The sequence below is a fragment of the Schistocerca americana genome, chromosome 1, assembly GCF_021461395.2.
Source record: "Schistocerca americana isolate TAMUIC-IGC-003095 chromosome 1, iqSchAmer2.1, whole genome shotgun sequence".
NCBI lineage: Eukaryota > Metazoa > Arthropoda > Insecta > Orthoptera > Acrididae > Schistocerca > Schistocerca americana.
In genome coordinates this window covers 199562426-199634514 of record NC_060119.1, presented here as the reverse complement: position 1 = coordinate 199634514, position 72089 = coordinate 199562426, and positions in this window count along the sequence as shown.

Genomic DNA, 72089 nt, shown 5'->3' with positions numbered 1-72089 from the left:
CAGGTGAGAGGGTCTCGGGAAAACACAAGAAGGGCTTCAGTCACAAAGGTTGCAGGCTGAACACAGGAAGAACTGTAGGTACAGGAACCATTAATATAACAGTTGTAAACTGTCGTCGCTGTGTTGGAAAAGTACCAGAGCTCCAAGCGCTAATAGAAAGTAGTGATGCTCAAATCGCTATAGGCACTGAAAGCTTGCTAAAGCCGGATATAAGCTCAGTCGATATTTTTGCTAAAAACCTAACAGTGTTCCGAAAGGATAGGCTAAACACGGTTCGCGGTGGCGTGTTTGTTGCTGTCAGAAGTAGTTTAACTTGTCGCGAAATTGAATTACTTACTTCCAGTGAGTTAGTATGGGCAGAGGTCTTTGTTGGCAACCAGAATAAAATAATAATCTGATCCTTTTACCGACCTCCTAATTCAGATGATACAGTTGCTGAAAGGTTCAAAGAAAACTTGAGTTTGATTTCAAACATGTACCCGACTCATGAGATAATAGTTGGTGTTGACTTTAATTTACCCTCGATATGTTATCGAAAATACATGTTTAATTCCGGAGGTACGCATAAAATATCATCCGAAACTGTGCTAAACGCATTTTCTGAAAATAATTCTGAGCAGTTAGTTCATGAGCCCACGCGAATAGTAAATCGTTGTGAAAACACACTTGATCTCTTAGTAACAAATAATCCTGAGTTAATAATGAGCATCAAAACCGATTCAGGGATTAGTGAACACAGGCTTGTCGTAGCGAGATTGAATATTGTAATCTCAAAATCGTCGAAAAATAAGCGAAAAATACACCTATTCAAAAAAGCTGATAAAAATTAACTTGACGCCTTCCTGAGAGACAATCTCCACTCATTCCAAATTAATAATATAAGTGTAGATCAGATGTGGTTTAAATTCAAAGAAATACACTCCTGGAAATGGAAAAAAGAACACATTGACACCGGTGTGTCAGACCCACCATACTTGCTCCGGACACTGCGAGAGGGCTGTACAAGCAATGATCACACGCACGGCACAGCGGACACACCAGGAACCACGGTGTTGGCCGTCGAATGGCGCTAGCTGCGCAGCATTTGTGCACCGCCACCGTCAGTGTCAGCCAGTTTGCCGTGGCATACGGAGCTCCATCGCAGTCTTTAACACTGGTAGCATGCCGCGACAGCGTGGACGTGAACCGTATGTGCAGTTGACGGACTTTGAGCGAGGGCGTATAGTGGGCATGCGGGAGGCCGGGTGGACGTACCGCCGAATTGCTCAACACGTGGTGCGTGAGGTCTCCACAGTACATCGATGTTGTCGCCAGTGGTCGGCGGAAGGTGCACGTGCCCGTCGACCTGGGACCGGACCGCAGCGACGCACGGATGCACGCCAAGACCGTAGGATCCTACGCAGTGCCGTAGGGGACCGCACCGCCACTTCCCAGCAAATTAGGGACACTGTTGCTCCTGGGGTATCGGCGAGGACCATTCACAACCGTCTCCATGAAGCTGGGCCACGGTCCCGCACACCGTTAGGCCGTCTTCCGCTCACGCCCCAACATCGTGCAGCCCGCCTCCAGTGGTGTCGCGACAGGCGTGAATGGAGGGACGAATGGAGACGTGTCGTCTTCAGCGATGAGAGTCGCTTCTGCCTTGGTGCCAATGATGGTCGTATGCGTGTTTGGCGCCGTGCAGGTGAGCGCCACAATCAGGTCTGCATACGACCGAGGCACACAGGGCCAACACCCGGCATCATGGTGTGGGGAGCGATCTCCTACACTGGCCGTACACTACTGGTGATCGTCGAGGGGACACTGAATGGTGCACGGTACATCCAAACCGTCATCGAACCCATCGTTCTACCATTCCTAGACCGGCAAGGGAACTTGCTGTTCCAACAGGACAATGCACGTCCGCATGTATCCCGTGCCACCCAACGTGCTCTAGAAGGTGTAAGTCAACTACCCTGGCCAGCAAGATCTCCGGATCTGTCCCCCATTGAGCATGTTTGGGACTGGATGAAGCGTCGTCTCACGCGGTCTGCACGTCCAGCACGAACGCTGGTCCAACTGAGGCGCCAGGTGGAAATGGCATGGCAAGCCGTTCCACAGGACTACATCCAGCATCTCTACGATCGTCTCCATGGGAGAATAGCAGCCTGCATTGCTGCGAAAGGTGGATATACACTGTACTAGTGCCGACATTGTGCATGCTCTGTTGCCTGTGTCTATGTGCCCGTGGTTCTGTCAGTGTGATCATGTGATGTATCTGACCCCAGGAATGTGTCAATAAAGTTTCCCCTTCCTGGGACAATGAATTCACGGTGTTCTTATTTCAATTTCCAGGAGTGTAGTATCGGCAGCAGTAGAGAGATTTATACAGAATAAACTAACAAACGACGGAGCCGATCCTCCTTGCTACACAAAACGAGTTAGAACACTGTTGCAGAAACACCGAAACACAGATGACAAATTTAAACAGACGCAAAATCCCCAAGACTGGCGATAATTTACAGAAGCTCGAAATTTAACGCTGACTTCATTGCGAGATGCTTATAACAGTTTCCACAACGAAACTTCGTCTAGAAACTTGGCAGAAAATCCAAAGAGATTCTAGTCGTATGTGAAGTATGTTAGCGGCAAGAAACAATCAATGCCTTCTCTGCGCGATAGCAATGGAGATATTACCGACGACTGGTGCTGCCAAAGCAGAGCTACTAAACACAGCCTTCCGAAATGCCTTCACAAAAGAAGACGAAGCAAATATTCCAGAATTCGAATTGAGAACAGCTGTCAACATGAGTAACGTAGAAGTAAGTATCCTCGGAGTAGTGAAGCAGCTTAAATCACTTAATAAAAGCAAGTATTCTGGCCCAGATTGGATACCAATTAGGTTCCTTACGGAGTATGCTGACGCATTAGCACCATACTTAACAATCACATACAACCGCTCGCTCGACGAAAGATCGGTACCCAGACTGGAAAGCTGCACAGGTCGCACCAATATTCAAGAAAGGTAGTAGGAGTAATCCACTAAATTACAGGCCCATATCGTTAACGTCGATATGCAGCACGATATTAGAAAATATATTGTGTTCGGCCATTATGAATTACATCGCAGAAAATGGTCTATTGACGCACGGTCAACATGGGTTTAGAAAACATCGTTCTTGTGAAGCACCACTAGCTCTATATTCACATGAAGTGTTGAGTGCTATTGACAAGGGATATCAGATCGATTCCGTATTTGTGGATTTCCGGAAGACTTTCGACACTGTACCACACAAGCGGCTTGTAGTGAAATTTCGTGCTTATGGAATATCGTCTGAGTTATGTGAATGGATTTGCGAATTCCTCTCAGAGTGGTCACAGTTCGTAGTAATTGACGGAATATCATCGAGCAAGAGAGAAGTGATTTCTGGCATTCCCCAAGGTAGTGTTACACGCCATTTGCTGTTCCTTATCTATATAAACAATTTGGTAGACAATCTGAGCAGCCGTCTTCGGTTGTTTGCAGATGACGCTGTCGTTTATCGACTAATAAAGTCATCAGAAGATCTAAACGAACTGCAAAACGATTTAGAACAGATATCTTAATGGTGCGAAATGTGGCATTTGACCCTAAATAACAAAAGTGTGAGGTTATCCACATGAGTGCTAAAAGGAACTCGTTTAACTTCGGTTACAGGATAATTCAGTCTAATCTAAAAGCCGTAAATTCATCTAAATACCTAGGTATCACAATTACGAACAACTTAAATTGGAAGGAACACAAAGAAAATGTTGTGGGGAAGGCTAATCAAACACTGCGTTTTATTGGCAGGACACTTAGAAAATGTAACAGACCTACAAGGAGACTGCCTACACTACGATTGTCCGTCCTCTTTTAGAATACTGATGCGCGGTGTGGGATCCTTAGCGGATAGGACTGACGCAGTACATCGAAAAAAGTTCAAAGAAAGGCAGCACGTTTTGTATTATGATGAAATATGGGACAGAGTGTCACTGAAATGAAACAGAATTTCGGCGGGACATCACTAAAGGAAAGGCGTTTTTCTTTGCGACGGAATCTTTTCACGAAATTCCAATCACCAACTTTCTCCTCCCAATGCGAAAATAATTTATTGATACCGACCTACACAGGGAAGAACGATAACCACGATAAAATAAGGGAAATCAGATTGGCATAATAGAGCATTGTGAAGGTGGTTCGATGAACCCTCTGCCAGGCACTTAAATGTGATTTGCAGAGTATCCATGTAGATGTAAATGTAAATGACTACCTACAGGATGGGGCGGTAACAATTTAGTTCTGATATCACTGTTTTCATTTCGTTGTTCGGTAGTGACTTGAAAATCTACTAATCTAGTGTCTTGCGTTTCGTTTCCAAACTGTATTTGAAAGGACACTTTACGCAACCAACCTTTATATGTGTATATAAAAGGCACCGTTCTGACTGACTCACTCATTATCACCCACCCCAAAACGCTAATGACATAAACTCGAAATTTAGAGAGAACGTTGAACTTATACTGTAGGCGTAGTTTAAGAAGCGATTTAGGAAATTCCACCCCAAAGGGGATGAAACTTCGTTTGAAAAACGTCGTTATTAAGGAAAATTTTAAGCTAGGCCTACAAAAATTAATATTTGGTTACTGGGTCAGAAATAAAGAAATACATATTTCGGCATTTTAGGAAATTTATCTCCTGTTCGGGTGAGATTGTGGGTGAAAGTTGTTTTGAAAAGAAATCATTATTAACGAGCTCCAGATAAAAAAATATGTATTTAACTTTTTAGAAATTTCACCCCTAAGAGGGTGGAATAGGGAATAAGATATTTTACGAAATATTTCATTATGGGAGCATTTTGAAGCTAAATCTATGACAAATTTTATTTGGATTTTCGCTTACAAATAAAAATATATGTTTCACTGTTTTCGCAAATGCAACCCATATTGTGGTAAAATAGGGGATGATAGTTCTCGTGGAAATATTTCATTATGTAAGCATCTTTAAAGCTATATCGATTAAATATTTGTTTTTAGTTTCTCTAAAATAAAGAAAAAATTCCACCTTTTTGGGTCATTCAGTCCCTAACAGGGTGAAATAGGAGTTGAAATATAAAGTCCTATGAAAATATTTGGTTGTGGAAGCATGTTTAATACTAAATCTAAGAAATATGGTATTTGGCTTATCGGTTAGAAATAAAAAAAGTTCATGTTTCACTCTTTTTGGAAATTCAACCGCAAAGGGGAGGAACAGGGCAAGACTGATTCACTTACTCATCATCGTCCACCCCAAACTGCTAAGGCCAGAAATTTGAAATTTTGAGAGAGGATGCTGGCGATGAACGGCTTTTTGAGAATAATTCGTTGTTAAGGCAATCTTGCAGGTAGAATTATGAAAACTAATATTTGGTTTCTGAGTCAATAATAGGAAAACGTAAGTTTCAGCGTTCTCTCGAAAACTGAGTCACTAAGGAGGTCAAACAGCGGGTGAAAGCTTTTTGAAAATAAACCATTACCAAAGTATTTTTAAAGATACATCTATGAAAACTGGAATTTGACTTCTCATTTGGAAATAAAGAAAAACATTTTTCAATGATTTTCTTAAAAATTCAGCACCCTAAGAGAATGAAATACGGTACGAAATCTTTATGAGATTATTTCATTAGGAAACCATTTTCAAAGCTAAATCTATTAAAATTGGTATTTGGCTTCTATGATAGAAGTAAAGAAATATGTATTTCACGGTTTCTGGAAATTCAACTCATGAATGAAAATATTTAGTCATGTTAAAAAGTTTTAAGGCTAATGTATGAAAATAAATTGGTATTTAGAGCTTATGGACGCTCAATGGCGAGATATCATGGTAAACCAGTGCTTCACTTCTCAGTTAGATACAAAGAAATATTTGTTACAGGATGAAAGTTTCTACAGAAATATCGCCATAAGAACGCAAAAGGCATGATTAACAGCAACCTCGGACTGTAGCTACCAGAATCGCTTTTTCGCCAGAGGTACATTCGGAAACAACTATGTTTCTATGGCCTTAATTCAGAAAGTCTCACAACTTATGAACAACATAGAAATTCAATTTATAAAATCTGTGGAGAATATAAATTATATGCGAGCAAAGCAGCTGTCACTAACCTAATAGAGACATCTATTGAAAACAGTGGGGGTGTACACCTGTTCGAATTTTCCAGACAATTAACTTGCAATGTGTCTGAATCCGAAACAACTGTTATGTGCAGACAGTTGGTCCAAATACTGGATAAAAATTTTTGGAATACACTAGAAAAACGACTTTATTACACGATTTAGTCTAGATCAAGACCTACATCTACCACTGCCAGAGTCAAGTGGAGAAGACCCTCAGGTAGAACGAGGGGCAGGAAACGTGCAGCACACTTCAACCAAGGCCAAGAAGCCTCGGAATGTACAAAGTATTAGGAAGAAAAAAGTGCTGCTACTAGGTAGTAGCCATAGGGTGTAGGCCATCAGTTACAGGAAAGCTTAGAGGCAGCGCACCAGCCCACCAGTATCTTCAAGCAAAATGCAGGGCCAAGTCATATGATAGAGGACCTAGGGTCTTTATGTAAGGACTTACAAAAGAAGACCATGTGGTGATAGTGGGTGGGGCAGGAAACAGTTTAGACAGGGATGGGGCATATGAAATAGGTGGTGTCTTTGACAAGATAGCTTCCCTGACTCATGGCACCAACGTACACTTTGTTGAGCTGTTCTGGCGTCATGATCAGCCACACCTTGATGGAGCATTGAGGTGAATCAATGTGGGGTCTGTAATGGCTCTGAGGACAGCCAGCTTTGCTAATGTTTCTCTGGTGCCCGTCAGGACTATCAATAGATGGGGTTTCACTAGGTATGGCCTACACCTAAACAGAACTAGGAAGGGCAGATTGGTACAGCTGATTCATGAAAGTATAGGGGGTGGATCTGGGGCCACACATGGTCCAATACCTGTTGTCACACGTAGGAATGTTAGGTCTTTTTTAGGATAAATCCAGACAACAGGTTCCCCTTCCTAAAGAGTATGTCCAGCACTTTAAAAAATACTGAACCAATCACTCACAAGACCGATTTTGACACCTCAAGTATCACATATACCAAATGTCACAAAGAAAAACAAACCATTGGAAAGTGTAACATGGGGCATTTCAGAAACTTAACAATCCTCCATCAAAACATGCAATCTATAAAAATAAAATGCAACTATTAGGAGTACCAATCTTTGAACTGCACAGTAGTTTGTATTACTGAGCACTGGTGTAGAGACACAGAAATCCAACATGTAGTATTATCATTGTATAAAAACGCAAACTCTTGCTGCAGAACTACTTCAAAGGGTGGAGGGTCATGCATTTAGATCAGAAAAGGAACACAGTTCAAATCAAGACATGACCTCAGTATCGTAAGTGAAGAGAAACACTTTGAAATATCAGCTATTGAATTAGCAGGGCTTGATAACACCAAGAAAATACATCATTTTGTGTGCGTATAGATCTCCCAGTGGTAGTGTGGACACTTTTTTCAATAGGTTAACACAAGTTCTAGATAAAGTCTCAAGTACAAAGGTCAACATAATTCTGTGTGGGGACATTAACATCGAAACAAACAACATAAATGAATCCAGCAGCACCTTCATAAACATCCTTGAAAGTTTTGGCATGTCCCTATTTGTCAATAGTGCAACAAGAGTTACCACAACGACTTCATCAGTAATTGACCATGTGGTCACAAATATGGACAGAGAAAAATGTGATGTAGCTGTGAAAGATCTAGAAAAACAAAGCTGAGATGAAGTATATACGGAATCCAATATGAATATGAAATTCCTTAAATCCTCCGCATTGTTTAAATTGAATGATGAAAAGGCATTTCCAAAAGTATGCATGTCTGGATCAACATCTCATAAAAACAGATGAATAACAGCAGGTATTAAGAAGTCCTCCCAAACACTTAAACACCACAGTTCCATGAAAAAGATTTGCAATGATTCAAAAATCTTACATTTCTATCGTAGATACAAAAAGACCTATAGGAAGGTGCTGATTGCCGCAAAAGAGTCATTTAATCACACAATAATATATAATGCAGAGAATATAAGCAAAGCAGTCTGGGATGTTATAAAAAAAAGGAAAAGGGGAGAGGCAAACAAATGCAGAATAACGTACTGCTAAGGGAGGGGGATAAAGTAGTAAATGATCCACAGCACTTAGCAAACTATGTAAACGAGCATTTTTCAATTATTGCAGAGACGTTACAGCAAAAATTCCCCCAAACAAAAATAACACCTGTAAATAATGTTGCACTAAATACAATGATGTAACTTCCAACCACAGAGAATGAAGTTAGTAAAACAATTCAAAAACTAGAAACTAAAAAGTCAGTAGGCTTAGATGATGTACCAATGTGTGTACTGAAACAATGGATAGGGGTTATACAAGGCCCCTTAACAAGTATAATAAATAAATCCTTCACATCATGGACATATCCAGAGCAGTTAAAACAGCCAATATGGGTACCTTTGCTTAAGACATTTCCCTGCTGTCAGCATTCTCAAAAATAATAGAAGTAATTATGAAAGACAGATTAATGAATTACATGAATAAATGCAATTTTTTAAGCGAATCACAGTTTGGTTTTCGAAGTGGCAAATATACGGAGTCAGCTAATAGAATTCACAAAAGTTTTACTTGATGCTATTGATAAAGATGAGTGTGTCAGAGGGATATTTTTGGATCTTTCTAAGGCGTTTGATACAGTCGACCACAAGATTCTATTAAATAAATTAGAAGCATTAGAAATAAGAGTGGTAGCTAATGACTGGTTTCGATCATACTAAACAGATAGGGTACAAAGAGTAGAGATAAGACATACTTCAGATAGATCTAAACATTTAGTAAAACACTTCTCAAAACCAAAATACATTAATATAGGGGTTCTGCAAGGTAGCTTATTAGGACCAATACTGTTCCTGATGTACATCAATGACTTTCCCAGGCCGGCCGGTGTGGCCGAGCGGTTCTAGCCCCTTCAGTCTGGAACCGCACGACCACTACGGTTGCAAGTTCGAATCCAGCTTCGGGCATGGATATGTGTGATGTCCTTAGGTTAGTTAGGTTTAAGTAGTTCTAAGTTCTAGGGGACTGATGACCTCAGATGTTAAGTCCCATAGTGCTCAGAGCCGTTTGAAACATTTTTTGACATTCCCAGTAGTGTTACTCAAGGTGAAAAATCCTCTTTGCTGATGACAGCAATATTATAGACACTGAGAAAACAAGAGAACTCCTTGCCGAGAAAGCAAATGAAACTCTCAAAGAAGTTTATGATTGGTCAATAAGCAATAAAGTAACATTAAACAAAAAGAAAACTAATGCCATGAATTTCAGTTTGGAGAGGAAAAATGACAATATTTAATTAAATGTAGATGGCACCTCTATAGACTGTGTAACAAATGCATAATTTCTAGAAATGAATACTGATTCTCAGTTGAAGTGGTGTGAACACACAAAGGTGCTTGCAAACAGAATGTCATCAGCATGTTATGGCCTTAGAATCTTATAATCAATGTGTAACATGCATTGTCTTTGACGTACATATTACTCATATGTACATTCAGTTCTTAGCTATGGCATTCTTTTTTGGGGAACAATTGCACAAAATATGAACACAGTTTCCAAAGTCCAGTAAAGAGTCATAACAATAATAACCAAAAATACTATTTGAACTCATTTTGGAGGCGTGCTCAGAACACTGATGATTTTAACTGTTCCATGTGAATACATTTGCTAGTCAGTTGTACACACCAAAAACAACATCGGTAATTACTGCACTAACAGCTCAGTCCACGACCACGCAACAAGAGATAACCACAACTTACATTTACCAAGAAAAAATAAACGTAAAGCTCAAAACAGCATTTTCTACCAAGGAATAAAACTGTGCAATAAATTACCAAAAGAGATTAAAGAAACTGCAAAAATTCATTTATTATAAAAGGCTGCTAAAAAGTACCTGTTATTCAATACATTTTATACATTGAAGTATTACTTAGCTAAAACAAAGTAGGGATTTGATAAAAAATGTTCTATCAATAATTAATAATAATAATAATTATGAAATACAGAACATTCCAAATAACACCTTCACCTTATGTTTTTGTCCCTCTTGTTTTGCTTTCTAGAAATACTTACCCCCCAAGCTATGCATAGCGCAGTACTAAATCCTCTTCCTCATTCTGAGCTCAACATCTCACTCATCATGGATGGATGCTGAAACAGTTTTTCACGATAGCAGAAGGGAAGCTGCGGTATAAAAAATGGCCCAGAGATCGCCAGGGTGTGTGTGTGTGTCTGTGTGTCTGTGTGTGTGTAGTGAGTGAAGTGTTATGAAACAATTTGTGTATAGTGTGTGCAGCGACTGATAGTGAGACATGAGTGAACAATGTGGCATTACATTATTTAATAAGTTATTTCTAAAAAAAGTATTGTATTTCAGGAGTAAATCTAATGATTGTCTCTAACTAGAAGTCTGTAAATATATGTGTATACGAATTAGCTCATTTCAAATTGATCTAAATTTGTAAATACTTTGACATGTCCTATATCCTTGTAAAAAGAGATCTACAGATGAATCTAGTTACTACTTCTACGACTATTACTACTACTACTAGATCACATCATAAACTTAGAAAGTTAAAACTCGTGCTAATGCCTTGTGGAATGAAGTTACATCATTGCAGTAAAAAGAATCTTAGACTGTCAAGTCACTACTATCACTACTAATTACTGTCTGTTCCTTGTGCATGTCCTGTAATTTTCCAGCCATACTGTCATTTCAGTAGGCAGAGTGTGACGAAAATTTCAAATATTTATGTTGTGAAAACATGCTGACTGGTTTTACACAAATTTATTTGCTACAAAAATTGAATTTTTTCTGAATTATGGCAGTTTTTCTTCTGGTAAATAAAGAAAAATTATTATTTTTAACAACTGTTACAAAACACTTGGTACTGCTCAGATTAAACTTACTGTTAACGAATTTTAATTTACGGTATTCCATTCACAGTATTGTCCTCCACCTTATGACTGTGGGTAGTTGGTGAAGTTGGTATTTTGTTGTGTTTTAGTTCTGTCAAAAAGTACAGAAACATTCAGTGGATCCTTTCGATATTAAAGTATATCAATTCAAGTTAATTATGAAGGAAGTTGAAACAGGTGATATAATCAGATCTCGAATGATGTTCAAGAATAAAGGTATATATTTGCGCAATGTATGCGTCTTACATATTTTGTACATGTAGGTATTTTGAGTAAAGTATGGAAATATGAGAAAACAATTTGCACTTAATTATTGATGAAGTTTAATTTTGGTAGGTGATTCAGAGAAACACTTGATACAAGCTCGTGCTGGTTAAATGAGTATTAGTACTTACGGGACTTAAAACCGCTTATGATGGGGAGAACTGTCTGACTACCACTAAGTAGGCTAAAGTAGTAGCTACAACAGATCTGAAGGTATGAAGATTTATGTCAAAAAATCCAGAAGCAGAAAATCGCAACATCTCCAGAGGAAGATCGAACACATCCGTCGCGTTACACCTTCTGAGTAACACCCGCACCCTCCCCAGGGTGTGTCCCGTCTTGACAGCTCGTTCCACTGCAGAAGAACACGCCCAGCACAGGAACAGCTGGTAGCTGACAGTCAGCGCTAGTGAGAAACACACATGCGAAAGTACCTTTATCCTCACAGCCGGCGGTAATCCCGTTGTATCGTTTACCATCATTATCGTGTACATCAGAAAGACTATGATGATAGCGTGGTATAGGAAACCTAATACCAAAGCAGGGCCAAAGAGTTGTGAGCAGAGGAGCCCCGATCTATGTAGGAGCATCCTGGCGCGCTGCAGCTTCCGCAGACTGTCCCCAGCTGACGCTGACAGTATCGGTGGCACTGCTCGTGTCAGCGCCTGATCCAGGTCAGTGTCAGAGGCGACCGGTGGCTGGACACACTTCAACATCAGCGCCCTGACGGCACCCAGCCTGTGTCTCACCGTCAGCACTATTCCCAGGAACTGTGAGTGCCACAGCAGGGAGTAGGCCGTCAGCCAGAAGAATGTCAAACCTCTCAGCTGAAAAAGTCCTCCAAATACACTGCACGCCGTAGGAATCATAGCGACAAGCGTAATAATTCCCGACGAGACCATTGCCAGGATCCGGGTTCGAGCATGGATTCTTCTGACATGGAGATCATCATGGTGCGACAGTAAAAAGTCCACCGAGGCCAAGTGATCGATTACTTCATTTAGATACCTGTTCCCTGTTATTACTGAAGTAAGTACCATTGTAGCAGGTTCTATCCAATTGAGCCACGTAATCGACTTGTGCAAGTGGCTGGTTGCTGTCAGTTTCTGTATGTTAGGATGTGCACAACCACCTCCATAGCTGCATAATGTACCAAGGACTACTGTTGCAGCTAGCCACGATAACGAGATGATGAAGCTAATTATCTTGCTGTGTTGACATTTTGGGAGAAATGATGCCGATACCATGCTTTCACAGGTAACTGGAGCTAGGCCACATATTTGGCTCACAACATACAGTGGCCTGATGGCGTGTCTGAAGCCACTGTCTTTGTGTAGAACGTAGATATCAGACATATTCTGCAGAGGTACTTCCACCCAACGGTTACAATATCTGTTCCTGTCTTCGAGTATTAGCAAAACAGCAGCAAATCAATAGCTCCACTTATACTTTACTATCACAAAAATCTGGTCTCTTTTACCCAGTTTTTTACTGTCGCATTCTAGTAATGTACAAATACAATTTGAAATACTTTTAAAACATGTTCATCATAACCAAGAACGTAATGTTTTCATATAGCCATACTGTCTGAAGGAGACGACCACTAATGCTCATATCAGCCATACTGTAGCACTGCACAACATTCTGAAGTGGCCATTCTGTCTAATGCAGTATCGACCGTTAGCAAGGCGTTTCAATTAAGAAAATTAACTCTCATTCACTAGTGGACATTGTCATCACGCAACTCTCCGACCGTAAGTGTCATACTGAGCATACGGGATGGCTGCTAATTTATCATTTACTTTTTTATAAAGTTTCTCTTATCTATTACAGTAACTATTGACTGAACTTTCTCTTTCTTTTCGGATAGTTCGTAGTGTGTACAGCAGTTTCTAAAACAGCTGTATTTTAACACCAACAACTTGAATTACAAAGTAGCATGACGCTGTCTTCAGTAAGACTCGTGAGGCCAACTCTGTTAAATGCGTCGTTCCATTTGTGCCAGGTCCTTCCTCGCCATTGAGTCGTACTGAAAAATATGCTATCCCGAGTCTCGGTGAGACTTGTGGAGCGAGGACAAGTTACCTTGTTTGCTCACGCATAGCTTTTCCACACGTGTTAATAAGTACTGTGATATCAGCAAAATATATATGCAGTAAAACTGTAGTAAAGATGCATTACGACTATAGAACAGTGCTACACATAACATTCTCTAACGATGTGTCGACATTTGATGTGTTTCATTTTTTATTTGTAAATTTACATTAGGTAGTAAGTTTATCTAATAACTCGCTTGTGTTCAGTTATTCTCCTTATTTTCAAAGGAGAACAAAAATACTTCACTTTGAGCCACATGAACGGCACGATCCTGACACATTCGCGATTCTGTGAGGACGTGTAAAATGTGAGATTTCTGATAGACGAACGAAGGCTGGTTGACCCCATTGGTTATTCCCGCGTGCATGTTACACCAAAAACCCTTGCAAAAGAGGCATACTAAATGTGATACGGATTTAAGGAATTTCTTAACTACATGTCTCTTCATCTATAACAGCTCAGGGCTTCCAAATAAATGTACTGGCCCTGAAGCGCAAAATTTAGAAAGACGGTTCGAAAGCTGCTATGAGACTTGACCATAATCACTACTTGGTAACTGTTATACTTTGATCTGAGAAGTAATGCATTTGAAGGAAAAAATAAAACACGTTATGGTAGAACGAGACATTTCATGCACACTAAGCTCTGTAAGGTTAACATGAGGAATAAACTAAAAATTGTAGCTAGTTCGGTCTGTAGGCCGGCACTGACCCACAGAAATCACTGAAAAATTAAGAGAAAACTGGCATACTAGTAGTGCATACATTTTAGTAAGGGCATAACAAATTTTGAAGAAAACTTCAAAATACATCAAGGAAGATAGGTTTTGGGAAGAGCCAGAGAATAAAAATTCCTGTGAATTCGTTCTAAAAGCTTTCCTGGAAAATGACAGAAATGGTACAAAAGAGCAGGCGTTATCATTTTGAAGTTGTTAGAAGAGGCATTGGTCCTTACCTAAGCAACTGTTGAATCAGTGATCATCTCGAAAGAAAGGGATACTAAGAGGTATATTATTTTCAACTTCAGTAAACTCGGCAAACAAAAAGAGGACTATTTTCACTAAAACTCTGCAGGCTCCACTTTTGCGTTTTAATATACCGTTACTAAAATACTGAAAGTAATACGCAATCCGCAATCCGACATTTTGGCTTTATTGCTGTGGCCTTGCTCACTGTTTTGGTTATTTTTTTCTAGAATGGGAGCTCCTGCTACTTCACAAGGTCACCGATGTGTGGTATTTCGTGCCACTCCTATGTGGGTGAGGGGAAATACAGGGCGAGTCAAAAGTCTTTGGACACCTTCATAAGTTGGAAGATTAAAGGGAAAATTGAACGTACGTTTGACGTGGAGCCGCAACTTTTGGAATGAATATCATTCATGGCCGCCATCTTGAAATCCGCCATTTTGGATTCAAGTCATTTTTTTAAATGGGAAGGGGGGTGTATGACATATCAAATAACACTCGCTTGAGCTCTGGATTTGAGTGGCGTAATTTGTTTTTGGCTATCTTGTACAGTTTAGAAGTTATTAATGTTCAAAGTTACCTTGATACTCACTCATGCCTCTCTTTGTTCCAGGTGATCTAAAATGGATCTGACACGTGAACAGAAGATCAAAATCATCCTTATATCAGGAGAACGCAGCTACCGAACAACAGCAGCTGACTACAGCAGACGGCACCCAGGCAGAGAACCTGTATCACACAGCATGGTGGCTCACGTGATCACCAAATTCCGGGAGACGGGCTCTGTTCTCGATAGGGCACATAGTGGGCGACCAAGGACTGCCACCAAAGAGGAAAATCGTTTGTTGCGTCGTTTGCGAAAAGTCCTAAACGAAGTACCTGTCATGTGGCCCTAGCATGTGGAATAAGCCAAATCTCAATTGTACGGATACTGCATACCAATAAGTGCCATCCTTACAAGCTGCAGATGCAACATCGACTTAATGAGGATGATCCTGATCGCCGGTTGGAGTTCTGGCTGTGGGCTACTGAACAGGAAGAACGAGAACCTTCGTTTGCCAAGTGTTCAGCGACGAGACGTATTTCACTTTGAACGGGGAGGTTAATCAACATAATTGTCGATACTGGAGTGACGTAAATCCGAACTGGGTTGCCCCAATTCGAGAACATAGTCCAGCGAAGGTGATGGTGTGGTGTGGCATATGGGACATCCTCATCATTGGGCCATTTTTCTTTTACAACAGCTTAACTGCACCACAGTATCTGATGCTGCTGCAGGACCTTGTGTTCCCTTCCACACTGAACGCTGACGGAATTTTCCCACCTTATTTTCAGCACGATGGAGCCCCTCCACACTATGGAATTGGTGTCTGTGAATAGTTGGAGGAACAACTGCCAGGGAAGTGGATTGGTTGCCATGGTCCCGTGGAGTGGCCGCCCAGATCCCCTTACTTAACGCCCCTTGATTTTTATCTATGGGGACATCTTAAGCAGATAGTGTATGCTGAGAGCATCCGTGATTTGAGACACCTGGAGGAACGCATGCAACATGCCTGTGACCAAATTGAAGGAGACACTCTCCTCTGTGTGCCGTCAGAGTGGTTGAGGCGACTACAGTTGTGCATTGCACGGGATGGACAACACGTAGAACATGTGTTGTAGCAGTCGGTATGAAGGTAATTTCCCAACTTTGAACATTAATGACCTCTAAACTGTACAAGATAGACAAAAACAAATTACATCACTAAATTCCAGAGCTCAAGTGAGTGTTATTTGATGTGTCATACAACCCCCTTGCCATTTAGAAAAATGACTTGAATCCAAAATGGCGGATTTCAAGATGGCGGCCATGAATGACATTCACTCCAAAAGTTGCAGCCCCACATCAAATCTATGTTCCCATCATCACATTTCAATTTTTCCTTTAATCTTCCAACTTATGAAGGTGTCCAAGGACTTTTGACTCGCCCTGTATTTGCACGTCCTTATTATCAGACAGACGAGATTCGAATAATAAAATATCATAAACAGTTATGCGAGGTATACGTATTGATGCCTATTTATATTGTGTAGGGCGCCGCGGTATTTATGTTTCGTGTAAAGGGGTACGAAGCGCATCTTCAGCAGTCACAGCGTCGGAGGCCGTGGCTAGATGGAAACGTATTCCTGGACGCGTTTGCAGACGTTCCATGAATGAATCAGACGTCCTAGAAGGGTGCCGACGGGTAATGCTCGTTTCTCAGCAATGCCTGCCAACGTGGCATCATTTTGACGTCACCCACTATAATGACAAACATATGATCGGCTGTCGACTTTGTGATAGGGAAGAATGTGAATATTAACGCTCCTCGATTCACCCGCTCCTGTTTCAGCTGTCCCATACTCGGAAGTCGCTACATATTCGGAAATAAAAAGACGAATAATTGTCAGAAGAAAAAATACCAATTTTACTGTAACTCGTTTTACTCGCAGCATTTAAAGCTGTACTCTTTGATTCCAGCTTGACCACACACTCGGAAATCACCACATATTCGGAAATACAGAGTCAAATATTACTGAAGAGGGAGAATATGAATTTCATTTCTGCTCTTTTCAGTCACAGAAATTGAAGCTGTAGTCTTAGTTTTCCGCCTACCCACACCCGCGGGAAACGCCACACATTCTCAAGTATACAACGAAATATTTGTGACAAGGAAGAATATGAATGTTAATGCTCCTAGTTTCGCTCGTAACGATTTAAACTGTCCTCTTAGGTTCCTGCCTAACCACACACTCGAAAGGCGGCAGATATTCTGAAATAAGGAGCCAAATATTTGTGAGAAGGAAAAATATGACTTTTACTGTCGCTCGTTTCAATAGGATCAATCTAAGCTGCCCTCTTAGGTTGCTGCCTAGCTACATACTTGGAAATCTCTAAATATTTATTTCATCCTTAGTTCTCATGTCAGACTGAATGTAAATAACATCCAGTATTGCTAAACATACCTGTTTACTGTCATAGGAAGGTAACAGAACGTATTAACAAAGGTTAACATAAAAAAATTTTCATGTAACGGGATGGGAACCAACAGCTTTCGACTCCAGAAACCACGACGTCATTCATTACGCTAGCATTTAACCATTTGATGTTTAAGTCGTCTTGGTTATAATGGTCTATCTTGAAGACTGGTATCGTTAATGCGTTATTAAGTGACATTTAATGATAATTGTGATGTGTTTGTGATAAATTTCCAGTGATGCTTTACACTGAGACGGCATACTGCAAAATATAAAACAAGTGCGTTTCATTCTTCATTTGTAAAGCTCATTCCTAAGAGAGTACTCTATTTAGGCAGCAACCGTCGATGACTCATTGCGTGACATTTTATCATAGTAGTAATTACAATAAATCATTCCAAGAATGTCGTGTTTCTTTAAAATCTTGGGTACGCTCAAATGAGATCTTGTGAGAGGCCGGTAACGAAAGTCGATAGCCAACCGTGCGGTTGTCAATATTGTTTCTGATGTCATAACAGCGTCACGTTTGCGAGAAGTGTAAAACGAGCATTAACCGACTCCGACTTGCACGGCAGAAATATTAAGAGAACAGTGTAATCGGGTTTTGGGAGATTAAGGTCAGTTTAGTTCGAATTCTCCGAGAGTGCAGATGGAGTTACAGTGTCAACCAGAAGTGCGACATTTGTACACAGTATAAGAATCATATATTTAAGACATCAAAATATGGAGAACTCTTTAATTTGAAAAACGTAACAAATCCAAGTAAAAGGATACATAAAGCAAGCCTGATGATGTCACAATGTCACAAAATACACAGTCAACGTAAAAAAAAAAAAAAAAAACTGCTGTCAGACGAAGACATTACAGTTTTGGTGAGCTATGCGTCGAACGAAGTCTAATGAAGGAAGCAAAAAAATACATTTAATGAAGAGAAAAAGAGTTGACTCACAACTTCTTTAAAATGCACGAAAGAAAGTTACAGTTTTGTAGATCATGAATTAATAAATTGTTTATTATTTGCAAGGCAACTTTTGAGACGTTTTGTGGACAACTGAAATGAATAAATTACAGATAAACTATATTTGGCAGTACAGAACTATATATAAGGAACAGTAGTCTATTAATAGCGCGAAATACATAGATTTCAAAGAGAAAATGAGGACTGTTACGAAACTATCGTTCGTATACACGAGCAACCAGCCTTAAATGAATTGAAGCCAAAGAAATGTTTCCAGGAGTGCTTGTAGTCCAGTTCCATGACTGTTTGTAGTCCAGCTGGAGGTTTGAGGCAACATCGTTTCTCAGAGGAGCAGCAACGACGGTTATTATTTTTCGAGCGGCCTGGACATCACGTAGCGATGCTCCGCCAAACTCACGAGACGCCAGGCAGATGGGCGATGGCGGAAATGACTCGCCACGTTGACTTCACTATCCACTGGTGGGTTTCGCAGTTCCTGATGGGGTTGAGGCAGGACACGGTTACATTAATTAATAGCACAATACGTTGTTGCTGGAACGGTGACGTGTGTTTTTATGTGACGAAAGGGGACCGAGTAATTGTTGGGTATTATATTTCATTCATTTGAACCATATGCCAATAACTAGGAAAATGTAAGAGCAATTTCCAGAAATTTGGAAAGAGCTTAGAGAACTGTTAAATGCTAAAATAGTACAAATGTGTGCTGAATTTACGTTAGACGGTGAGCACAGTAATACTAAATCATATCAGAATAACACAAACATAGAGGAACATATTGCCAGGTCCAGAGTGGAAAAGTATCAAATAGATAAAATTAAAACTCAGTTATGTGAGAATTTAAATGATTTCCTGGAAAAACCACATTCTGATATGCAAACACAGTGTAACTCGCTTAGGAATGAGCTACAAGATTTGGAAGTAACTAGTTACGTCCAGTGACTTAAACCTAACGTATCAGTAAAGCCAATAGATGTTACCGTTTAAAAAGGCAAATGTGATAGAATTTGTGGGTATTAAGGAGCATCTGTTAGGCAAACACTAATTTTTTAATGTCTTAGACGCAATGAAAATTTCCGAGGGTTTATAGTGTCTAGAATGTCCTTGTAGAAGTTGGAGGAACAAGTTGTTTAACTGGTTTAGCAAAAGGTACAGGAAGAAATCGGGTGGTCAGTCGGTCGTCTGACTCAAAAAATATGGAAGAAGAATATAGAAAATTATGGTATAAACTGTCAAATTTCAAGAATAATATAGTCAATAGTAGACATAATAAGTTTTTCCAATGGAAACCACAGAAGTATCCCGCTTGGATAAAGGTACTAATGTAACCAAGCAATTCCCCATGTTTAAACCAGATGAAAAATGCGTTCTATGCATTTTTAAGAGCGTTTAGAAATTCGTTACCTTAACGTTGGGACTACAGCATAGTGTTGATTTAATATGAGTTATCTCGAAGGTGATGCAGCTGAGTGGAGAACGGCCCACGCAGGGGAACTTAATTCATGGGGTGACTTCGAGGAAACTAGGTTAAATGAACAGATAGAGGCACAGTTTGGTAAACCATAAATGAAACAGATGGGTCAAATATAATCAGAAGTGAGGAGTGCGTAGTGGATCGATATCCCTAGAACTACAGCTGTTCGAGTAAGCTCGAACCAGCCACCATTTGGTCGAGAAGAACCATCGCACTTTGAACTAGTAGGTGATTTTCATCCCTAGTCCGCACCATTAGACATTCCACCAAGGTTACGCTAAAAATTCCGCTGAACAAATTCAACACTGCTTCCTGCTGATTTTCTCCACAATTTTGGTGTGTGGCTTGAAATAAAGTGTGTCTGTCCAATATGCCATTTTATGTCAGAAGTGAGCCCGTGGTGGCTAATTACAGGTAGGTACAGTCAGGGTTATGTACAATGGAGGTCTTAGCACTGTATAGGAATTAAGCATGTCAGTAGAGAGGGAGACACGCACTAGTGTCAAGGGCGGTGTTCAGTCTTAGAGGAAGCCCTCTCAAAGAGATCTGTCTGAACAGAGACTTTTCAGTATGCGATTTACACCTCTCTATAGACATCGAAGAGATTATCTCGCTCATCTATCATAGAATGCCCAAATAGATGAGAAGGCTGTTGTTGACTGGACCAGAAGTCAATATCAAGCCCTTTCCCGAAATATTGACAGCATTAGACGATATTCATAAGGACTGAACGTCGCTAATGAGGAACGACATAGCATAAGTAATAATGGTAATAATCACTGCAGCAGAACTGGTTCCGAAGACTGGTGAGCGAAACGAAGAAATACAGGCTACTCTCGCTGTCTAACAAGTTGCAAGAAGAGATATTGTTTGTCCACAGTAGTTGTTAGTGGATGTCTTTGCAAAGGAGAACAGTATGGCAGAGCAGGATTATCAAAGCCGTCATGCAGTTTTGGATTACCACAAATAATTTTACTGACGCAGACGCCGTTATCTCGGCGATTTCCGAATCATATTTAACTTTCTAAAACAGTAACTGCCATATGAATCAAAGAAGGTCAAATCTTGATAATACGTAGACGTTATTAAAATGGTCCACCCAATAGGTTACCAGGTTTCAGCCAGCCGTTATAGTGTGATAACTATGGATACAAATTTTATTAAGAGCTGACTGATTGAGTCGCTTGGATGCAGTAACGTAGAGAAAGAGGGAGGGTTTACATAAACGCAGGCAGAAGAGCATCTGTGTGTTCACGAAGCATGGGCTGGAGATCTGCGGATACGGATTTACAACTCCCGGAGACCTTGGTTCAGGACAAGTAGTTGGCACTCCACAGGCCGGAAAGCGTTCCGACAAAAAAATTTTATATATCCGTAGCCTCTCAAAAAGGAAGGAAATGTTATGTAATAAATTGCACAACATGACAGTGATAAATTTCTCGATTAAAGTTACTGATTAGCTCCTAGGCCGAGACCATCCAAGACTGCACATGATAGAGAAGAACATTTCCACGTTCTACCTTCGTTCTGTAGCACCTTCGATATGTTGCAAACGTGATAGGAGATAATTCCGGACATAGACACAGGCGCCGAATAGGAATAAAAAAATATCGGGAGAGTAAGGGTATCTACACTACGTGGTCAAAAGTATCCGGATACGCCCAAAAGCGTACGTTTCTCATATTAGGTACTCCGTATCAGCGGCCTCACTAGTCATTAGACATCGTGAGAGAGCAGAATGGGGCGCTCCGCGGACCACACGGACTTCGCATGTGGTCAGGTGATTGGGTGTCACTTGTGTCATACGTCTGTACGCGAGATTTCCACAATCACAAATATCCCTATGTCCACTGTTCTCGATGTGATAGTGAAGTGGCAAGTGAAGGGACACATACAACACGAAAGCGTACACCCCAACCTCGTCTGTTGAGTGACAGAGGCCGCCGACAGTTTAAGAGGGTCGTAATGTGTAATAGGCAGACATCTATCCAGACCATCACACAGAGATTACAAACTGCATCAGGATCCACTGCAAGTAATATGACAGTAAGGCAGGAGGTGCGAAAACTTGGATTTCATGGTCGAGCGGCTGCTCATAAGCCACACACGACGCCAGTAATTGCTAAACGACGCCTCGCTTGGTGTAAGGAGCATAAACATTGGACGATTGAACAGTGGAAAAACGTTGTGTGGAGTGACGAATCACAGTACACAATGTGGCGATCCGATTGCAGGGTGTGGGTATGGCGAATGCCCGGTGAACGTCATGTGCCAGCGTGTGTAGTGCCATCAGTAAAATTCGGAGGCGGTGGTGTTTTGGTGTGGATGTGTTTTTAATGGAGGGGGCTTGCACCCCGTGTTGTTTTGCACGGCACTGTCACAGCACAGGCCTACACTGACGTTTTAAGGGCCTTCTTGCTTCCCACTGCTGAAGAGCAATTCCGGGATGGCGATTGCATCTTCCAACATGATCGAGCACAAGTTCATAATGCACGGCCTGTGCCGGAGTGGTTACACGACAATAACGTCCCTGTAATGGACTGGCCTTCACGGAGCCCTGACCTGAATCCTACAGAACACCTCTGGAATGTTTTGGAACGCCGAATTTGTGCCAGGCCTCACCGACCGACATCGACACCTCCCCTCAGGGCAGCACTCCGTGAAGAATGGACTGCCATTCCCCAGGAAACCTTGATTGAACGTGTACCAGAGAGAGTGGAAGCTGTCATCAAGGCTAAGGGTGGGCCAACACTATACTGAATTCCAGCATTACCGATGGAGGGCGCCACGAACTTGTAAGTCATTTTTAGCCAAGTGTGCGTCTACTTTTGACCACATAGTGTATTAATACAAGAATGCTCGCCCTTCTACTACCTGCTCCGGCCATGCACCTAGCGGTAGAAGGATAAGTCGTATTTGGTGTAGTGAGTAATGTTCTCCTACGTGTGTAGCACATCAGTTCCATTTTTCTTTTTTTTTTTTAATTTACTGAGCAGAGGATGCGAAAATATTTATAATTTTGTAAACTCTTTGAAGACGGGTAATAGTCTCAAAGCAGCCTTGAAATGAAGTGAAGGAAAATTACTTTTGCTCTAGAAATGTCGCTGAAATGATCGGGAAGAGCCCCAACTTCAGTTAGAAGAGGAAGCTGCAAGTATGAATGCATGTCCTGACTTGTGTTTAGCAGGAAACTGTGGTAACAGTATGGTAACCGTTCCTCTTAGAGAGAAATGCACCTTCCAACAGAATTACATTGACTGCCAGATTTCGAAGTGAGCGTAGATACCCCTCCTCCCCCCTCTTAGTATCGCAAAAGGAAGATATGATCAAAATATCGACCTTTGGGACGAGATTCTTCCTCAGAATAAGCGATAAGTTGGTTAAATACTATGAGAACAGTAAACACAATCGCAATATACATAGACTATAACCTTACGAGAACAAGCTGTCCCACATGTTTTATTAGCCGAAATCGTGCTGGGGAAGAGGGACGTATATACGGATAGCGTATGTTCCGTTTTATGAAACTAGGACAAAAAATAAAGGAAAGGAAAGAACTGGATCGCTTCACAAGCGCCGAGAGGAAAACAGGATAGAGACCAACTGCTAGTATCCAAAGGGCTATCTAAATACTAACATCTGGAATTGTTTAGTCAGATTCAGTATCAGATGTCAAGCAGATAGGGGAATGGGAAGAGGATGTACCGACCTAAGGGAATCCATTTTGACAACCAACTGCTGTCTATCAAGAAGATCACGTTGATTTTCACAGCCGGGTAGGGCAGCGACCGAAGAAAATGAGAGGAACTGTACACATCGAATATTTTCTGAAGAAACTTTGTTTCGAGAAGCAGATTTTCTAGTAACAGCAAGTGGAGTCATAGTAGTGTATGTCAAGCAGGGTCATAACAGTGAAAAGGCTAAAGACGCAACTTAGTTCTTTTGGACTTCGCAAGGATGGAGCAGGAGCATAGAACCTAGAGTTTCGAATCTACAACTAAGAAAAGAAGATGACAAATTTCGTTTGCTAGCTCATATGATCTAACTATTGATATTTTAATTTGTTTCATATTAAGTGGGGTACTTGGTGCTGATGAAAGAAATGTCGTTACGGAGAGAACTGTTGCAGACGAAGTATGTTTTGTTACGTGACTTCTTCAGTGTGAAAAACTTCATTTTTTGTGAAGGAAACTACAGAGCTCGTGATTCTGGGACAATTGCGTCATCATTCCGTAAAAGAAAAGCACTCCGTCTGCAGGCCACAAGTGGGCCATAGGGACCATCCGACCGCCGTGTCATCCTCAGATGAGGATGTGGATAGGAGGGGCGTGTGGTCAGCACACCACTCTCCCGGTCGTTACGATTGTTTTCTTTGACCGGGGCCGCTACTATTCGGTCGAGTAGGCCCTCAATTTGCATCACGAGGCTGAGTGCACCCCGAAAAATGGCAACAGCGCATGGCGGCCTGGATGATCACCCATCCAAGTGCCGGCCATGCCCGACAGCGCTTAACTTAAGCGATCTGACGGGAACCGGTGTATCCGCAGCAGCAAGGCCGTTGCCTGTGAAATAAAAGGAAGTAGAAATAAAAAAAAAAAAAAAAAAAAAAAAGGAAATCGCAGTAGCACGAAGGAATTGTACGACATAAACGAAAGTTGGCAGGCACGTTTCTACATCTGAAAGACAATGTCTGTTCAAATTACGAGCCGGTCGCTTTAGAGTGTCGCTAGTGGCGCCACTGTGAGGACGCAGGTCAAGTTTCCTTTACATTCAAGCTGGAACGGTCGTGAGCGTTATTTACATTTGGGACTGGACGTGGTAAGTTGATGTTAGGCAAGAACGTCTTTAAGGCGACAAGGGCACCATTTTCAATATCTCACTGAATTTGAATGGGGTGGCGTAATAGGGCTACGAGAAGCTGGATATTCCTCCTAAGATGTTGCAGAAAGACTCGGCAGAAATGAAACACAGTACATGATTGATGGCAGGGGTGTGCTCGAGAATCTACTGTCTCAACAAGAGTGGCCTCCGGACGGCCACATGGCACTAGCGAGAGGGAAGACCATCGTGTGCGGCGTATGGCTGTGGCGCATAGTTCTACATCTGCAGCAGCAATTTGAGCAGCAGTCGGCACCACAGTGACACAACTAGCTGTTACAGATCGGTTACTTCAAGGACATTTCCCTGCCAGACACCCTATAGCTTGCTTATCACTGAGACTAATTCACAGCCATTTCGACTTCACTGGTGTCAAGTGAGAGTTTACTGTAGGGGAGGAGAGAGGTCTGTTGTGTTCTATGATGAAATCTGGTTCTGACTCGGAGCCAGTGATGGCAGTGTGCTGGTTACAGGGAGGCCGGTTGAAGGCCTGCAGTCGACCTGTCTGTGTGCTAGACCCACTGGACCCACACCTAGAATTAGGGTCTGGTTTGCGATTTTGTATGACAGCAGGACCACTCTCGTCGTTATACCATGCACCGTAACTGAAAATTTATTGGTACACCACTCTGGTGATTCGATGTGATTCGCTGCCATTCATGAAGAGCGTTCCAGCGGGTGCCTTCCAACAGCATAACGCTCGCCATCATACCGCTGTTGTAATCCAGCACGCTCTACAAAGCGTTTACGTGTTGCCTTGGCCTGCTCTATCACCACATCTGTTCCCAGTAGAGCACATATGGGACATCATTCGATGACAACTGTAGCGTCAGCAAAAAACAGCATTAACCGTCCCTACATCGACTGACCAAGTACTAAGGGCATGGAACTTCATCCCACAAACTGACATCTGATTCCTGTACAACACATGTACGCACGTTTCGATGCTTGCATTTAACATTGTGACCACTACACTGGTTGTTAATGCACTAGTATTTGACATCTGCAGTGGCTTATCACTCACTTACACTAGCCTGTGATGTTGCAAATGTTGATCACTTAAACCTAGACGAATGGATTCCCGATGTTACGTTACTCTACATAATTTATTTCTTGGTGATGCGACTTTTTTCCCCTCAGCGTAGTACAAATTGGTGCGTAATATATGTTAAACTGTCAAAAAAGTAATACTAAATAAGATCAGAATAATGGATACATAGAACAGATTGCCAAGTCCAGAATGGCAAAGAATCAAATAAACAAAACGTCCTGCAAACATATTGTGATTAGTACTTCCAAAACTAGTACGTTCATTATGAATTCTAAAATAAGAACGGTTGAATCTACTCATACAATTATTGCAACCGATCCTCTCTTCGACACTGGCGAGCTGTTACTGTATCTTTCTTACATCACGTTTATTTTGTAGCCCCTCCTGAAAACATTACAGACTGAAGTTCTTTGGCATCAGTGAACAGAACCAGCTATCATCTAATCTTTTATCTGAATCATTGTTTATTTGCATCACTCCCTTCGACTCGTTTTGCAACAGTCATCAATTAATTTTGCGTCTTTGAAATTTCGTTGTTAGTCTGTTACAGTAATGTCTCGAACGTTTGTGCTAATTCCTCTACTCGCAATCTCTGTTGTGGCATCTGTCGTCTCATCTCAACAATATCAATACACTGCACATGATTAAGTCTGGACTCAAGATTATTAACATCTGACTTGAATTCCACAGGTAACTGAAATTTCAACCATTCTGAAATTTCCTCGAATTTATGATTTAAATTGTCATTAATCTCATTCAAAAACAACTGGAAATTCTCTTCCTCTACATTGATATTTTGTTGCTGTTCGCTACTAGATTCGTTGATCTTGTCATTTATCTCGTCACGAAACAATTTAAAGCTCATTTGAAGCTACTTCTATAGAATTTTGTATTCCTGCATGTCCTCTAGTTTTCATTCTCGCTGTAACAATAAAAAATAGCTCAAAATGCAAAACAACTTTCTTAACACAAAACTGTTAACTTCAGTGTTACAAAATAGAAACTGAAGTAGAAAATTGCTAAAACAAAATTTTGAATTAACGCAAAGCAGCGCGCAAGCAACAAAAAATGCTATCCAACAACTACTGATAAGTACTATTACATAAAATTTTGCAATTGCAGTAGCAAAACGAAGCACCTCAAACTGCGAAATCGTCCAACGAAACAAAATCCTGGCAGGGTTGCCAGATGAAAAGCGTTCATAATTACTTTAATTAATTATTATTATTAATTCCGCTGGAAGATGTACGGAAATGTGTGTATGTAAGACGATCCGCCTCTTACAAAGATAGTATTCTGATTGAGAAGAAAAAAAATCTGAAACAGGAACAAAAGATTTAATATCCATTCACAAATTATAAAGAAATCAAATCTCAGCCATCTGACTGTGAGTTTTAGTATATCCTCTAACGTCACCTAACAACTATTCAGCAATGCTCCCCTACGGAACAGGCAACTTACTTCGTCTTTCTGCTGCAACTGCGTGATTATCAAAACGCTAAAATATTTAAAAAAAGCAATACTGCAATCCATGCAGAGTGCAATGCATGGACTAGTTGCAACAATTACTACCATACTTTTATACATAGATTTGGTCAACTAACCTTAAAAGATGTCAAGAAAACTGAAAGAAACCAATAGAAACTTTTAATATGCTATATTCAGAAAATTGATTTTTAAAATCTGACAAAAATTAAACAGACTTATAATTATTCAACAGTCTCTATACTCAATAAATACGTATCTCGCCACCACAAACATAGTAATATTACACAAATCTGACAAAATCCCTCCAGTGAGCAAGCAACCAACAACTACTCGCAGCGAAAATGCAAATCACCAAAAAAGTCCTCAACTAATACCAAAGTCTTCTTCAACGATGCTATTGCGATCACGGCGGGCTGCGACCTCTGATGTTGCGCGGCTTCTCTCCACTGCACGCTGCGTCCGACGGCTTCCGACTCCACTCGACAATTTCTCACTCACCACTGCTAGCTATAATAATCTCTAAGACTCAGAGTCTGTGTAGCATACAGCAGATTCATAGACGTCCAACTATCAACATTTAATCGTCGCGTCTGCATATTTGCTGTCCTGTACCACCAGAGGCCTAGGAATTGTGGCGTGTAACGTGGCGGTGTGTATTAACGTAACTTCTTTGATGTGTTAGAAACAGCGTGCTGTAATGGACATTCGAAGTCCAAGAGTTCGTGCACACATGGAGGACCCTTACCTTCAGCGTTACAATATCAAACCATTGACCATCATTGCGACATCTGCAGCAATCGGACACTTTTGGTACACTCTGCCATCGAACATCCTCCATACACCCCGACGTGGACTCATCCTATTTTCATATGTCTCCAAAGCTTGAAAAACACCTTGGAGGCCACAGTGTCCGAGCGGTTCTAGGTGTTTTAGTCCGGAACCGAGCGACTGCTACGGTCGCAGGTTCGAATCCTGCCTCGGGTATGGATGTGTGTGACATCCTTAGTTAGGTTTAAGTAGTTCTACGTTCTAGGGGACTGATGACCTCAGTTGTTAAGTCCCATTGTGCTCAGAGCCATTTGAACCATTTTTCTGAAAAACACCGAGGACTTCACTTTGGTAATGATAAAGGGATGCAAGCAGAGGTGAGATCATGGCTCCGTTCATAAGATCAAACATCCTAGAGTGACGGCATGATCTCTCGTTGCGAAAAATGCGATCGTCGCCAGGGTGCTATGTTGACAATGAATATGTGGACATGAAAATATATATGTACAATGTTAATAACATTTGTTTTATTTAAAAAGCTATAAGACTTTGCACGTAAAAAAATCGGAGTCAGTACTTTTCAGCAAGGCCTCGTACATTGTCTCAGCAGTCTGCTTCTATGCTAGATAACAGCTTGCTCTGACACCCATTACGCTGGAGTCAGACGTGCAGAGTGCTGGATTAGTGTAAATTTCCACTCATCGTGAGATATTAAATCCAACAACCCCTGAAATGCTGTGGGGTGTGGGCAGCGAACGTCTCTATCTTTTTTTAACTCTTTTTCTATTTTAACACTTTTCCGTGTGTGACAGGGCTATTTCCACTAATAAATTGGTATGGTGGATTAGTGGCTCACGAAAATGGAAAGCCTACAGCAACTATCATAATGTGGAAAAATACAGATAAATCAACTTGTATTGACAGTTTCTTATACGTAACCGTTCCATCTGTGCCAGTATATTCATCCAGCGATATGACAAGAAGTCCGAAGCTACCACGATTGTAATGATGATGGGGTAAATTTTTAGAGTAAGACACTTCTTATCTACTAGAAGCTATGGGACCTGCATACACTGTAGGAAACGGAGTGTTTTGAGAGATTCATAGGGAACCTTGCATAACGGTTGACTGAAGGAGGATTGGATTAAAGAATACCATAGAACACAAATGAGTAGTCTTGAGAGATGAAATGATTAATGCAGCAGAGTATTGAATGGGCAAAACGACAAACTGCAGTAGGGTACCTTGGATAACGAAGGAGAAAGGAGAAAATATAAAGAAACAGCAGAGGAGGCAAGTAATAAAGAATACACATGTCTAAAAATGAAACTTTAGGGAAGTGAACAATGGGTAAGCGAGAATGCCGATGTGACCAATACAGCAATGCAAAAGTGCTGAAACTAGACAAGAGATACATCCCCCCTACAGGAAACTAGGGAGATCTTTGGTGAAAACCAAGAACTCAGGTGGCAGGCCAGTAAAGAAAGCTGGAAGAAATACACAAAAGAGCCATTCAAAGGAGACGAACATACAGAAATGTTTTACAGGGGAAAAAACAGGAGGACAATATTATGGAAAGAGAAAATAAAAGTAAATGAAGGGTAGAAAAATGACCCGATAATGAATATAAAATTTGAGAGAGCACTGAAAGACCTAATTCGTGATGATTTTCCTGCGGAAATACTGAGTCGCTTGAGACTTACGCCCATAACAAAACTATTCCACGTGATGTGCAAGACGTATGTGACTGCCGAAACAACCTCAAAATTCAAGAAGCATGTAATAACTGCAGTTCTAAAGTAAGCCAGATCTGACAGCTTTGAATGTTGCCGAACAATCAGTTTAATAAGCTATGCTTGCTAAATATCGTTACGAGTTGTTCACAGAGAAATGGAAAAACTGGTAGAAACCGATTTCGAGGAAAATCAATTGAAGTTTTGAGAAATATAGCAAGGGGTATAGCAATAGTACACCTATGAGTCTACAAGATAGATTAAAGAAATGCAAATGTACATATACATCACTTGTAGATTTAGAGAAGCTTTTAACAATATTGACTTAACTACTCTCTTTGGAATTCTCAAGATAGTGGGGATAAAATACTGGATGGAAAGGTTATTTGTAACTTGTATAGAAACCAAAAAATAGGGGTCGGACACGAAAGAGAAGCAATCATTGCGAAGGCAGGATCAGAGGTTTTTAAGGTGTCCACAATATTATTCGATCTGTACATGAAGCAATAAGTAAATGATATCAAGGAGGAATCTGGAGAGGGAATTAAAGTTCAAAGAAAACAAATTCAAATAATGAGTGTTGTAAGACATTGCGGTTTTGTCAGAGACAGCAAAGTTTAAGGACATACACTGCATCCAAAAGAGGTTATAAAATGAACGTCAACTAAACTAAGATAAGGATGTTGAAATGGGATCAATTAAAAGGAGGCGATGCTGATACAGTCAGATTAGGAAACGAATTATTAACTTTTTACTTAAGCTATTTGTCTGGAATGTAGGCTTGTGAGTATGTGAAAAGTGTACAATAAACAGTTTAGACAAGAAGAGAATAAAAGTTTTTGAAATGTGTCGTTACAGAAGAATATTAAGGAATTGATGGATAGACTTGGTAATAAATGAGAAGGTACTTAACTGAACTGGTGTAAAACGAAATTTATGGCACAGCTTGGTCAAAAGAAGGGCTCGTTTGATGTAGCACATTCCATGGCCTGAAACTGCCTTCAGTTTGGTTAAGGATTCGAGTGCAGAGGAATGAAAATTGTAGAGTGAGATCAGGAGACGAATACAGTAAGCAGATTCAAATTAGTGTATGTCGTGTTTTTTTCTCGCAGATAAAGAGGCTTGCACAGGATCTAATAATGTGGAGAACTGCATCAAATCTTTCTTATTACTAAAAACCACGGCAACATACTTATACATTCAGATATTCGAAAGCGGATTTATCTTCGACCTATATTTTGTAGGCTTTTCTTATTATTATTGGTATGGCAACGTCCACCTCATCTCAAATTTGAAAATTACATAGTGCATGTACATTCTGAGTATTTGCCTATAGGTTTTGGAAATGATTTAGCAAGAAAGGAGCTGAGAAGCTCACAGTGCTAAGGTATCACGTCACAAAAACATAAGAGCGCAACCAGAGAAAAAAATTTATTTTAAAAGGTGCCCCTAATTCTTATGTATTTTTTTAGCATGTTAAGTGCGAGAAATTCAAATGAAAGCAAGAAAATAAACGATACACATTTAGAATTAGAGACTGAACAATTTATAAGTTGAGCATTCAAATCATAGGCTCGTGAAGAGTTTCACAACACTATGGTGGTTTTGTTTTAAACTAAATTAAATAAAGCACACTATGAATTCAGGTACTACTAGATAATAGGGAAAAAATTTAGATTAACAAATGATCAATTATGATATTAATAAGGCGAAAATCGAAGTACCGATTGACAGGGTGTCAAACGAAAACACTAAAAGTGTCTTCAAAAAGCAACATTTCGCGCCGTTGTTCTGTAAGTTGGCACTACTGTTACCAATGAAGTAAGGAACGCCCTACAGGTAGCAGTAAACAACTGGCAATCGAAACGCGACCACAATACCAGTTGACAATGGTTGTGCCACTTGTGACAGGCACCAAAGAATAACAGCGTGCTGACATAAGTTTTCTGAACATCGAAGACAGATAAACTATTAAAAAGTAACGGCGAATGAAGCTCCAGTATGGTGGTGCACGTTTGTCGCTGAAGCAAGTGTAGGAGAAAAGCAGAAAGTTCGGAAATGGCGTGACTTCTGTGCCAAATCTCAGCACCCATGTCAGACACACCCAGTTGTGACATCAGTCTGATGTAGCACATGAAGTTAATATGATGAAAAATCGCCATGGCTTGTGAAGATGGATGACATAGAAATAAATCTGACCACCAGCTAAGGCTCTGCACATCACATCACATCATTCATGAAGTTCTTCAATTCTGCAAAGTGTCTGCAAGACGGGTGCCACTGCAGCTCACTCCAGAACTGAAAGAGCTCATGTGTTAACATCTGTGAAAAGATTTTGTGGCGCTTTGAAGCAGCAGGCGACGCTTCTTCACCAAAATCCTTAGAGGAGACGAAACCTGAGTACCTTACCACCAACCCGAAACGAAGAGCAAGCAAGGAAAGGCGTCATTTCTCGTCATCATAAACAAAGAATTCCCAAACGCAGCCATCTGCAGTATAGGTTTAGATGACTCTCTTGTGGGAGGAACGTGACGCTGTCTTGGAATACTACATGGCTAGGCGAAACACAATCATCAGTGTGTCATATTCCAACGTATTAAAAGATCATCATCGGCCTGCCTTAAAGAGCAGTTAAGTCCCATAAGATTTCACACACATTTGCACATTTGAACATAAATACACAAAACAGGATTTTCTGAAACGGACTGAAATTGTAAAATGGTTGTCCAAGGAGATTAAAAAGATGACTAATATCTAAATAGTTAAAAAGCGGCCATTAATGCACATCTTTTAAGTAATTTGTACTATTATATCAAGGATTATGTAGAAAGTCTAAAGTAAGGAATGACAGAAAATCGATATTATTTAATAATAAGGAGCCATCATTCTACAGCAAATTGTTATAATTGAAAAGCTCTTAGATTAAAATCTTATGCTCAAAATCTGTGACTGATACTTATGATTTTCTTCCATTATATTGTGTTTAACATCTCATTCACTATTGTGAGGTGGTAGTTCAGTTTTTTCAGAGGAGCCGGGAGGACACCAAGGAGAATTCAGTAGAACATGAGAAGTATTGTCAAGGTCTGGTGTGTGTGTTTCTGTTTGTATGTGTTCCCTGTGTGTACAGTGTCATGTACTGTAATATGTATCTGTGTGTAGTGCGGGCATCAACCTACAATGAGACACACCTCAATACCATGTGTACATTACATTTCAAAATTAACAGCACAACATATTAATCTACACCTAATCAGACAAGTATGAATTAGTTAAATTCTTAAAAACTGTTTCCTTCTTCAATTAGTATGGCGTTCAGTATCATTTCTCAGTGGTCTATGAATGAATAACCGAGTATTCAGAGAAGTTTTGGGCTTCTCGCTGATCGTCATTAACTACTACTGGCTAGTGTGCTCAGTGTTTCAATGGATGTGCTTAATGCGGGAAGTGCACTAATAAAGTGTGAGATTGAAGTCTTCTTCAGTCTTTGATAGCTCGCTTGAATGTGACTAGTGGTGAACAGTCGAAATATTGTGGATTGTAGTTATTTATTATCAGTAACGAGCCAGAAGCTCGGAGGAATTAGTACTTGCATATTTCAGATGCCAGTTTCATCTCCTGAGTAAAGAAGGACACACGTTTCCTTGTAAGGGAATATAATTAATGTAGATTTACTTTTACCAATGTAAATCCGCCATTTAATATAGTTTCGTAACACATATATTGCTCTTCCTCAGTCTGTTTTAGTGCTGTTCTGTATGCTAGCCTATTCTGTACAAGCCTCTTTGTCTCTTCATAGTTACTGCATTCTAAATTAATTTAAACCTGGTTGCTGTAGTGAAGCCTAGGATTCCATCTAGAGTTTTATTCCATCTCCCCCTCCATCCACACACACACACACACACACACACACAAAGAGAGAGAGAGAGAGAGAAAGAGAGAGAGAGAAGGAGACACAGAGAGAGAGAGAGAGAGAGAGAGAGAGAGAGAGAGACTGAGTGAGAGAAAGAGGTGAGGGAATGAAAGGGTAGGTCAAAAAACCGTTTGTAAAGAACTATAATAGTTTCATTGCAACAGGTGCACTAATACGAAAGTCATGATGGGAAGCACATTTAGTCCAGTGATAAGCTAGATGGTTATTAATGTAATCATAGCCATCTGAAGTAATATGTGTTGAACTACTGTCTTGTTGCAAAATGAAGTATCTTTTCTGAAAAACCGTCTTCCTCCAGTAGCCATTGCACGTCATTGCAATAGTCGGAAGAAAACTCGTTGGCCTGAGGAGTCAGCACACGTAGCAACTATAATCAGCATGGTTTTACATCCACTCGTTTGTGTACAGCGCGGTAGACAGTTGACTGTGGTATATAGTTCTCTGCTGGCATGTGTCGTTCATTTATTCAGGTTCATGAGGAACAGTGTCCCCATATGCTCCATTTTCTCTGCTGATGATTCCCGACGACCAGATTTCTTCACAACACGTGAGTAGCCTGGCTTAAGTAATGTCTCGTAACATCTGTGGATTTCTTGGTCAGTTGGAGCTTTTACCTAATATTTGGTACAAAATTGTAGCTGAAGTATCACAGTTGACTCACATTTTTACCAGATTCAAGGATGTGAAACACATGCTTTGCTTCATTGTACCACATGTTCTGTGAGAATTAGTGCCATCGTCTTTCCACGTATACCTGGATGTACTAACAAACCTAAAAATATACTATCCATAACAGCTATAATTATTATTCTGCAAATGATTAAATACTAATGTAATGTCAGTCAGTACACCATCTTCGGTCACCAATAGAAATATCTACACTTATACACCTAGTACCCTGTATACTGAAATGCATCACGTTTCTATATGTTCTGTAATTTCCATACAGTTGTGTCCTGAAACGCGAGAAGTGCTTGTAATTATACCAGAATACCTTAGTGTTCTTTCAAGATCACGTCATATGTCCAGCCATAAGATTGCATGATTTGAACTTATGTCCTGGAAAATCTTTGGAATGAGTTATTACTTAATAAATTTTTGACTATAAATGTATCGTATGAAAGGTGTGTTCTTGCAAATACCATACCATTCATCCATATATTAGAAATGAGCAGTTGTAAGTTAGTACTTGCCCTCCAAGTGTGTATCGGAATTCGTTTTCTAGCTCAGAGAAAGAAAGATACACTGACTGGTATGACATTCTCTGGAAAAGAGTTGCATTAGTCATAAAAACATTTTAGCTGACGAATTCTCCATTTCATTGAACCAATATGAACGACAATGTTTCCCTCTGAGTATTAGACATTAAACATTCCTTACCAAGTTTGAAATTACTTTATTATATTTACATTCTCAAAATAAAAAACGAATTATTTACCCAAGAATAGAAAGAATGTTACAAGTCAATCTGATTTTAAATCTGCTTAGGTTCGTATTAAATGTGGGAACATCTGACGCTTTCTAGCCCTTATTATTTAGTCAAGAAAACAACATGAACAAAGGTTATTCTACATCTGTAGGAAGAGTAGGTTTAGAGAAAGCTTTTGATGAAGATGAATGGAATACACTCTTTGATATTCTGTAGTTAACATGAAGAAAATACAGAGAGTGAGAGACCATCTGAAAATGCGTACAGAAACATAATTGCAGTTAGAAGAGTTGAAGCATTTGATAGATAGACAGCAATTAGAAGGAGATAATTTTGTGGACTGGCAAGACAGCCAATCCACTAGGACAGGAGCTGAAAGGCACGCGTTAAAGCTCACGCAGGCTGGCGTGAGGTCTGGAACAGTTAAAGGAGTTGAGTCTAGTAAAAAAGTATGTAGCTTCAGCAATACTTAACTTTAATCCATAATTGGTGAACATCGGTCTGACGGTACATGCATCACAAGATAAATGGCAATTGATAATGGCACCTTGCTAGGTCGTAGCAAATGACGTAGACGAAGGCTATGCTAACTATCGTCTCGGCAAATGAGAGCGTAATTTGTCAGTGAACCATCCCTACCAAAGTCGGCTGTACAACTGGGGTGAGTGCTAGGACGTCTCTCTAGACCTGCCGTGTGGCGGCGCTCGGTCTGCAATCACTGATAGTGGCGACACGCGGGTCCGACGTATACTACCGGACCGCGGCCGATTTAAAGGCTACCACCTAGCAAGTTTGGTGTCTGCGGTGGCACCACAGAAAACACACAATTGTAGTTTATCTCTCGAGTTAGTTGCTCTGTATATTGAGCAAGAAGTGGATGAAACGAAGGTGAAATTGGAAAAAATTATTGAAGATCAGGGAGGAGATTTTCAAAATTTGCTTCAGAAGAATGCTGAGGGTTTGAGGGGTAAACAGGGTGACTAATGATGAAGAGCTGAATCGAGTAATATATTTATGGAAATTTGTGGCATATTTTGATAGGTTGAGGGAATAGGTTTCTAGGATACATTATGAGGCAACAAAAATTGTTATTTTGGTCATGGAGAGAAGTGTGTGTGTGTTAGAGGGGAAGGAGGCAGGAAGCACTGTAGAAGGAGAACAATGCTTAATTACAGTAAAAAGAACAAATGCATGTGGGTTGAGTTGCAGACGTGACACAAAGACTAAAAGACCCTACAGGATATACCATTGTGGGGAGATGGGTCAAACTAGCCCTAACCTTAGAGCAGTTGCGTGTGTGACACACATCACACAGAAATTTAATTGTAGTTTCATTTGCTTTGTGTTGCTTCGAGTTCCACTTTAGAGGTCGGTATTTAAATACTGTTGTTCGAATGTGGTTGTTGCTAATAAGAATAAAAATAAGTGTATCACCAATGTGGGCTCTGCTTTATAATTGTCACTCGCATGACTGCTGGTGTAACGATTTCTGCTTCTAACTCGATAGGTAAGTTATTTGTTTTTCGTTGTTTAATGTCTATAATATTGGATTTATGCTAAATAATTGTATAACACGCTTCATAGTGTTTATTGGGCTCTGTTGTATGCAGGACATCCTGGCGCACTGCAGCATCTGCAAACTATCACCAACTGACGCTGACAGTAATGGTTGCAATGCCAGGTCGGCGTCAGAGGCGACCAGCTCTTGGACATCCTCAACGTCAACACTCTGGTGGCATCCAGCCTATGTCTCACCGCAAGTGCCCTAAAATAATATGCAAATCTCTCCCGGACATTCAATGACGTATAAAGTTTTGAAGTTACCAATGTTTAGTAGGAGGCTTGGACTATCGGACAATGATGGCGATTTATGTTATTACTATAAATAAATTTCCAACAAGGCGGTAGTCATTAGGAAAAGCCGTTTGGATTCAAATTGGAAGTGAGGCCCATGAGGTCATGGAGGAGACCTTTATCCAGAGCTATGAATGTCCTTGCCCCTGCCACCTACACAGAGAGGGATAAGGAGTTGCAGACATACTATGTAATTGACATTGAGGTCTGAGTTATTGGCCCTGGACGCATACTACCGCAGATATTAAACTGGTGGAGACACAACACTCTACCTCTCTTGCTCACTTGACTAATTTGTGCACTTCACTCACTAGTTTCGTCTCAACATGTACTTGCTTTGGTATGCTAGACAGAAGCTTGCTCTGACGTCCATTACATTGGAGTCAGATTTTCAGAGAAGAGGCATACTATAAATTCGGTTACATTACCAATTATGGCATTGACTGTCAGCGATACTGAGTCACACATACCTGGGGCTGATGCTACGACTTGCCACTCATTTAAACACTGGTTAGCAGTGTGGTGAATGCTGCCACTTGCAATAACTCCATAGAAATTTCATGCCAGTTAACCACTTCCATTCTCTCTTTACATTGTTGTCTACTGAGTGCATTTAAACCTTGAACGATTTTATTTATTTCTTATACAAGCACGGTAGTTAATTTGTCTACTTTAATATTCTACGAGCTGGAGAAAATACTTATTCTGTCTTTTTGATTCTTTTTGCTTCTAACAGTTTTCTACGTGTGACACTATTATCCTCACAAATAATCTGGTATTGTGGACTAGCGGCTCCCAAAAATGGAAAGGCTACTGCTGTTTTCATACATACTGAAGAAAATACTTAATTCAATAAAATTTCTACTAACTATTTCTTATACATAAATGTTCCATATGTTCCAGTATGATCATATTGCAGAAGCAGCTGCAGTGTGACAAGAAGTCCGACGCTGCCACGGTCATGCTGACAGAAGAAACCCTCTGGAGGTAATATGTTACTTACCTGTGAGAAGAGAAGGCAGCGACAGTTGTGGAAATAGAATCCAAATTTGTAGGACTCTCCTGAGTGATTTTTCAAAAATCTATGTAGACATTTCATGCCACTTTCTTCAAGGCTACGTTTTCTTCTCTTAGTACTTGTTTTCTTAACTGATAGAGTACACAGCCTGTATTTCGTATTTCAATAAAATCTTTGATCAACATCTACCCTTGCGGAATTTGTAATTTTTGCTTGTAATAGATTTTAAAATACAAAACATTTCCACGAGAAGATGCGGGCAATGACCATAACTCTATGGCTATAAATTGTTGATGAAAACTCCAGAAATTACAGTATGTTAAATTATGGGGCCTGGAGTAGATGAAAGAACCAGAGGTTGTTTAGAGTTTAAATGGAAACATGAGCCAACAGTTCACTTACAATAAGGAGTACAGAACACAAGACAAGACAGACTTGAGAGACGAAATAGTGAAGACCATTGGATATCAAATAGGTAAATCGAAAAAGGCCAGTAGGAATTCTTAGACAAGGCACCAAATATTGAATTTAACTGAAAAAATGAGAAAGTACATACAATGCAGCAAATGAAGTGGGCAAAAAGGAATACATTAACTCAAAACTTTGTGCAGAATAGCAAAGCATGAATTACGGATTGAGAAATATAGAACCCCAATCAAACAGTCCGATGAAGCAGTCTGCAACTGCTCCAACACAACGTGAATGTCTTGCAGGCAGGATACATGCCATGACGTGGAAAAACGTTTATTGTGAATGATATGTAGCCATCCCAGAAAGCAGGTCAATAAGGCAGGGCTTTACAGTTATGTAAAAATTCTAGTTTATTTCTGGTTTGCAGTGAGAGTGATGTGAGCTCTACTTACATTCGATGTATTGTGCTTCTTATCTGTGTCCTGGACATTTTTCAGAAAGTAGCTTTCAGTACTCAATATGTGTGGTACAAATGTTCTGAGAACAAGGACTGTGATCTTCATTTGTCAATAGCATAGTCAATGCAATAGTGTTTGAGTGCTGGCCATGCTACTGAAAAATCTGGAAATAGCTTATAGAGCACATAAAGAATATTGAAATTTGGAAGCATGATTTTCTAAAGATTAATTTGAGGAATGTGAACATTTCTAGGTAATTTTGTTGCTGTACTGACTCCATGCATACAGTTTACTATCTGTTTGAAAAAGGGAAATTTCAGTGAAATTTTTCTTTATTGGTACATGTTAGTCAGTTTGACTGTCAAAATGTGATTAAGCAAAATGATCTATTCACATAGCTTACATTTAAAAGCTACAGATTCACCGCACCTTTGCTATTCTATTGACTTATTTCATGGCACAATCATATTTTCTAATCTTTTTTTTTAATTGTCATTTTTGTAAACATGGTTGCACTAGTTTAAGAATAAGAGTTACAATACAGTTTTGAATGGTAGTCTCTTTTATTTTATTCTTTTATTTTATTCTTCCATTATTTGTGTTGCTGCATTGCACTTTGTGGAACACAGTGATTGACGTATGATCTGCTTAGCATAGCTGCACGACCTTAAATTTCACTGTGCAGATCTTTCTTTCCATTGGCTGGGTTTCTGCTGCACTGTATTTTTTATGTTCATTGCTTTGAGTAGTACCAAGTTTCCATTGCCATAGGTAAGCCACTATAATTTGTTGGGGACAGGTTTACATTACAGTCATCACAACAAGATCAATCATAGTTGGGTTTGTATTTCTAAATTGATATCAAGTACAGATTAGGTAAAGTTGAGCTTAATTTACATTTCTTGTCAGATAGTATCATTCTTACGCATCAGTGTTATATTTGCGTAGATATCACAGCGTGTTTGGAATTTTAGTTATTTGCTTAATTAGAATCAGTGGATATCATTTAGGAAACATTTTGGTTATTTATTCTATCGAAATTAGTTTAGTAGTATCATGAAGCTTTTTTATTCTGTTTATTTTATGCATTGGAATTACAAGCATGTATTGTGGTGTCACGTGCGATGTCCACTGTATTGTATAACAAAGAGTTTCAAAGAACAGCTTGACTAACACACAGTTTTAAGTTTTCCTATTAATTTGGTAAAAAATTAATTCAAATACAATTATACAGTTTGAGTTAGTTATGGCGACTCACTGGTATTAGACAGTGTTTCTGCAATTACACCACTTGCGTTGTTCAGAATTACAACACAGGTAAACATGAAGTTAAAGAAAGGAAATCAGACCAATCCAGTACAGTTATAGTTCTCAATATTCACTATGTTATTCATTTTTATTCAGAAACATTACATTTGGCGAACCCTTTGCCTAGGATATGAGGTTTTAGGAACTCTGATTTTCGTAGTCATATGGAGGTAACGTCTCAATAGCGAAGTAAGAGCAACCGTTTTATATATAAACTGCCATACAGTCCGCTTTGCTCGCTAATTGCAGTCTAAGTATTTACGTAGTTTTCTGTATGTACCATCACTTGTATTTTCTTGATTTGTGCTACTTTGGAGAATTTTTTGCGTTATTTGCGTGACGTTGGGAGAACAGCAGTTGTACGGACTAAAATCATTTTAGTGCAGATTTTGCCTGTTTCTGTTTGACATATTCAGGAATTTTATTAGTTATTCTTTGCTTTGCCATTTATTCCTTTTGTGGACAGTGTATAGTTCAAAGCTCTTGTGTAGTATTTCACTCTTGTTACGAACTGATATCGTGGCAACCGAAACTGTAGCCACATCACCCTCTATCAGTACTTCTGTTGAGATCGCTAAAGCCATTACTGTACAAATGGTGATATAGATAATTAGGAAACAGAAATAGCAATATAAGACACTGAAAGAGACGAGAAAAAGTTATATAAAGAAGTTATTAAGTCACTGGATGAGTATAATGAATCAGAGGGAGTGGAAAACAGATCACTGGAAGAGACAAGAGAAGTATGATACGCCACAGGAAGCATTTGCTAGCTCAGTTTAAGAATGAGGTTCATGATAACTTTCAGCCTATAAGGAACTGTAATGAGATCAGATCTCGTTAGTATGAAACAAAACAGTGTAAACAGAATGAAGAGCATTGGAAAATAGATAAAATGTTAAGCGACATGATTTTCAATATTGAAGGAAATGAACATCAGAACAAAGAAAAATTGCTGGCGGAAACAAAGAGCGTAACGCCGATTGATGTGGCCTCCCAAAAAATTAACAGAATGAGGAACCCGACGTTAATATTCGTGAAACAAGCGAAGAAAATGAAGCATTCAAATTACAATGGGGAATATAGAAAGAACAACTTGTTGGAAAGGTGACGAACTTACTGTGAATGTGATAAATATATATAACAGTACAGACAGGGCTCACTTTTCGTAAACGAAAGAATGCTAACCTTTGAAACTACTGTATTTACTGATGGATAAAAGAAAATCAACCAACAACAGAAAGGATCGGCTCACACCTATCAAAAAAAAATTTACTCGAGGTTACAATGCTAATGATTTTTGTCATTTCCTTGCACCCAGTGCAATGAAAACAGATACTTGTGGTGCATATGCGAACATTCTCGGAAATATAATGTCTCAGACAAGTAAAATGATTTAGGACAAAGAGCTTTCGTGTACACAGAAGAATGACCGTTTTAATTAAAGTATTAGAACAGCAAAAGGTTTCCGGGATCTTCACAAAAAGACTCATCATGATCTGCTTGAGCCGCCTTATCGGCGGGGTCAAAGGTCACGCGCTCAGTGAGCTGACGTAACTTGTTGTTCTCGCTCTATGGCCGACAGGTTCTAGATGTACCTTCCCCCGGTTCTCAGCTACGCTACAGATCACTTTATTTATGAAAATACGATGTACAGTCTCCAACAAATTTAACATATTCACAAGTACCTTTACCTTTAATCCAAATAAATACAGTTTCATTAACAGATATCTTACGTCTATTGCGGGTATACAAGGAGAAGGGTGAGGGTGACATATAACATGACTTTCCAAAGTCTTTATTTGCAAATTCGGTCACGTGATATGTTCGATAGGCTATGACGTCACGATCGACGTCGCCAGTGCGCGGCTATAAAAGCGAGCGAGCGCCGCGCAGCGGCTCACTCGCGCTGCTGCTGCTGCACAGGCAACTGCATTGAACGCTGCCAACATGCCTTACAGAAGGTACCGTCGACGTTCTCGTCAAACAATCTACAAAACAATTGAAGACGTGGAAATGACAACATCTGCTGCTGACAATGGCCTTGAGCCGCCTTATCGGCGGGGTCAAAGGTCACGCGCTCAGAGAGCTGACGTAGCATGCTGTTCTCGCTCTATGGCCGACAATTTCTAGATGTACGTTCCCCGGTTCTCAGCTACGCTACAGATCACTTTATTTATGAAAATACAATGTACAGTCTCCAACAAATTTAACATATTCACAAGTACCTTTACCTTTAATCCAAATAAATACAGTTTCATTAACAGATATCTTACGTCTATTGCGGGTATACAAGGAGAAGGGTGAGGGTAACATATAACATGACTTTCCAAAGTCTTTATTTGCAAATTCGGTCACGTGATATGTTCGATAGGCTATGACGTCACGATCGACGAAGCTTTCCAGTCCTGATACATTGGGTACGCCTGTACCACCTCGTACAATAGCGACTGTTAACCAACCATTCCCATGAGAGAATGTATCGTTCAGATCAATACTAAAGTTCAGTCTGCATCCACAGAAGACAGCGGGTCCATCTAGTAGAGAGTGTGCAGCGACAGATTTGATAGTATTCTTTTTCTTGTCGACAATAGAAGACGTTGAAATGACAACATCTGCTGCTGACAAGAAGAAGAATACTATAAAATCTGTCGCTGCACATTCACTACTAGATGGACCCGCTATCTATTGTGGATGTAGGCTGAACTTCAGTATTGATCTTAATGATACATTTTCGCATGGTAATGGCTGGCTAACTGTCGCAATAGTACGAGGTGGTTCAGGCACTGTGAAATATTCTAAGTCCCTTATCTGGCGCCGCGCCAGTGCGCGGCTATAAAAGCGAGCGAGCGCCGCGCAGCGGCTCACTCGCGCTGCTGCTGCTGCACAGGCAACTGCATTGAACGCTGCCAACATGCCTTACAGAAGGTACCGTCGACGTTCTCGTCAAACAATCTACAAAACAACTGAAGACGTAGAAATGACAACATCTGCTGCTGACAAGAAAAAGAATACTATCAAATCTGTCGCTGCACACTCTCTACTAGATGGACCCGCTGTCTTCTGTGGATGCAGACTGAACTTAAGTATTGATCTGAACGATACATTCTCTCATGGGAATGGTTGGTTAACAGTCGCTATTGTACGAGGTGGTACAGGCGTACCCAATGTATCAGGACTGGAAAGCTTCGTCGATCGTGACGTCATAGCCTATCGAACATATCACGTGACCATCTGAATAGTTGATGAACATTTTTCTTTTTTGTACATTTGCACAATCTTGCATTCAATTGTCTATTACTTTTTTGTTATGGATACATCTTCCTGTAATTTTAATGTGCTAATTTCAGTCACACATACTGCGCTATAACGTAGACTGTGGTGTTGCATAGATAGTTCTTTCCTACGTATTGATATGTCTTTTTGTATTACCAAAGGGATGTGTAGCTCCAAAGAAAGTTGAAGTGAAAGATGTACCTTAAGAATTACTACACGAGGATAATTGATTGAAGTAATTGATGAAAATGATTTTTTAAAACAATCAGGAATAAGAAAAACAGTAATGAAGAAGATAGAGGACATATCCATCTTTTTATCATGTAACATAAGTAAAACAATAAATTTTTCTATTTCGAAAGTAATTTTTTTCTTCCATTAAACATTTTAACTTTTAAGGTTAAAAAATGACCTGATCTAAAGATATTTGCTTGCGACAACATTCTTTTCAACCTTTTAGGACCACCAATATTAAATGAAAAGTTCGACATGAAGCTCTAAGCCTGGAGAAGGATCAGATGGAAGGAAGTTAACTTCTACTTAGTGTGTGAAAGATAGTTAACATTTATTCCATTTAGTGCGCATGAAAAATTAATATTTGGTGGAAAGTATGCACTTATATTTTCTGTCTGTGTTGTGATGTTGCTAGTTTTGAGGACGTCAAACAAAATCTGTATGGACTGAAGGTATGTATTTAGGTTTTCTAGCTGCTTGTGATGGTGGTTCTGAAAAGCAAGAAGAATTATAGCAAGATTAACGGGAAATTCCAAAATTCATATCAGGATCAGGTTAGGTAAAGATGAGTTTGAGTTGCATTTTTGTCAGACAGTCTCAGTCTTACAGAGCAGTGTTGCATTCGCGTCCGTACCGCTTAATATCTGGAATTTTATTTAGCCAGTAACCTACGTAGAATTACAGGGCACTTTTGGAAACATTTTTGATTATTTATTTTTTCAAAATTCGCTTTGTAATTTCATGAAGGACCTCTACTGTGCTATTTTTTGTGTGTTCAAAATGTAAACCACATATTGTGATGTCACACATTGTAGCTCTGTCATTGTATTGCGTAATATCGAATTTCATAGCACAGCTTATTTAACATGCAGTTTTAAGTTTTCTAATTAATTTGGTAAAATATTAATTCAGTTATAGTCATACTGTTAGAGATAGCTTTGCCTACTCATTTTTATCAAACAGCGTCTCTATAATTACTGCACTTGCAGTGTTCAGGATTAAAACACAGACACACACAAAGTTAATGACAGGAAACCAGTTGAGTCTAGTAGAGTCATAGTTCATGAAATCCACAATATTATTTATGTTGACATACAGAACTGTTACAACTATTCACACACAGAACACCTGTTGTGCAGGGCATTCTATACCGTAAATTCTGAGAAGCCACGTTTTCACCTGTATCTCCACTCCTATTGGAGCTAGGAGTTTATAAACACGACAGTGCTGAGATTCTTGAAACTGGCCGTTTGTGTGCCAAATTACGTTGAAATCGATTCAGGTGTTCACGAGGAGACCCCTGAATGTACAGGATGAAAGAGGTATAAATGCAGACGTTTCCGTTTTTGACTGAAGACGGTGTCCTAAACAACATTATATCAATATTTACGTTATTTTTGTGCTAATAACTATTACTATTACAAATCACGTTTTTGGGTTGGATGGTATATCCAAGTACATGTGGCAAGAGCAAGCCTGTAATGCTTATTTTCTTGTGGGCAACAGTTCAGGTGTTGAATTATAGACACATGGATGTAAAACGGTCAGTCTACAGTGACAGGGATAGTCCACATAGTGATGCAGTTATAACCAACTCAAAATATCAGTTACTAAATTAATTGATTTGTTTGCAGGAGCACTGTTCACCATAGAGAAAAACACAATCAACACAGTGAAGTTTGTAAATTTTCAGATACCACATATATAAGTATCTCCTCCTATACCTTTTATACTTGTTTCTTTGCAAAATGTTTTTCATGCAATTTCCCATCACATGGTTTACTTCTACTCATTTTTCATTCATGTTTATCCTAATGTGATTGTACTTTACCTCTCAGAAATGAAATGGATATCTTTTTACTAATATGTGTGCATCCATTTGTATATACGATCATTTGTTACTTCCCCAGTTTCTCTCTGTAAATTATTGCTTATGTTAATAATGATTCCCTTGGGGCAAACAATAGAACTAAATTCTTTTTTTACATATTTAAATATTGTCTAGTTATCAGTAAAAATGCGGTAACAAAATATTATTAAGTATGTTATGTAATTCCATGGGCCAGTTAGGCATAATTTAATCTGCATAAAATGTTGTCAAAACTGAGAGGATTTTCTTGTTGGAACAAGGCAATATGTGTTACCTTGTAGGGAGAAGGACACACCCAAAGTTTTGCAGACGAAATATGTGGATATTTTAATTTAATTGTGAGACACTTTGTTTGGCTTGGACTTCAAATAGTTTCGGCAGTGGTTCCACAGAGACACATGTGGTTGCACCTGACTAAGTTAAGATGTTAACATGGTGTGGATGCTGAGTAATGGCAACTTTGAATCTCATATCATTATGCATTTGGAGGTTACTGCTGTGTTAAAGACGAAGATGAAAACGTTATGCTCGTGAATTTGAACGTTGTGGGAGGTAGAAGTTTAATAAGATAGAATTAAACTGGATGTTAACTGGATGGTGAACTGTATTGAACTGTGATTTGTTCGTCAGGTTTGTATCAAGGAGAGACTAAGATTTTAAGCGATCAACTGAAGTGTAAATAAACTGAAGGCGTCCAGTCACACGGGTCAGTAGCGCATTTGACGGGTTGTGTGAGTGAAAAAGAAAAACTGTGCATGCTCTGATATATTGAAGTTGGAATGGTCGTGTACTGTTGATTAGCTTAACAGAGTTTGGCACTACATGGATGTCAAATTACCATCTTGGTAGCCATCCGTGACACTTGAGACTCCCAGCATTTCGCAGACTGTCGATAGGTGGGCTCCATGCGCAAAACCCCACCACCCTAAATTTTAATCTCCTGTTTACTATTAGAAAATCGAGATCGTCCATTTTGGCTTAAAGTACCAGCGGTTGCATATATTTGCTGCAGAATCAGCGACGCTGCTTTATCCCAGGGTATGTCTTCCACGACAAGTGTCTCGACCTGGTCGAAACTTAGTGGTAATAAGAAATTACGATGCCGCCTTTAGAAATTCCGTACGTCAACATTTATTTATGAGAATGAACTGTACAGATAATAAAGTAAAGGCTAGTAAAAGAGTGAAAAGGTTATCCTTTTAGAGGAAGAATTCATTCGTAACTAAGCAGTAAAAAATAACTCTTCTACAGTAGAATGTTACATGAAGTAAACAGTTATCATGAGTTAAAGTTTTCGTGTCTTATTTGAATAACTTACTCGGTAGTTTGAGAGAGAGCGTGTGTGTTTTGTGTGTGACAGTTATGCTTGCCCCAACCACAAGATATGAATCTAGCATTTTGGAAGCAAATCTATTTAGTGAGGTACAACGATATTTCTGCCAGACGAGAAGTACTGTTTTGTGAGATTCATTTTTGTAGGATCAGGATAGTTGGATCAGATTTCACTTAAACTGTCAAATAAATAAATATAGAACGATATGTATAGCAAATATAGAACAAGATGTATAGCAAAAAAATAAAACGAATAGGAACAAAACAGCAGAGTTGTAGGACAAAGTACTGTAACGGAAGTATTAGTATCTGCCTTACTATCACTCAAACAGCTGTTTCAGCTTACTTACAATAATAAATTATATATGTATTTTATGTAACCCAGCATAGATTAAAATTTTGCGTAGGTAGTGTTCGACAGCTTTGATAGAGGTTACGAACTGGGTCATGAGTGACAGCGTACATATTTAAGGCGGCAACTTTTCATTTCACAAAAATGAGTTGACCCTACAAACAGTGCCTTGTTATTCTAATATATGGATGCCATTCATATTTCAAGATTTGTGCTTTCTACACGTGGAAAATAATCGATTTCAGATTATCATTAAGCGTCTGAAGCACAATATTTTCTGTAATATAGACTTATGCTGAGGAGATCTGTTTAATTACAATAAAGTAGCCTATGGCAGCAGTTACGACTGATCCAAAGAAGTGTAGGTCAATGAGGAAGAAGCCACACGCAGAGAAACGCAGCTTTTCCATTGGGACCTCGAAGACGTCAGTCGCAGTCCACGTTCGCAACAACAGCTGCACTCTTGCCAGTGCATGAGCCGTCTTGACAGCTTGTTCTTCTGCAGAAGAACACGCCCAAGATGCGACTAGTAGGTGGCCTGTTACAAGTAGCAGGAAGAAAGCCAACTGCAGCCGTAAATTCAGTCTTACCTCTGGTGGAAGGGGCGATGCTCCTACCACGGTGATCACGTACATGAGGCATATTATGACGACGGTGTTGTAGAGGACTGCCAGCAGCAACACGGGGCCAAAGTGAAGCGAGCAGAGGCGTCCCGTTCGATGCAGGACCATCCTGGCCTGCTGCAACATACGCAGGCCGTTCTCCGCTGACGTTGCCAGGGTTGGCGGCGCTGGTCGAGTCACCACCTCATCCGGGTCATCCACGGAAGCGACCGGCGGCTGGACACTCCTCAGCATCAGGGCACTGACCACTCCCAGACGGCTGCGCACCGTGAGTACTACTCCGAGAAACTGCGTGTGCCACAGCACGGAGTAGCCTCCCAGGCAGAAGTAGATGATAGCTAACGGCTGCCCCAGAATTCCGGCCGCAGCGCCAGCTGCTGGCCGTGCTACGAAAAGTGCAACTGTTCCCAATAAAACCAGTGCCACAACCCGCGTTGTCTTGTAAATTTTTCCCATGTATTTACCATCAACATGAGCCAGCAAAGAGTCCATGCGTTCCAGATTTTGGGCGATCTCGGTCAGATACTGATTTCCAGTGAGTATAGAGCTGAATAGCATTATAGCAGGTTCCACCCAAGTAAGCCACGTGATTGCAGTGTGCAAGTGATAGGTCACTGGCACATTGCAATTTTTCGATGGCATGCACTTCTCATTATCAATACATTGCACACCATATATCACGACAGCAGCTAGCCAAGAAGTCGCTACAAGGATGTTGATAACTTTTCTGAGTTTGGTTTTGGGAGAGAGTTCGGCGGATATAGTGCTGTAACATGTTACTGGAGCCAGACCACTTATTTGGTACGCTACATACAATGGTCTGATGGCGTGTCGAAAACTGTGTTCAGTTTTTGTGATGTTGCTAATAGCCATGTCTTCCAGAAGAGCTGTTGCAGGATGGCTGATAAGAAACAAAAAGTTTAGCCAAGTGGCGTCGCAGAAAATCACTACCTCGTCATTAGCAAGCAGCTTTGTTCCAGCAGTTGCAGTCTGTGGCGGTTAAAGTTAATAAAATTTCCAGGAGTTCCTTCTCGTGCAAAAGCGGAGCATAGTCATCAAGCACAGAAACTACTCAGTAGAATTTTACAGGCTAAAGTCTACCATCCTGATGCTTGCATCAGCGATGTCGCACTCGACTAGCAAGACTGTGTGGCGCTTCAATATTTTTCTTGTGACAGCGATCGAAAGACATTCGCGTCGCTTAAAGATATTAAATATCAGTCAGCAGGGAATGTGCTTTTCACATCTACTTGCTACTGCATATTATTTTCTTATTATAAGAAAACGACTCTAATATCTGTTCGCAGCATCTGTCAGTGTCCTCGATAAATCACTGATAGACATCTTGCAGTTGCTGTTTGCTATGTGCAAGTTTTTAACGTTTCATAATACTATTTGTAGTAAAAGTAGTAGTAACGTCTTCGCATTTAAGAATCTGCTATTGACCCAGTTTTAGTATAAGCAGTGCGTTGCTAAGAGTTTTTCGTACCAAGGAGAATTTTTCTCTTTTTTTCTTCGACATGTTGTTAGTAAGTCGGGCGATTGATGAACTCATAAGCAGACTATCCGCATTCTTTCCAATGGTGTCACAACGTGAACGAACTTACTAGGTGCCGATTGCATTAAGATAGCATTCAGATATGTGTGGAAATTTCAAGTGTGTAACGAATGTATAGGATACTGAGAAACGGAGATGGTCTGTGTGCAGCAGAAGACAAGAAACTCAAATTCAACAAGACAGAAATGAAAGCCTCAAGCGAGGTAGTTAGGGCAAGACTCAGAATGAACGGTTGGTGTAAACTTGTAATTCGATATTTCTAAAGACAGCCAGACTCACCTCAAGATGTAACTTAAAATTTTAGGAAAAAGCCCAGTTCACCCTGCACTGTTCAGCCAGCAACCTCAGAATTTTCGTAGATGACGCAGTTGTTTATAGTAAAGTAATGCCTGAAATGCTTTCTACAAACATTTAGTAACTTATTCTTGCTTTCAGAGTTCAGAAATATAAAACAGAGCACTTAGTGAAACCAAAAAACGTAGTATCCTGTGGATGCAATATCAGTGCGTTACCAACTGGAATTATGGCACGATTACAAAGGCTGAGTCGTAGGTGAAGCAGCAGATGACAGACAGTGGTTCTCTGGCGGGATATTCCCCCCCCCCCCCCCGCCCACCCCTGCCCCCTTGAAGAGAGGAGTGATGTACCTTCGCTCATGACATACACGATTTCAGAGACAACGTGTCCAATCAGTTCATAGGACTGCATAGCTCCATAGCTAGCTCTGGTGAGCCACCAAAGAAACAGTATAATTTAAGTGACCACAGACTAGTGCTCAGCCTATTCTGTAATCTATATTATTGCTCCACATACAGTTTCATTGCTACGTTCGATCCGTTCTTTACTATATTTTATGTTGCCTGTATGAGGTACTATGTTTCATAAATCACGTTTGTTATTGCTATAATATTGTTGAATAAGATTAAGATGGATATCCCACAGTGATCAACTAGATCATTTTGAATTGCAAATGCCAAAAATGAAAACGGTCAGGGATGTTGAAAGTGATCATATCTTATTACTGGTTATGCTGAAAATCTTTTGAAAAGTGATACCACATTTACTTTACTGTGACGATTTTTGCCCTGAATGAAAGTTGTGATACGTATCAAAAGTCTGTGGAAGAATTTTTATGCGTAACTCAAAGAAAAATTTTTATCTAGTTTATTTACACAAAGTTATAATATGCTGTATGCCTTTTATAGCATAAGACGAACAGCAATGAACTACTGATATTTTGGAAGTGGGAAGTAGAACATGATAATTGTTACTGTCATCTTGTAGTTATAGTCAGCTTCCAGTTTAAATAATTCTAAAATTTTGAAGCTTCTAGCAAATGGAAAATGATGTTGGGAGATGAGAGCATTAGATCTTCTATTGAATGCTGTATCAAACATGTATGCAAACTTATTGTTGAGACAAAAAGCTTAGTAGAGGAAGATGGTTGTCAGATCCAAAAGAATATCAATACAGTGGGATGTTCGAAAAAATCAGTTGCTATGTAGTGTGTTTCTGGTTCAAGTATATGATATGTTTCCATGAGTGAGATATGTGAAGTATATGCAAAGCATTATCCTACTCTGAGGAATGAAATGAGGTTTAAGGTGCTATGGAGATGATACGAAGTTATGAAGAAATATTTTTGTGGTGTATGTGAGATAGAGTGATGTGATTTATAGAGTTTATAGGAGATATTTGGAAAAAGTTTGTGATGTATTCTATTATGATAATAAGGAATACGGTGATGCTTGCTTCAGGACATGTTATGGACTTGATGATTCTCTGTTTTCTAATTTACATTGTTCTCATTTATGATAGTTTCCTGTATATGATTTTGAGAAATGACTAAGCTGAGTTAATGCTGTTTACTGAAGTAAAGTTTTGATCTATGATTACTGAAATGCTTGCTGTGGGTCTGGCACATCTGTGGAATGTAAATTTTTATTGAAAATCTTATACTTATGACATAGTAATGAGAGGAATAACTGGAATGAAGCAGATGATATAATGATTATAACGATGTAACTTACTATAAACAATGAATTCCAAAGGATAAACCTTAGTAAATAAGTACACAACTGAAATTAAATGAAAATGAGGAACTGTTTACTGGAGGTTAAATACTAATATCAATAGTTACAAAATAATTCAAATGGGCACCACAAGCCCGGCACTTACATATTGTAGAGCACTGTGAGATTATTCTACAGGGTGTTTCAAAAATGATCGGTATATTTGAAACGGCAATAAAAACTAAAAGAGCAGCGATAGAAATACACCGTTTGTAGCAATATGCTTGGGACAACAGTACATTTTCAGGCAGACAAACTTTCGAAATTACAGTAGTTACAAATTTCAACAACAGATGGCGCTGCGGTCTGGGAAACTCTATTGTACGATATTTTTCACATATCCACCATGCGTAGCAATAATATGGCGCAGTCTCTGAATGAAATTACCCGAAACCTTTGACAACGTGTCTGGCGGAATGGCTTCACATGCAGATGAGATGTACTGCTTCAGCTGTTCAATTGTTTCTGGATTCTGGCGGTACACCTGGTCTTTCAAGTGTCCCCACAGAAAGAAGTCACAGGGGTTCATGTCTGGCGAATAGGGAGGCCAATCCACGCCGCCTCCTGTATGTTTCGGATAGCCCAAAGCAATCACACGATCATCGAAATATTCATTCAGGAAATTAAAGACGTCGGCCGTGCGATGTGGCCGGGCACCATCTTGCATAAACCACGAGGTGTTCGCAGTGTCGTCTAAGGCAGTTTGTACCGCCACAAATTCACGAAGAATGTCCAGATAGCGTGATGCAGCAATCGTTTCGGATCTGAAAAATGGGCCAATGATTCCTTTGGAAGAAATGGCGGCCCAGACCAGTACTTTTTGAGGATGCAAGGACGGTGGGACTGCAACATGGGGCTTTTCGGTTCCCCATATGCGCCAGTTCTGTTTATTGACGAAGCCGTCCAGGTAAAAATAAGCTTCGTCAGTAAACCAAATGCTGCCCACATGCATATCGCCGTCATCAATCCTGTGCACTATATCGTTAGCGAATATCTCTCGTGCAGCAATGGTAGCGGCGCTGAGGGGTTGCCGCGTTTGAATTTTGTATGGATAGAGGTGTAAACTCTGGCGCATGAGACGATACGTGGACGTTGGCGTCATTTGGACCGCAGCTGCAACACGGCGAACGGAAACCCGAGGCCGCTGTTGGATCACCTGCTGCACTAGCTGCGCGTCGCCCTCTGTGGTTGCCGTACGCGGTCGCCCTACCTTTCCAGCACGTTCATCCGTCACGTTCCCAGTCCGTTGAAATTTTTCGAACAGATCCTTTATTGTATCGCTTTTCGGTCCTTTGGTTACATTAAACCTCCATTGAAAACTTCGTCTTGTTGCAACAACACTGTGTTCTAGGCGGTGGAATTCCAACACCAGAAAAATCCTCTGTTCTAAGGAATAAACCATGTTGTCTACAGCACACTTGCACGTTGTGAACAGCACACGCTTACAGCAGAAAGACGACGTACAGAATGGCGCACCCACAGACTGCGTTGTCTTCTATATCTTTCACATCACTTGCAGCGCCATCTGTTGTTGAAAATTGTAACTACTGTAATTTCGAAAGTTTGTCCGCCTGAAAATGTACTGTAGTCCCAAGCATATTGCAACAAACGGTGTATTTCTATCGCTGCTCGTTTAGTTTTTATTGCCGTTTCAAATATACCGGTCATTTTTGAAACACCCTGTAGATTCCAATTTGGTGTATGAATATTTTTATGGTACATTCAATTCGTACAGGTTAAAGACAGAGGCTAGTTATATCTAATTTGAGATATGTAAGAGCAATAGATTTCCTGAAAATCATTTCTATTTGTGAGAAACTTATTACATTTCTTACTATCTTTTTAGAATCCCAATACCATTTGTAGGAATACTTGGGAGAAATCTGTGAAACAGGTGTATAAAAAGTGAACTGAAAGTGGAGGAAAATATATTTGTGCTCAGGTCACATTTTTTTACTCTATTTCAAAGAACTTCCTGATTTACTAATCAGAACTGAGAATGTCAAAAACTGAAAAAGGTGATGACATACTTCATTGGAATGAGAAGCAGAAGGTTATATATCACTCATTTTCCCTCTGTTTTTCATGTGTAGTCCTTTAGTCTGTAATACCCACTATTGAAGAAGATAATTAAGTCACTACTCAGCAAACTCCAATGTAGATTGCCACAACATACGTTCAGTATGTGGTATTACTTGGTATACGTTTTTTTCTATTATTTCTGTGTATCCTGCAGTCTACTGAAAAAAAAACTGTACACTGGGGGAAGCTGAGGATGGAGGTAACGCTGTCCGTGGGTGGTAAAATTTGTAAATATTGCACTAAAATGAAGATTATTGATTATTTCATTTAAAAATAAATATGACTTTAGTCATCTAGTTAAGAGAAAACTTTTTAGCTTATTACAATAAGTTATGATAGTATTCTGTGTAAGAAATGAACTCTCATGTTATATAAACGAGGCCTGAGAAAGTTTCACCATTTACATACACTTAGTTTAAATAATATCAAGAATCCACACCTATTTAAATTCTGTAACTGTCAGGACCAAACAATGGGAAGGCCACACTGGAATATCAACAATTATGGAAATGATGAATTGCTATTAACTGTAAACATGTCACACTGAGTTGGAGACAGGCACAACAGAATGACTGTCACATTCTAAACTTTCAGCCAAAATCTGACTTCCCATCAGAGTGGTCACAGAGAGTGGTCATTTGTGTGTGAGATGTGCTTACTTGTGTGAATGTGGGTGTGTCTCTTTGTTTCCAAATGAAGGCTTTGACCAAAACCTTAGCATGTAACTGTCATTTCACTGTGTCTTCTTTATAATGAGCAGCAATCTATTCTTTCATAATTGTTATTTCTGCAATGAACAATTTTTCCTTTTACTATGTGATATCAATCTACTATACTAATTCTGAGGTAGATGTTATTTTGAGAAACATATATCTGAGACTGGTGGAAAGAAGAAACTGGGAAAATGACCATGTTGAAGACAATTTAAGTACTAACACAAGTGTTGAACACAAAGAAGGGACACAAAGGAAATGAGGTGAAGGAAAGCATTACTGTGGATAAAAAGTGAATTAAAGGGGATGAGTATCTAAAGAAAACTATTATACCTGCTACTAAACGTTCCTGAAACAGTTCTTACTTGTGTCGGTGTGGATTTTGGGTCAAAGACTGAACAGCAATTTTGAACAAAGAAACTCATATTAAGTTTTATAACATTCTATGTGTGATTTATATTAACTTAGGTGATTGTAAGGGAACACTAATCCATTGAAAAGAATCTGAAAAATGAAGAAACAAAAAAATTTCTTTTGTATAATGTTATGCAATTATCTTATGCAGGGTGAAACAAAATCAATCAATTGATTTAAAAAATCATAACCATTATGTTATTTGTGATATGTGTATGTGAACAATATATTGTTGGAAAGAGCAAACTCGTGAGATTTATATGGATCCTGCTATGCAGCAGCGGTGTGTGACCTCTTCAGTTCTAGTAAAAATAGTGTCAGAACAACAGAAAGCATTTTGTGTCCTATGTTTTGTGCAATGTGGGTCAGTAATGCTTGTTCAGCATCACTTTCATATTAGGTGTGGTGTGCATCCTACTACAGTACAGAGCATTAGACAATGGCATGAACAATTCTGAGAAACAGGTTATTTGTGTAAGGCAAATTTCGAAGCCATCCCTGAGTGGTGTGACACTGATATCAAATCCGGCCGCCATAGTTTCGCAAGTAGTCTGTAGAAATCCACTCGCCGTGCAGCTGAACAGCTTAACATGCCCGTGACGTCCATCTTGTGCGCATTGCATTTACATTTACCCATGGAACCATACAAAATTGAGCTACTGTAAGCTCTTCATGAAGGTGACAAACAATAACACATCGAGTTCTGTAATTTCGTTCTTGGCAAGATGGAGGACGACAGATTTCTTCCATGCTTAGTGTTCAGTGATGAGACAACATCCATTTACATGGAAAGGTGAACCATCATAATGAGAGAATATGGGATACATAACACCCACATGAAGTTGTACAATGTGAGAGTGACTCTCCAAAATTTAATGTGTTTTTGCAGTTTTGTGGGAAAAGTTGCATAGTCCTTCTTTCTTTGCTGAGAATGCTGTTACAGGAAGCACATATCTTGATGTGCTTCAGAACTTATTTTTCCCACAGTTGGTGACTGATTAGAATAACTTCATTTACCAACACATGGGGCACTGCCACACTGGCAGCTGGAAGTGCAGACATTTTTAATCAAAGGGTTACTGAACACTGATTGGTCACACTTGAACAAATGATTCAGCCTTACATTACTGACCTCCAAAGTCACTGGACCTCACGGTATGTGATTATTTCGTGTGGGGATTTTAAAAAATGGTGTTTTTGTGCCTCCATTAGCATCAACAGTGAGTGAACTGAGACATTATGTAAGCAGTTGAGGAAGCTTTACTCAAGACATGTTCCCTCCAATATGGGAACAATTTGAATACTACACTGACGTATACCATGCATCTCAAGTGGGGTGTAATGAACACCTATGAAAATGTATGATAAAACTTTAAATTTCCCATTCATCTAATAACAAAATTCATTGTGTGTGTTTATTAATTTCTGAAATATGGACGTGCCAGATCAGATGATTCTCTTTGATACACCCTTTCTGTAAATTTTTTCTGTGTGTAAGCTACGGAGAGTTGTGTTTAAAAATTTCACGCAAGTGAGTTCTCTTGAAATTCAATCATTACGAAAATCATTCATTTGGTATAAAATATGACTCTATTTTGAATAAGGTTTTCTATGCATATTAGCCACTCTAAAAAGTTGTTTCCTTTAAAAGTTCATCGAGATGTATTTTTATGAAAGTGGAGAGAATCTAATCTTTGTTATAATCCTTTCTTTGATATCACAGATTGATATCATCCTCACTGGCATTTTACAGTTGTCAATGGAAATGCACATTTCCTACAGACACTGATAGTGGTCTTAGGGCCCAGTGCATCCAATAATGCGTGACCACTAAGCCATGCCTTCAACAGCTCCACACTGCATGATGCTCTCTGTTTCTTGCAATAGTGGGATATTTATTGCTGTCTGCTCTTTTGTAAGGTTCTGTCATAATGGTTGCAGAAAGCTTTAAGTCAAGTGAAACTTCTGTATACTGTATTTACATGCTTGTTAATCATTTCTGCTCCTGTCCAGCTTTGCTACGACAACAGCTGCTGCATCACTCTGTAGTCCATCTCTCTTCATCATTGTGTATGGGATGATAAAAAACAGTTCCATGAATGCCTTATGCTGAACCATTGAACACAGGGGGAAAGATTTTGCTTGGGAACATGTCAAACCATAGTCTTTCTAAGATAACATTCCCCTTATTTTACTCCAGAAAGGAGAATTGATGTACTAACAACAACAAGAACAAGAAGTTTCAAGATGAGTATAATTATTTAACTTCTGTTTTCTAGATCAGTCAACATAAGAACTGCCGATCTGCAACCTGTGTTTAAAAAATTGAATAGTATGCACTTCTGTACCTACAATTGTATGCTAGTTTGTTATCATATAGTTCAAGTAGACTGTGGGACTGCATATTTTAGAAGTCCCACTTCATTAAATAGCTACCCAAGTAGACAATGTTGCTAATTCATGCAGCTTTGATGGCGCTCGGCTTGGAGGTAAGCTTGTTACAGTGCTGGTGGAGGATGAAATATTTTCACTGCTAACGTTTGGCCAGCATGGGGATCAGTGATTGCAGAGAAAAGTTGCTGATCAATAGTCTTATCAGTTTACTATCTCAAAATACAGTTATTATACCCATAATGTTTTCAAACTCATTGTACATGTGGTGTAAGATGAACTAGACCAGAGATAAATAAATGATGATGTTAAGGCATTACAATAACTTATTCTAAAACAAAAAATTTGCAAATATCTGTCACAGAAGGGTTTTTGAAGGTAATTTCACATTATTAGAAAATCATTTCTTTAGTCAATGGACTATAATCACTATTAGGGGCAGCAGGAGTAGTACTAGCACAACAAGTATTAACTTTAATTGTTTATGTTGAAAAATGGTTCAAATGGCTCTGAGCACTATGGGACATAACATCTGAGGTCATCAGTCCCATAGACATAGAACTACTTAAACCTAACTAACCTAAGGACATCACACACATCCATATCCAAGGCAGGATTCGAACCTGCAACCGTATCAGTCGCGCGGTTCCAGACTGAGGCGCCTAGATCTGCTTGGCCTCACCAACTGGCTTTAATTGTTTGTAGTCAGTATTATGACGTCAGATTGTCTCTATAGTCACTCAGATCATTTTAATACTATTTGTCGTATTAAAATTGTTATTTCTCAGTAATATATCTCGTTAAAAAGATACTGTATGTGTGAAAACCTAGTCTGATGTAAGACAGAGCCTGATGGGCCTCATCAGATCAGATTAATTAATTAAATAAATAATATTCGAATATTCTATCAAAAGATTTTGGAGCACACTGTATACGAGGTGCAAAGCAAACAGGATCAGGAATAGCTAACCACTAATCACAATATATATATTAGGAGAACTAACTGTTCAGTCATGAGTCCCACCAGTCTATTATTCTCAAATTCTGTCCCTGAAGCTTTAAGGCAGTCTGTAGATGTGGAATAATGTGCAAATATAAAAAACAAATAAATAGTAATCCTGACAACTTTCAATAACACATGCTCATGAAACTTATCAAATATTTTTACAGAAAACCATGTTTTCTTATGTAGTTCAAAGATATTAAATGTGATGCTGCTACCCAGTATTTGAGCAAAAGCAATGATCATAGTATGGAAGCCACCATGTAGCATTGTATAACAGCTGTGAGCTAATATCTGCCATGTTTAGCGACATGTTAAGTCTCAATAAGAGAGACACAGAGGACTGCAGGGCAATGATAGTCAAGCTCAGCAATGAACTGCACTGCACAGTAGTAACTGTGTAGCAAGTGAACAATGTCCCCACACCAGGGAAAGTCTCTTTTACATGCAACAAGACTAGGTACAGGGTACACTCAAACAAATTCATGGCGGAGGCATATAAATAAGGCGGCACATCGAGGCAGGGGGGCACTTCTCGTCATTGAAAACCAGCAGTACCAGAAAGACATGAGCTATGCTGGACAGTGAGACAACTGGGCACCAGCAGTAGTCATGGATTCGAGACTGGGTCACTACATCATGCAATTAAGTCAATAAAACTCATTCTTACATGTCAACAATTTTTTCACTGGGCTCTCCAGCCTACCACTGCACTACTGTGCCCTTCAGGTTGGTGCCAGCTAGGGGACTTTGAGACCATCACCATGCCCTTTGGTGACAGCAGAAGAATCAATAATGCCTAAAGTATCTTCATTGTGTTTTGAATTGTTTTTAATTGACTGTGAGGTCATGGAAAGTCAGTAGAGTTTGCCACGGTTGGAGGTGTGCTTGTAACTTCACTAGGTGACAGATTAATGCAGACACTTTTTTTTTTTTCGGAGGCATAACGTTGGCACCTGGTTGTTGTAGATAGTAGGCCTACTGATGTCATGAGCAAGAGGTGTGGCTCATTGTCTAGTAGTGTATAAATTATTAGCCACAAGTAGTGATGTGGGAGGAGTAGCTAAATTTACTCATTGTTTCAATGTATAGCACTAATCATGAGCAGCCACTCAGCTAAGAGTAATTACATTATAGGAAGATATAATATGGTAAGCGTCCCCTTAATTTGATTTTGTTTAATGCAGGGGAATGAATATGGGTTAGTATTTAAGCACGTAAGATAAAGGGAAGTGTTAGGATAGTGGTATGTTATTTTTTTCTCTTGTTCATGACTGTGTAACTGATAGGAGGTTATCATGCCATGGCCAGTAACACAGGTAGCAGGGTTGTCAACACTGCAAAGAGGGAACAGGGACGAGGTATTATAAATCTTAGTAGGGAAAGATAAGTTGCAAGTGGTAAACATAGAGCAGGATAAGGAAATAGAAGCACTTGATGCTCTGGTGAAGGGAATTATTTATCACAAATCTCCAGATTATAGGGAGGAGTTGTGGAGAGAACAGGAGGAATGTATAATGGTAAAAGGGCCTAATGATGTGAGGAATACATTGATATTGGAGAGGATGGAAAGAAAGAAAAAAGAAGCAGTACAGAGGAGGGAGGGGGAAAGGAAACTGAAAAGGGAGATGAACTCACTTGTGGATAGTTTACATGTTCCTGCCGAATGTACATCTACCACTGATGTAGTTAAACCTAATGATACAGTGAAGAGTAGGACAGAATTTCCCAGTTGTTTAGATGAATTGTTTAGTGGGAAGACCAAACTAGTGGTAGATAGTGTCAAAATACATGTTCATGGGAATATACGTGAGGCACAGGGTAGTGATGCTTTTGAAGTTAAGGAGAGTAATGCAGAAGTACCAGTTCTAATATCCAGTGGACTTTCAGATTCTGGAGTAACCATAGGGCCAGACTGAATGAGTGTTGGCTGTACTGAAGTGTCTAAGTGTAAGGATAGCAACATTGCTGATTTAGAAGTAATAGTAGATACTCAGATGTTTATTTTCTGGGTTGGTATGTAAGTTTGTAGTGTTTTTCCGTATGTTTAGTGAACACAACAGACACACATAACAGAAATTGTAGTCGTCATTATCATTTTCTTCAATATTTACAACACTCTGCCAGCGCTGGGGTAACTTTTAGAGTCTGCAATTGTTGAAATAATGCTGCCTTGAGGTGAAGAATTCCTCAAGCCATGTTCAAAGTGCGTTTGCATCTGGAAAGGAAGTTCCTTGAGGATTGTATGATACAGAAAAAGAAAGGTGAAAATCTAAGGGCGCAATATTAGATGAATAAGATGGATGCAAAGTGACTCCCCAAGCCAGCTGCTGTATAGTGTTTCTTGTCAGTTCAACAGAATAGAGACAGGTGTTATTGTGCAATATTATCACTTTACACAGTCTTCCTGGTAGTCGTTCTTGGACTGCATCTGCAAGTTGTCTCAGCTGTTGACAACAGAGGTCAGCAACAATGATCACTCCTTACGGAAACTATTTGTAGTACACTACGCTGTTGCTGTTCCACCAGATGCGTATCAATATCTGTTGTGGCTTTTCTTTTCCATATGTTAGCAGTAAAGACACCATTTATCATCAGGATAGGAATGGTCAGTGTCATTCAGAAGTCAACTGATGACAAGAAAGCAGAGTTGCACACATAATCTCATGCTGATTTTTGTGATTTTGGCTTAGAGTATGCAGTACCCATACACCCAATTTTTTAACCTTCCCCATTAGATGCAAATGTTGCACAATGGTGGAATGATCACAGTTCATCACATATGTTAGTTTTTGAGTACAATGATGTGGACCATTGTGGATTAATAATTTAAAACGATCTTCATCAAACAAAGAAGGTCTTTCTGAATGAGAAGAGTCACTAATTTCAAAACAATCCTCCTCAAAATGAGAAAACCACTTTCCTGGTGTGATCTGTTCATTTGTACTATACCCATATCCGACCCAAATGTTTCTGACTGCCTCCACTCTTGTCACCCCTCTATTGAACTCAAATAGGAGAATACACTAGAAATATTCTGATTTCTCCACTTGGCACTCCATTTTCTAGCCCACAGCTGTAGTCACTATCTCAAAATGACAAAACGACTATGTATTAACTCAATTAGCAGCAGTGAACTAAAAATAAAAAAGTATAATCAATAAATAAATGCATAGCAACCAGAATACCTAACTCTGAAGAAAAAAACACTATGAGCTTATGCATCAACCTAATATCAGCCTTTGAGGATGTTTACCATGCAGTTGCTTTTGTCAATTGAAGTTATAAATGTACATGTACATTTAGTTAAATACAGTCAGTTTTTAACACATTTACAAAGTGATGATTTATAATTTACATTGCTGTTTATCTCATTACATATCTACACAATCATACATAAGTAAATATTTCTCTTTCATTGTATATCTGCATATTAATTACAGAAGTACACACATGTGCTTCCAGTTTCACATTATGTATATGGTATATCTACATTTTACATGAATTAAAAAGTATACTATGATTATACAGCTGTTATACTCTTATCTATCTAGTAATTAGGGTTTTCCCCCATTATACATCCTTCAGAATACTTGGAAGGTATTCTTCCACTGATTATTAGAGTTTATTACACACCATCAGACCCAGGTGATTGTGGCTAATAATTATGTATCAATGACAGCCTTGAATGTGGTACATTTAGCACACAGTTATTTCTGGTACTATGCATACAAGCTGTGCATATGTATATATAGGTATATGTATAGACATATGATGTGCATAGGTGTAACACAGCACAGTTCACCTGATGGGGCCATCAGGTGAACTGTGCTGTGTTGAGTCAAATTCCTGAGTTAGATTTGCAGGGTTGTGCATGTGCTCGTGATTTTTATGTTGTGCAGAGAGAACTGCAAACAATTTTGTTGTTTTAGATTGTACAGGGAATGGACAAGAAACTGTTGGAAGTTCATGTGCTGGTTATATTTGTGTTGTGCAGAGAGAACTGCAAGCAATTTTGTTGTTTTAGATAGTGCAGGGAATGAATAAGAAGCTGTTGGCAGTTCTGTTGCAGATTTTGTGGCATAAATGTACAAGCACACATATTCTCTCAGAAACAGGGTGAATAGAAGAAACGCAAGAAAAGATGAGTTCATACAGTGGACCAGGCGCGGCTCGTAATTAAAGGCTCTGAGGCGGAGCCGCCCCAAAATATATGTTAAAGTAAATTTCGCAAGAACGTATTACATAATTTAAATTATCAGGACGAATTTCGTATATTTCCCATTCCGATTAAAATAACGACGTTCAACGTTTTTGGAACTGTTTGTATCGATGAATGTTTTCCGAACGGTTAGTAGTGTTTAGGCTGCGCCTTGGAAAGTCCGTAAGCTGCGTGTATTAGCGGTTTAGGGGCGTGGCTTCTACATAGCATTGCTCGTTATGGGCGATCCGAAGGCTCAGAGCTTGCAGCCTAAGGGTGTTATACCAACCACCACACGTTTTTCACGTTCCACTATCTATGTAATAAAGGAATGTAGAGTGGCCGAAACTTTGCTATCCAATATCTGTCTCTGCACATCTCTACTACGCCTCGATGCGTCATTAATCGACGTTTAGTATTTTTGTTTTGATAATGTTTTACATAGTAGTTTTGTTTCTGCCATTGGCTATTGTATCCACATTTAGAGTAAGTTTGCAAATATCCCGCCAGAGTGCACTAGACTACAGTAACATAACAGTACTGCCATCTAGCGAGAGTTCCGTAAGTGATTAGAGGACAAAGCGCGCGAAATTTGTCCCGTTACTTTATTTTCCGTGCTTGCTGATGCTGACTGCTTTTGTTGACACCGTGTGATATTAGCAAGTTTCTATTTCGGAGTGTATTTTGCAAGATTTTAGTGAGTTTTACTTCCTTGTGAATATCTGCGAATTACGGCGAGTGTGAAACCAGCGCAACATGAATTCAGTGTGCAATTTAATAGGTAAAAGCTTGGAACACGGCCACAGGATGAAAGTGAAAGAACTTGGTGCACCCAGACCCGATCTAACGATCAATCAAGAACAGAAACAGTGTAAATCTAGGCAAGGATACAAACGCAGTTTTAATAGAGCAATGTACGATGCAGCTGAGTGGTTGTGTGGTTGTGAAGTGAAAAACGCATTTTTCTGTTTCACCTGTCTTCTTACAAATAGTACTGATAGTGCCTGGACTGAAACTGGTATCGCTGACTTAAAGAATTTTCACGCAAAGGTGAAAAAACATAATTCCAGCGAAAAACATTTAAATGGGTTAATTGAGTTTTCAATGCTAGGGAAAGTGGACATTATGTGCCAATTAGACAGTGCTTACCGCCGTAATATAAAGATATATAATGAAAATGTATCAAAAAATCGGTATATTCTGGGTAAACTGATAGACTGTATTAAATTTTGCGGCAAATTCGAGCTTGCCTTAAGGGGCCACGATGAAACAGAAGATTCCAAAAACCCAGGAATTTTTCGAGGATTAGTCAGTCTTATGGCAGAACTGGACTGCGTCTTGAAGCAGCACATTGAGAAATCAGAAAACCGTGTTTTCTTAGGCCTATCGAAGACAATTCAAAATGAACTCCTGGAATCAATTTATGAGGTGTGCCTTAATCTCATCAAGAGTGAACTGTCGAAGGCAAACTTTCTCGCAATAGAAGTTGATGAAACTACTGACTGTGCAAATTTGTCACAATTGGTCCTAATAATTCGCTATGAGCTACTGGGACAAATAAATGAAAGATTTATCTCCTTTGTACGCCCAAAAAGTCACAGTGCAGACGATGTAACTGCAGCTGTTCTCTGCGAGCTAGAGAAAATGAATGTACAAGAAACACCTGAAAAACTGATAGCTCAGTGTTACGACGGTGCTCCTGTTATGAGTGGCCGGCCATAAAAGTGGAGTTCAAACTAGAATTAGAGAAGTGTACAGGAATGCTCACTTTATTCACTGTTACGCCCACCAGTTAAATTTAATTGTTGAACGTTGTGTGACGGGCAATAAACAAGTGCGGATCTTCTTTAGCAACTTGGAAGGAATTTCCACCTTTTTTTCACGGTCTTCTAGCCGTACAGCCATTCTTGACGAAGTAGTGAAGAAGCGTATTCCTACCTGTCCTCAGTCCATCAGATGGAATTTTAAATCACGGAGCGTAACCAGTGTGTACAAACACCAAAAGGAAATTGTTGAGTGCCTAGAAAGAATTATTGATGATGATGCCAGTGATTACAAGACAATAAACAAGGCCACGGGACTGAAGGGTTTCCTGCAAGACGAAGATTTCCTCTTCTGGTTAAATTTTTTTAATACAGTCATGCCTCACTGTGACATTCTCTTTAATCAACTGCAGCAGAGGAATATTGATGCAGTGAAAACTGTTGAATATGTTTCGCACTTTGCAGATTCTGTCCAGCAAGTTAGGGCCTCACTTGAAACTGACGATCTCTGGGAACAGGTAGAACCAACTGCAAAACGGGGACGTTTCACAGAATCAAGAATAGTGTGTGCACGAAACGTTTGCGACCTCATCACAACTCAGATCAGAGAACGATTCAGTTTCAATGATCACTTATCGATTGCACAGCTGTTTGATCCATCGTTGTTTGCAAAAATCAAACTATTTTTCCGGAAAAAGAGTTTAAAATAGCTGTTAATTTGTTCAATTTACAGTCTTCTGATCTACGTCATGAGCTGAACGTGTTGTACAGCCGAAAAGATTTTATGAAGGCGTCAGGTGCTTTGACCTTGTTGAACTGTCTTTACGATAACAATCTGGCTAAAGCTTTCCCTGAAAGTGTAAAACTTCTGCAAATAATAGTAACATTCCCTATGACGACCGGCGAGGCAGAACGCTGCTTCTCGACGTTAAAGCGAGTGAAAACATTCATGCGCAACACTATGAATGAGGACAGACTTTGTGCGCTTGCAATGTGTTCCCTAGAAAAAGAATTATTGAATCGGCCAAATTTCAATGAAATGGTCATAGACCACTTTGCTGCGCAGAAGGGGAGACGAGCTGACTTCGTCTATAAACAAATGAATTGAGGTAAGCAAAAGTGCATTCATAATTGATAAGAGGTAATTCTTTATATTAAGTCCTACTTAGCCTATTAAGTGAAGTGGATAAAAAAGTGTAGTGTCATGTTTAGCCAGTCATAAACGTGATGACATTTTCCGAAACGAATCACTTTTGGTACCGGTACAGTGTGTTGCGCTACAGTGTCACATTTTGTGTACTTTGGCACAACAAACCGTACTAAAAATGACGTATTTTGGAGAGATCTTTAGTGCGCTATTTCATATAAATGCATATTTTCATAATACACAATAAATACGAACTGTTCGCTTCTCAAACATGCGAAATAATATGGCAGTTGCACGGATTGCTCATGCCACCCAATCACAGCACAAGACTTGTGACGTCACGAAAACATTACAGTATCGTCATGCGAACTCGTAAACTTCGAGCTTTGGAGGTTAACCACAATAAACGCCTTACGTTTAGTACTGAAAACACCAAAAATATTAAGCAACCGCAAAGTTAACATTCATCGCATTAAAGATCTCTCCAAAACGCGTCTTTTCATATGATTTGCTGCAGTGTCAGAATATGTAATGATGACGTATAAAAACACTAACCAAAGATTTTAATTCGAAGTTAGCTTTTAATCATATTTAATACCTGATTATAGAAGATACAGTACGTAAAATTATGGGTAGAGAGTGATCTGCCACCCCCCTCCCCCTGAATTTTTAGTTGTTTATGTCAGACTAATCTGTAGTGTAACCCGAGGTCTATGTTGGCTCCAATCGATAAATGCCGCAGCCTTCCCCAATATAGAAACCACGAGCCGCGCCTGCAGTGGACGATAAAGTTGACAGGGCTGAATCTGTTGTAAAGTGTACGCCAGAGCTGCAGAATGTGGCGTGAGCGCAAGTACTAGGTCATAGCCTTGCACAGCTAGTAGCTCACATGCACAGTGAGCTGATTACAGGACAGATGCATGTCGGTGTACATGACAAGTATGAACTGGGTGAAAGATGCAACACAAGCCTGAAAGTGAACATTTTGACTGTACATCATGCTAATATTAACCTTCAGCAACAGGAAGCTGTTGTCAGTCTAGGGCTGTCAGGAGGTGTGTCTAATAAAGACAAATCGGTTAAACTGTCTACCTGTACAGTAAGTCACGTGCCACTAGGCACCAGGAAGTTGTTCTGGGTGAGCAAGAGAACTGATAAACCACCATTTCTAAAATAATTCAGTCTGTAGTGAAGGATATAGGGAAAGGAATAATTGGGACTACTTCTCAAAATGTTGTGAATGATAGTGCTAAGTTACCTTGTAAGGATAGTTTTTGGAGTATGTCTTCAGAAGCAGTCAGAGAACTATTGTCGCAAGAGCAGTGTTTCGGAAGTTGATCTAAAACAAAGAGCTTAGAGACCACCAGACAGACAGATAAGATGCCAAATGTCCAAGGTTAATGAATCCACTCCACGTTTGTTGAAGTTGATACTTTTAAGGATAACTTAACAAGAAAGAAAGAGAGTCCTTTTACTTTTTAGGGATGGAATGGAGAATAAGCAGTTGTTTTTGGCATAAGCATGGCAACAGGCCTAGCAGTGAAATACGTTTCACAGCAACTGAGTTAATGAACAGGGCTTAGTATCCTTGAGAAATGATGTGAGATTATGCAGCTCGAGTGAGAGATGAAAGATACATTTACAGACTCAGAAATTAATATAATAATTACATAATAGTTGAGAGCAGCTGATTATGTACTTGTTTTACACACAATGGGCGAAAGCAACTGGAATAGTGAACTGGGCTGGTGCAACACCCAAGTGACTAGTTCTTCCCGTGTAGCATAGCAGTTTAGTGCTGGTATACAGTATTTGGATCAAAATTATAAGTTTTGGCAAAAGTAATGACAAGTTGTGTGGTAGCAGCCATGGAGCCGTGCATTACCAGCTGTGAGCTGATAGCCACCAGTGCGGTGACATGTAGATCTAATAACAGACATGCAGATGACTGCAAGGCAAGGACAGCCGAGTAAGCAGTAAATAGTGACAACTGTGTAGTAAATGGGAAAATGTCACCACACCAGGGCATGTCTCCTATTATGGGCATCGTAACTAGGCACCAGGTTTCAGTGAAACAAATGTGCACCAAAGCCATATTGAGAAACCTGAATTTGAGGCACGTAAGCACTTCTAACTACCATCAGCAACACCACAACACTAGAGCTACATTGTACAGTGAGACATGTGGGCACCATCAGTAGCTGTTGGTAAAAAATCAGGCTGTGGCAGCCACCAACACTAAGTCCTTCATGGGACTTGGTGCCACAGCCACACTGACATACCAACCAGACAAGCTGCTACCAGTGTCGAATTCCTAGAGAGACTTGGCGCTACAGTGGCAACAGCTGTATGATCTGTCAGAGAGCAGCCAGTTAAACCCTGCACACAACTGTCCTCATGACAGGTTACATGAGTGGAGCGAGAGGCTGACACTAAGGAAAGTAGTGCACTCCTGATATCAGTGCCCTCTAAAGGTTTTTGCCCTTCCACAGTCTTACTATCAACAACACAGTGTCTCAGCAGCCATAGTGGAAGCTGATGACCATACATCAGTGCTAGCCAGAAACAACAGAGAAAGGCAGTGTTGCCTCACTATGTCATGTACTGAAGTCTTAACTGCCAACAGAGTTGCCACTGGGCCTACAAGGCCACCACTCAACACCACATTCTTCATAACAAATTATCTCCATAATCAGAGCTGTGAATGCATGTCTATTACAGTGGCCTATGACCTGAAGGTAAGACAGTTACAATCCTGGTGGACAGTAAAATCTTCACTGTAATTAATTAACCAGCAAGGGGAAGGGAGGTGGTTGCTGATAACTGGCCTTGGCAGTTTACTCAGAGTAACAAAGTCGTGTCCATAAAACTTTGGAAAATCCGGCAGATGTCGTGAAAAGAAAATAAGATCAGAATAAATAAATAGTAAACTTAATATCTTCTGACAGAACGTTCCCAAAAAAAAGTAAAATAAAATAAAATTATAGGGTGGAATGGGTATCAGTGCATATCCTTTTATTGGTGACTGAAGACAGTGTACTGAACAACATTACTTAAATTTGTTGGGTTAGTACCTTCAAGTAGATGTGGAAAGAACAAGCATACTTTCATCTGGGCAGTATGTCAGGTGTTGAAGTGTGGAATGTGGATGACAGTTGGTTAGTTTATACTGCAAGTGTAGTCACTTAGAGGTAGCGACACAACAGTGTGGAAAACATTATGTAGTAAATTATGTGACATGTTTGGAGGAAGGGTGTCTCATGCAGGAAAAAACTACCAACACAGTAATGCGTGCACATATTAAGGTACCACATATAAATAGATCTATTTTTATATCCATTACACCATATATGTTCCAGAAAGCATGTTTTATTAAGTAGTTCCACTTTATTAAAAAAACTGCCTCTGTAACCAACATCACTAACACAGCTTTGAACTTCGACGTAAATTAGTTACATTGGTGGTGATGGATGAACTTTTCACTGACAATATTTGGCCATAAAGCATAAAAAGGGTGGGTTGACGGGAGGGGGAGGGACTTGATGGAATGATAATGCTGATCACCTGTTTTACCAGTTTAATATCTTGAAGTACTCAAATTCACCCCTAAAGTATTGCAATAGCCCTTAGATGTTGTGGAAGGAAGGCAAAGAAAACAAAAGATAAATAAATAAATATCTTAATTCCCAGTCAGAACAATTCTCAGGGGCAGTTGCAAGGGGGGGGGGATATGGGGGCTATAGCCTCCCTCACCCCCCCACCCTCCAATGGAGTATCATATTACACAGGATAAAATGACTTCAGAAATCAGTGAATATATTACTTCAAGAAATTCAATCATTCTTTTCATAATTATGTAGTAATATAGGTTGCAATCAAACACATTTTAACAAATGAATAAGAGCATCGACTATCTTAGTATCTAAACCAATAAATATCATTTAACCTAAAATGGGTGTCTCATTATTTACCAATATACTCTGAATATATACAAATGTACGAGTACCACTTACAATAATCATGAATTCCTGGCTATGCCTACCAACACTTAAATTGCTGGCCCCAGAAAAAAAGTTCGAAATCGCCGGACATCTGGGTCAAATCTTATTACTATCTCGGGCACAGACATTCTATAGACACGTTTTTACCCTGAAATCCAAAACAGTTCTCAAAACCTACTGTAGGCAACACCAAATTTTGCCAGTTTGTCGGTGGAGGACCTCAACTCTCCTTTTGTTAAGCAATTTTCCATTCCCCCAAGCCCCCTCACCCCCACCCCCAGACATTAGCCCTCCCCCTCCCGCCCCTTGACTGACATGTAGAATCGGCCCTGCCAATTCTCCCTGAAATTGCCAAATATATGTCAGAGAAAAAAATGTTTTCCTAAGTAGTTATGCATTATTAAACAATTGCCACTGTACGCATTGTTGCTAAAATATGCTTGTGTGGGGGCATTCAGCCCAAAGGTAAGCCTCTTACAAAGCTGGAGATAGATGAAATTTTTACTGTAAGTATTTGGCTGGCAAAGGGAGGAGAAGTGATTGTATAATGTTGCTTATTATCATTTTTAGCAGTTTAATATATCAAAGTACTTAAATTCAATGCCAAAACTTTTGGAAAACCTTGTATATGTGGAGCAAAGCAGATGATATCAAAAATAAATTAATAGAAATCTAAAAACCTTTCAAGAACTAATATTCCAAAGAAATTACCAAAAATATATTACAGAAAGACATGTTTGCCTAAGCACTTCATTAAAAATCACCTCCTTAGCCAACATCAATAATGCGTGCTTGTGCACTAGTGCTTGACTTGGGGTAAGGTGGTTCAATGTGGGTGTTGGATGAAATTTTACTGCCAGAATTTGTCCATCAAGCAGGGGAGAGATGGTGACACTTAGCTGATAATGTTCAGTCTTTGGAATTTACTATCTCAGAGTACATTAATTCTGCTCTAAGTTTTTGAGCACCTTCTGGATAACGAGCGAAAGCAATAAGATCAAAAATAATTAAATGACAACCTTAATATCTTTCGAGCTGCCATTCTCTGAAAAAATTACCAAATATATGTAAAAGACAAATATGCTCTTCCCATTTTAATAAAAAAACACCTCTATTGATGTCATCATTAATGCACATTTGTGCAATGGTGTTGACATGAAGGTAAGCCGGTTTCAAAGCTGGTGGTGGATGAAATTTTCACAGCAACAATTTGGTCACCTAGGGGAGGAGAGGTGGCGGAATAAGGTTACTGATAACGAGTCTTAGCAGTTTACTATCTAAAAGTAATCAAATTCTGTCACTCCCCACCTTGGAGGTAAGCTTGTTCTAATGCTTATGATGGACGAAATTTTCAGTGGATGTATTTGTCCAGCAAGGGGAGCCCAGCTGGAGGTGTTAGGCTAATGGTCACCAGTCTTTACGCCATGTTCAGCATTAAATCCCAGACTCTCTCTCCAGTGTTACTGAATGAAGAAATGTGACGCTGTTGATGGTTATCTGTCTGTCTGAAGTGCAAACTGCTTGGTAGCACACTGGTGTTAATCGACTTTCTCTCCTCTAGTCATCACGACCACCTCCTCCACAACAACCACCACCGTCGAACACAAAAGTAACACTACGCTAGACACTCATTTAGTAAACTCAGATACACTACACAAAGATTTACTAAACAGTACAGTGAATGTGTTAATAAGAAACTATAATCTAGCAATGACTTTGCCAAAATCGTAGTAAGAGCTGAAAATATTAAAAAGAGAACTCTCAGTCAGCGCAGGAGTTGTTGACCTTACTTCTAACTGCTTTTATAGATAAAGGCAGAAATTATTTTGAGGCCGATGCGCGATAAAAGGACTGATCTGCTGTTAATTATGGATCATGTAGGAAAATGAAACGTAATTATAAATGAAGCCTTCGTATCACGCATTAAGAAAAAATAAATGGTCCATGAAACTATCTGAAGGCATCTGTAATGAGAGATCGACATCCTTAAACACCAGACGGCGTAATTACAAACTACTGCAAAGTTACGATATACTATCGGAAGTTCTTCATGTAGCACCGACTATTCCAATGAACAATAAAGGCCTACTGGGAAGACTTAAGGGCAAAGATAGAAAGATTTTCAGAAAATCCCGCGTTCCATCAAGAAAACAGCAAGTATAGAAGGCCTACCCACGGACTTCGTAAACACGTAGAGAAGCGGCAGGTTGGGGAAAAGCAGGACTCCCTTACATGGACACGTGACACGAATGAGTCCTGGGAGGATGTCGAAATGAATATTATCCTACTTTCAAGATAAGAAAACTAATGGATGTGTTTTTCAGAAGTCGTAAAAGATATGTGACAACCGGAAATTTGTCCTGAAGATTTCCAAGAGCGTGATCTGGTTAAGGAAAAATTACGGACGCATGAAGGTTTCAAAGAGAAGCCGAAGCAGAAGATAGGGAAGGCATGACCCAAGAAAGAAAACAATAACACCCGTATGGTGACAGTTAAAGCAAGGAAAAAGAGACAATGGAACTGATGTGGTCCCAAGTTGGCCGATACTAAGAAAGAAAATAAGAATAAAATATATGAAGAGCTCAATAATGTGGCTGTTTGACAGAACTGATTTATTTCGATGACTAGTTTTCGGATTTCAAGCCCTTCTTCAAAACTGTAATGCTCTCGTCGCCCAAGAAGGTACAATACTGGTAAACGTTTGGAAATAGGCATCACACATCGAGAATGAGTACAAACACTACGAAGGTATAGTAATGCCAAGCACAGTGTAAATGTCATCTTTGACAGCGCAGTCGCAACGGGACTGAAAATGTTAAAGTACTAAATAAATGGAGTGAATAGTATGAACACGAAACCACGAAAAAGTGTAAGCCGATATATGGTAAACGAAATAAATCA